Raw genomic sequence first — 71,347 nt, 5'->3', positions numbered from 1 at the left:
TCCCAGCCCCGTACCCGCCCTCTATATATTTTCTCACCCACCCTTTTTCCCACCACTCTCTAAAATTCACTCTCTCTCTCTACAATCCCTCAACATCAAATCCTCTCTAATTCCCCAATCCAACCCACACAAATACTTTCCTTCTCACCTTACTTGAAGATGGCTTCTAAAAGAACAAGGGCGGACACGGCTAGGGCCATTGAGGAGTCGGCTCAATTCGGGGTGGCACAAGTGACGGATACCTCACCGGATCCCGACTTCCCTAATCTGGTTTTTGCCTCCGGCACTCAAAAATGTAAGTTCCTCTTATTTAAAAATCGTCCCATTCATGCTACTAAATTCATTTGTAGCCAAACAATGAAGGACCTAGGGATAGATACCGATGCTAAGAAATTGTTTAGAGGGGTGGGAATGGGATTCTTGTACACCCTTAAGCGATTGACTTACCCTTGCCTTACTTGGGAATTTTTGAGCTCGCTTCAAGTTGACAAGAGAAGGAGTACCGGGGAAATTGTTGAGATTCGGTTCCGTCTTATGAACCGAAACCACACCATGACCTTGAAGAGGTTTGGGAAGGCTTTTGGTTTGAACTACATGGACTCTTATAGGGAACCCGCCGACTTTCATCATTCTAGGGTTTGGGAGGCTATTTCGGGTAAGCCCGACCCCTCGGTAGGAAAAAGGAGTGCCAACTCTATTCATTTTCCGGCTATAAGGGTTTGGCATCAATTTATGGGGTGGACCATCTTTGCTAGGAGTGAGCCGTGGTCCGTAAGGACCGATGAACTAAATATCCTTGGGTCTTACCTTTTTCAAAAGCCCAAGCCGTTCCAAATTAACATTGCTCACCACTTTGTGCTACACCTTCGGAAATTGGCTAATTTCCCGGACCAAAGTGTGGGAATTTTTGTGGGTGGGATGATTACCCAATTGGCTAAGGATATTGGTGGGTTTGACGAGTCTTTGTACAACCCGGTTCAAGAACCAAATGTCTTATCAAAATTTTACTTGACTCACTCTTTGGATTGGTTCAAAGTTGACCCCGCCGATAATCGTGAATATTGGCAAATTGATGACAAGGATTCAATTGTCCTTCCAAACACTAAGGAAACAACTATCAAGTAAGACCAATCAACTTACCTCCTCACCATACGTGAGCGTGACCACACCGGGGGTGCCCGGCAAACTCTTTCTCGGCGAGAGCGCCATGGCCCGACTTCGGAGTCTCACCCTTCCACCTTTACCTCTTTGCCACAACAATTTGACACTCACTCTATGCCTTCAACGTCTCAACAACCGAGCTATCAACACCCTCCCCTTGACCCTACTTTGGTAGGGTACTTTGACAACCTAAACTTGGCGTTGGGTGAAATGAAAAGTGAAATGAATACTCGGTTTGACGAGGTTGACCGAAGGCTAGACCACATCTACTATAACCAAGGAGTAGGGAATTATCCTATTTATGATGATTATGCCCGCCGCGGGTTTGTCACGAGGGATGGGCCGCACCCGGACTACTTCCAATGGCCCACCCATGGTTACACCGAGCCGACTATTCGCGGAGGGTTCCACATGCAGTCGGATTACTTCGGTAACCCGGCCTTCCCTACTCCCGTGGTTCATCATGAGAGTGGCACGTGGTTTAGTGGAGTGGCTCCTACGGTTCATGGTGACGCGGGGGCGTCGGGGTCCGGAGGGGGGTGGAATTTGAGTACCGATGATGATGTTATTCGTGACGGGGGTAATGATGATTTCAATTTGGATGATGAAATTGATTTTGAGAATTGAGTTGGTGAAGTGGAGAGGGTACTTTCAAATGTGAGCTCTTGGCAATGGTGGCTTCCTATGCATCTCGTTCCTTGACCCTTTGTTAGTATTTCATCTCTCCATTTCTTGAAAATTGGTAATATTTCTTGTTGGTGGGAAGAGTAGAGTGGCTCTTGGAATCCCTAGCCTTGCACCATCATAAGGCTTATGCTCCCGTTTGAAAATCCAAAATGACAAGTACGATCTCTCCCTTTTATCCAAATTTCTCATTCATGTTTAAATTTTTCGCATGCATTTAGTTGATAATTCATTTAGTTGCATCATATAGGATTGCATTAGATTTCAATTTTGTAATATATTGTCACATGTAGTAATTGCATTCACTTAGAATAACTTGCATTGTCATTTAAATTTTGCATGTAGATTAGAGCATGCATTGTATTTTCAAAATAAAAACCAACTAAAAATTGAAAAATGACCAAAAATCACCAAAAACATGTTATTTTCTTTCACTAAATTGCCCTCCCATGTCTATAAATAAGTGTGGGGAGGGCCCAAAAAAAAAAAAAAAAAAACATGCTTTTAATTTGAATTCCCTCCACACATTTATTTCCATTTGGAAGTAATGTAAATAAATAAGTGTGGGGAGGGAGTTCTTATATCAAAACTCAACAAAAATATGTCTTTTTAATTTTTCAAAAACAAAAATCACAAAAACATGTTATTTTCATTTCAAAAACATTAAAAATACAAAAATATGTTTCTTCCTTTTTCTTATTCACTCCCTATGCTTTTGTCCATTGAGGACAATGTACATTTCAAGTGTGGGGAGGGAAATATCCACTTTGTGAATATTGTTTATATTTGTTCATATTATTATATGCTTGTAAATTTAAGAAAATTCAAAGAAAATGCCTAAAAATTGAAAAATTTCTGAAAAATTCAAAAAAAATTGCATTATATATATATATGTTTTGTCTAACCTTTGGCATGACGCATTGACCACTTGAGGCAAAAAGGAGCTAGAAGACCGCTTGGTATAATCCTTCCTATCTCTCACTTCTTTTACTATTCTTTCTTTTTGGTATCTTGGATATTTTGAAGGAGAATGGGAATTTTGTTGCTTTGGGTGTCTCCTTGGGAGACCGTTTGGAATTTTGGAGTTGATGTGCTGCTAGGTTTAGCCAATTTGTTGCACGTTTCATTTCATGTTTGTTTAAATTTCCGCATGCATTTGTTCACATGTATATACTTGTTGCATTTCTTTCTTTTTGCATTGAGTTTGTAAATAAATTTTTGGGAAAGAACATGGTCAAGGAAGGGAACCAAGTACCCCCATGATGAGCTTATGTGCCCATTTGTGCCTCTCCCCTCCTCGTGACTCGCACCCGTGGCCTCTTAGTTAGCCGAGGAAGGAGGGCTTGACCAATGAGTCTAGACCGATCTTGTGAGACCTAGGGCCGTAGACTAGACCTTTGGCTCGACTTAGCTACTCAAAGGTAAGGGTAGAGCCTCCTAGGGTGGGTACATTCATACCCCGCCCTCATCTAGGTTCGAGAGTAGGTCTCCTCGCGAGGCGTGTCACATCATTACGCATAAGTGTGTCGCATCGTCCTTAGACCATGAAATTGCATTACATTTTTGTGCACATGATATGAAGCAAAAATCAGTTTTTATAAACCTCACATAGCCAAATAGCCTTGTTTTCTCCCCTATATCGTTTCCCTTTTTGATTCACCCCCTTTGAGCTTAGCCTTTTCATTTGGCAAACCCACTTAAAATAGCTACATTCCCATAACCACCCTTCCTTAATCAAGAATTGGTCGGTTTTGTAGTTGTGTTGTAGGAGGTGATTTGGGTCGTGATGGTGGATGGCTTGCACGTCCACTTGGGTCGGATTTCAAAGTGAATTTGGCATTATATAAATAAGAGGTTTTGAAAAAGAAATGAAAAACAAAATAGAAAAGTAAAAAAGTCATAAAAAACCAAAAAAAAACGAGTTGTGTGTTGTATATACTTGTTTGTTGTCAAGAAAAAGAAAAAGGCAAAGCAACACCCCTCCTCATCATTAATTGGGGTAGAAAAAGCCGTTGCTAAATAAAAGGGCAAATTGATGTTTTTCCAAAGATGAGTCGGGTTTACACATTTTTTGCATGGCTTGGGAAACCGAGTCGTTGTTACGGTGTAGACGTTACCATTTGTTGAAATAAAAGGAGTTTTATCAAATTTTTCCTACTTGAGTTGGGTTTATGCAATTTTTGCATAGTTTTGGTCATCAATGCTATGTTAGGGCATAGACGTGTCTCATGTGTTGCAATAAGAGATGGGATGTGATGTGTCGACGACTCTTGATTTGAGCCCCACATGTCCAAACGGTGCTTGCACCAATCCCGTTTCGACCTTCTCCTTAGCCCCGTTGTATCCCTTGCTTCATTTTTGTGTGCATTTTATCATTGTTTGCATTTCATTGGACATAGGACGGTGTTACACATTAGATTGCGGGCACGTTTTCGCTAGTCGAGTTAGATGAGTGATTTTGGCTACTTTTTGTCACAAAAATCACCTTGTTCTTTCATTGAGTGACGAGTGAAAACCGTGAGGATGTCGTTGCCTTGGTCTCCTTAGTCATGGGTCCTTTGGTTGAATCTTGCGTCGGTTTTGTAATTCTCGGCGGACTTGCCCTTTCTTCCCTTTCCCCGCTCTTGAATTAGTTTCTTGAGCATTGGTCACACATGGGTTGCTATTGTCACATTTAGGGGGTTGGCACCTCAATTGGCACTTCTGAGACGGTACTCCCGACCAAGACCGTGTTTTGTTATTTGAAAAATTCGGCCACTTAGATGAGGAAAGTGGACCATTTTGTTAGATGCATTCTATTTGTCGATTACGTGCTTTCATGATGAATGTGTCGAAAGTTTTGTAGCAAGACCCAACTTGCCTTGCAATAGGGCACTTTTCCCTCATGAGTGTCAAATTGTGAGTTGAAGGGGCGTTGAGTGCGCTAATACTCAATCGGCTTAGTTAGTAGCTTAGTTGAGTGATGCTTATATTGTGCACCCACTCACCGTATTTATCTTAGTAGTGCTTTGTACTTCGGTTGAGGACTTACTCGGGGACGAGTAAGGACTAAGTGTGGGGAGATTTGATGAATGAACATTCGGCCCTTTTTTTACCCTTCCTTTTGCTAATCTTTTGGACTACTTAAGCACGATCTTAGGCCTTTTTCTTGCATTTTGCTCCATATTCCCGCTACTATTGATTCCGGTGCTCTATTGTAGGTAATTGAGCTAGCTAGAGGAAATTTGGGAAGAAACAAGGCACAAGAGGAAGATAGCAAGGAAGGAAGAGGAGGAAAAGACGAAGAGCGACCCTGAGCCGGGTAGCCGGCCGCCGGCCGACCGGCGGGCTGTCATATTGCCAATTTCGAGCTTCAAATTTGGGATTCCTCGGCGCCGGATGGGCAGCCGGCCGCCGGTCGACCGGCTGGCGGTCACTGCTACGCGTGTTTTGTATTAATTTCCCCTTTTTGTAACTTAAGTAGGAGGACACTATAAATACCCCCAAATTTCGGTGTTTTGATACACAACCCTAGATCTGAATTATTTCCCTTTCCAAGTTTCAAACTTTGTTAATTATTTCACTAATCATTCCCTAATTAAGCTAGTTCTTCAATTAATTGGGGTTTGAATTTGGGTTTGTAAGAAGATTGAAGGATTTCCTTCTTTATTATTTCTATTCCAAATTCCTCTTTGCAATTGATTGGTATTATTTCTTTCCTTGTTTTCATTTGTTTACATCTTGTTCTTCCTTCAAGTTTATTTGATTGTTTATGTTAAAATTGTTGATTGTTGTTTGTTTGTTGTTAATTTCATCTTTGTTCATCTTTTCATTGTTCCTTTTTGCTTTGATTCTCTCTTTTTGTTCATCCTTGATAGTTGTCCCCAAAGACTTAATCTTTGGGTTGATTTGGTTAAAGATTGTGTCTTTTGGATTAGTTAACCTTGTTATTAGATAAAATCTCTTTCTCTCTTGATTATTGTTGAATTTGTTGCATGATTAGTAGTGAGATTCATCTTCCCACCATGTTTGTGACCAAAGTTTCCATCTTTATTGTTTATTTTGCAATTAGGACCATGATTAGTGAGTAGTCTCCTTCTAGGACTCGGTTTGACCCGATATGGGTAATTTCACTAATTAATTGTCACTAAGGCTAATTTGTGGGGAAAATTGGTTAGGGTAGTCTTGGGGAATTTTCATGCTTAAGGGTTGGTTTCCGGGTAGTGTCGACTTTTGACCCTTGTCCACCAACGGAAGTTGGTTAGGTTTTTAGTCGGGTATTTTGGGACCGACCCTTGTCACCAACTAAGGTTGAGACCGGAAGGGAGAACCGAGGGAGGGTGCCTCTAGGCTAGTGTTTGAAATCGACCTCCGGAAGGGGGAGTGGGATGACCCGGAATTTGATGAGGGCTTAATGACCTTGACCATTCACTTGACCTCCTTGGGAATATGCATGTTCTTTGGGTTGTTGGGTTTTGAGTTGGGGATACCGACTTTCGAACCCGGGAGGGGGGTTAGTCGGAGTAGCTAGTGTCCTAGTACGAGACCGGAAGGGAGGTTCTAGGCGAATTAGAGCCATCTCCCCCTTACCTTTCTACCCCTTTTAATTAGGCGAGACGATTAGTATGTGGAATTACTCATGTTTATGGTCGGACCGAGTTCTAGTCTTTCTCCTTATTTGATTTACCCCTTATCTTTAGTTTGTTCTTACCTTATCTAGTTGTTTGTCTTTAAATTCGATAGTTTAGCGCTAGTTTGTTACTACCCACCTTATTATTTATCGACTTAGCTAAACCGGTGAATTAGAACGATTAGTACTCCACCTACTCCTTGTGGGATCGACCCTTTTAAGTGTACAACGATAAAATCGTGCACTTGCGAGGTTTAACTTGAGACCATCACCTCTGCACATTAAGGAGATCCAGCTTAGCCGACACGGCCACCTGCTTAATGGCATTGCGCTCAAAAACAGATTGAGCCACGGCTTTCTCCTGCTCTATGATACGAGCACCGGTCAGCTCGTTCCACCTCGCCAGCTCCTTGATCAGCTTCGTGCCTTCCACTATAAGCTGGGAGACGGAAGCCTTCTGGGATGAAGAGACAGTGGTGACGTTTTGATCACCAGCCTGCAGCTGGGAGAGGGAAGCCTTCTGGGATGAATGGACAATGGTGACGTTTTGATCACCAGCCTGCAGCTGGAAGAGGGAAGCCTTCTGGGATGAAGAGCCAATGGTGACGTCTTGATCACCAGCCTGCACGGGGTTCTCCTCCACTTGTCGCCCAATAAGAGCGACGGCCGACGCTGCGGTCTAAAAAATTTAATGAAAGCATCGGTGTCAACACGCATTAACATACTGTAGAGCCCGTCATCGAGCGCCTAATGAACCGGTTAAATCTGAGCCACAGGATAGATCCGTACCATGCCTGGCCTTCTTGGCCGGAGGACGCATTTCCTTGCCAGCAGCCGTCTCCTTTCTCTTACGGACAAGGGGAGATTCCTCCACATCGGAGTCCCCCCCATCAGTAATATCAACGATCTCCACCGTCTTCTTCTTAGGGGGGGGATGGGAGGTGGAACCGGTGTCGACGCCGTCGCCGTCGAAGGCTCTGTTTTCCGCGTCCGTCGCGCCATGCTGCTAACGACCTTCGCCTGGGCCTCCACCATATTCAAGCCCTTCACCGTTTGATCCATGAGATCATTCGCGACGTTCGCGTCATGGGTCAAAGCCTTAGGGTGCAAATTAGCAACGGTCTTATCCTTGTTCAGCCCCATCCTCCGAAGGATATCCTCAGACAGGTCCGGTCCAAAGTGGTCTGCAAAGGAAACAAGGCAAGAGTTAAAAGAAATAAATCGAAGTTCAAACAGAAACGTTGAAAGCAGAGATGGGCCTCACACCGACCCCACTCACCCTGCGCTAGGGCCGGTGTGAGGCCGACATGGCAGAGCGGCTCATCCTGAAAAATGATCTGCGTTGGGGGAATCCATCTTTTCGGCACCCCACTCTTGTCCGCCTCAAAAAGCCTCATCGCCACTTTTCTCATCCGCCTTAAGAGGAACTTCTTGTCATGCGTTCATCTTAAGCTTTTTCCGGGAGACCCATCTGTCGTGCTCCGCCTTAGTCTCGCACCGCAAATTAACTTGGTGCTGGAAGGAGCGGGGCAGCGGATAGTCATTTGGCACCTCAACATACACCCACCGACTCTTCCAATCTTTGCAGGAATAGAGTTTATCAACGGAGACGTAACCCGACTCCATTTGCACACTGTACCATCCGACGCGACCATAAAACGACGGCTTAAGGTGGTGAAGCCGACGGAACAAATTAACCGTTGGAGCCTCTCCCTTGAAGAGACAGAGCCAGACAAAGCCGACTATGGTCCTAATGGCCAACGGGTGCAGTTGGGCCACGGCGACCTTCATGGCCCTAATGATGGCCATAACATACTCATTCAGCGGAAATCGGAGCCCGTACTCCAAGTGCCGCATGTATACGCCGGTGCAACCCGGTGGGGGGCAACAAACGGCCTGGCCCTCCCCAGGGATAACAATTTTGTATCCCCTGCCAAAGTGGAAATGGCCCTCGAAAAACGTCTCGCCGGAACAACTGGCGAACTTATGGGCCCAAGCACGGTCAAGACGGACCTTACAGGCGTCGCCGTGATCCATAACGTACTGCCTCCCCTCATTAGGGTGAGCCCTTTCCGCATCATCACCGAAATCATCACCGTCATCATCGACATCATCATCATCCTCCCATTCCTCCAGAATTTGAGGATCAACTTCAGAGAAGGAGACCTAGGGCCCCCAGGACCTTATCAGTCAAGGCGTCGGGCTTCTCCTCCTCACCAAGACGCGACGGGAACCCCTGGCGCCGGCCTACTAGTTCGCATCGCAGAAGACATGTTCACAACAATTACTTAACAAAATAAGAGAAAATTTGTTTGTTTACCTTGAAGAAAAACACTCACGAGTAACGACTTTGAAGATTAGAAGAAAAGAAATCCTCAAAGTTTAGAGAGACGAAGATTTTGGAGAAAAATTTGAGAAAATGAAATTGGTGGCCAAATTCACTAATAATCGCCCTATTTATAGGGAAAAGCCCATGAAGAGGGACCAATCAGGGCACACCCAAGCGTCACCAATCAAAGAAATGACACGTGTCAGACATGCAACCACGGAATGTCAATCGTTGCAACAGTTGAACGTCAATTAATGCAACAGTGACCAAGCGTCTTCAACACGCCCTTCATATCTCTTTGCCCATTCATCTTCCTCAACAAATTCCTAGGTATCTGCTCTCCGCCGGCCACATGATCAACCAAGCTAGGAAACACCGGCCTGGGGGCAATCAAAGACAACCGGCACTCCCAACCCTGGTCTCGGCCAGCGTCACTTTCTTTTCCACATCGGATGCCCTTTACACATCCATGTGGATGGGGGATATGGTACGGCCTAATAAGAACCAGGCCGAGGTAGAAGAAGCCGATACAGAAAATTTTTGCAAAATACTTGCGCAGAATATACGCTCAACATACATCGGAGCCCATACCACGGCATAGACTACGCTGGGGGCAAATTGATGGGGCATATTCTCGCACCGACCGACCAAGTCAACATATTGAGCAAGGTCAAAGATATCCACAAAGAAAGTCAACGACCTGACAATCTAGCCGATGCAACCTATCGGCTGTCACTGGGTCTCGGCCGCAACTAGCCGTACCGGGGCACATATCCGCGTACTCATATCCAAGGACCCTCTACGCCCGCCATAGGTCTATCGGCCGAGGGTAGAACGGTCTTTCCACCTGCAAGCCACTTGGCCACTTGGCCACTACGTGACAAAATGTGAAAGTCTATAAATACTCCTCAACCTTCATTGAGGAAAGGATCCACAATTTAACCTAAGAATCACTATTCATCTGGTAATATCTTCCTTATCTCTCTACAATATACAATTAGCCAAGCAACAACTTACCTCTCTAAGTTTACTGACTTGAGCGTCGGAGTGAGTACGCCGCCAAAGCCGAGCCCTCAGTTTGTTCATCGTTTCAGGAGACCGCAAGGAAGATTCGAGCAAAGACGTCATTCTACAAGCCACGGGTGGTAACAATACTTGCTCTGGAATTACACCCGGAACAATATGCTTTGTTCTTTTAATTTTTTTCATAAATCAAATCATGATTTTTTCTGATTAACATTTTTTTGGTTAAAAAAAGATACTTTTTTAGTGTTATTGTAATTTCATAAGACTTTATTTTTATGTTTTTAGAACTTTAGCTTTATTATTAGTATCTAATAAAGGAAAATAGTATGTTACGTCGTAGTAAAAATACAAAAATAATATTTTCATATTTTAAGAGGGACTTTTCTTTTATTATCAAAAGGATATGGATATATCCTGATCCAATCCAGATCCTGCGGATCCGGATATGGATATGAGAATTTCAGATCCTGTAAATATGGATCGGATCTGGATCTTATAGGATCCTATCCAGATCCTACCTATTGCCATCCCTAGTTGTGATGGTATCAGAGTTCAACGTTAAGACGGTCTTAAGGTAGACCAAATAAAGTTCGAAAAGAAAATAAGTGGATGACAATCACGAGTAGAGGGCGCGTGAAGGGGAGAAATGAAGGTTGGTGGAGCTAAAAAATGGGGAGTATAGTGTGTGTCAGCGGGTGGGGGTTTAGACGATGGGCCGACAGTCTGACACATGGGCTTCTAGATATAATTGGGCCCCACGCGCCTTTCCGCAATCAATTGGTCTTTCTTGTGACGGGTTACCATTTGTGGCGGATATTTTGTGAGTTCAAATGGTAACAAAATGGGTTAGTGGAGAAAGGTGACCACATGAATAGTGTTGCAGAGAGAGAAAAAATGGGTACTTTGTGAGGTAAAATGGTATCCGTCACTCAAGAGTGACGGATATGTGCCGTCCCAAACAAGAATTTGTGTTCCGCAATGCCTTTGAGGCGTGCTCTCTTTGAGTTTCTACGTGGATGGATTATTCTTTAAGAATCCTATGATTATCCTTCTCTAGCTACTTTAGCCTTAAATCATCTCACTTTTTATTGGTCACGGCACTATTGTTTGTGCTAATTATATTGTGTTTACATATGAATATGATAATACATACTCCCTACTATTCTTCTTTTTCTTCCTCTTTGGTTGGGGCACAAATATTAAGGAGGATAATAAAATATGAATTGTGAGTTGGGTGGGGTTTGATGATAGGAGAGAAGAATGAATAAAATAAGGAATTGTGAGTTGGGTGGGGTTTGGTGATAGGAGAGAGAAATGAATAATTAGGAATTAAATAAAGAATTGTGAGTTGGGTGGGGTTTGGTGATAGGAGAGAGGAATGAATAAAATAAGATTAAAAAGTTTCCAAAAAAGGAAAGGGGAAGAAAACCTGAATAATCCGTTTTAGGAAATAGGGAAGAAAATAGAGAATAGGAGGGAGTATATCTCCTAACATTATGGAATATTTAGGCTTAGTTCTCTTCTTTTCGGTTGAAGCTAAACTGAAGGTAGTTGTACTAAATTAAAAAGAGCTAAAATAAGAGTCAATTTATGGACTATACAACCATTTGTATATGTTGTACGATTTAGAATCTGATCTTTGTGATAAAGTATCGAGCTTTATGTTAAAGAATATGATAATACCATTTACATATAATTATATTATGTTAAAAAATATGAGCTTTATTAGAAAGTATTGAATTCATCCATTTACACATTAAAAACATGAACTAGTTCGGATTCTTATACCTTGGTTTTACAATGCTTATGGTACAACTGGATGTATAATCCTATTTGTGAACGAGAGCTAATTGGAAGTAACGTGGGTTAAATTGAATTGAATAGCGTTAATGTGAACTAAATTGAATAAACTTAACTAAAATAATAAGTTGAAATTAAGTCATATAAACTCTTGTGATTTTACCTCATGTTTCAATCCCATTTACTCTAATTTCTATTCAAACTAAATCACTTTAATCAACAACAATGGAGGATTTTTTTTTTTTTTTTTTTTTTTTAATGAGTGCATTATATCGGGTAAAAATAGAACCCCAATCTCACGGCTGGAATAGTATAAGCTCTTATCAATGTAATTAACTCTTGTTCTTAGTAATGGAGAGGATTCTATTATATACCTTTATACAATAATCTGTATCACTTTTTTTTTTTTCTAGTATTATTACTACAATATTGCCTATTTGCCTAATACAAAACCAATTGTAAGAGATATAAACTTTATTTAGTGATATTTTAGCAAACTGATCAAAGAGGAGTCGTTAAAGAAGCATTTCTCATATAATTCCAAAGGGCCACTTTCTCAAAGGTCATTTTAATTTAATTTGTTACCTTTCTTGTTTTTTCCATCACCTTTACCACTTGTATTGTAATTAAGGACTTAGTCTTGCGTTTGCGGCAAGTTTTCATACAATGAACAATATTCCATTTTGGTTGTGTTACGTAAGTCTAACATCACCATATTATTGGAGGCATGCAAACTGCGAGTTTTTTTTTTTTTTTTTTTTTTGACACATTCATATAATGGAATCAAATTGATTTACAGGATAATATAATTAATGTCATAGAAAAATAGCAGCAATTTTTTTTTATGAATCGAAAATGACGTGACAGCTTGCTTTTTCCCCTTTTTTCTTTCATCGTGCATGTATTTAAATTTGAGTTTAAAGAAACTTAGAAAATTGATTACTAATCAGAGCGCGGGGAGATTTAAACTTAATACCTATTATCTACTGTACCTTTATCTTAATCACTAGGCCAAGACATTAAATACTTTGGAAATTGACTTTGTGTTACTCGTATAGTCGTGGGAATAACTCGGACCGAACCCCGAAGGTAACAACCATCATGTGAAATCGATAAATTAAAATCTCGAAGCGTCAATATTATTGTCTTGGACACTTGGTCAAATACGGAGTATATCATAAATTTGCAATTATAATATATCCATAATTTAGTTGGCTTTAGTCTTTACCCACTTCCGTACAACAATTCATATACTGTACATACATGCAATTAATTAAAAATTCTACAATTTGAATATTAGCGTACATACGTAATGCAGTCCGCTTTCAATAATGCAATACTATTAAATCAGCCAACTAGCCAAAGAAGTTGCGATTAGGCTATGCATCACGATTCATGTCTTGTTCCTCAAGGATATGAGTATATTTTGGTAAACTACTCCCTACGTTTCAATGAATTGTTATCTATTTATTTTTACACAAATATCAATGCATGTGAAACAAACTAATAAAATAAAGAGATTATTACCACTTACATATGCTAGCCACTTGTTTAATATTTGCCTTAAATAGAAATAGATAACAAATGAATGATACACCTCGAAATAGAAATAGATAACAGTTCACCGGAACGGAGGGAGTAATTTTTTTTAATAATTTTTAGAGCATGTTGTTAGATTTTGTGTGTTTTATACAGATTTTATGTGAATTAATTTTTATGAATATCAAAGGTTATGCCTCTTTTTCTAACGTCATGAGCATGACAACCGTGGAACATTCTTCTTTTTCGCTAAATACTTTTTTCGTGTCAAATGAATCTGTAACACCCCACGGTAATTGAAGAGGTCCAGTGATAGGCTTAAATGACTAGTGCTTAAAGGGATTGGAAGTACTACTCATATCAACAAAGTGCACTTTCTTTTATGGTCTTCCATGCGAAAGAACTTCAAAGTTAAGCGTGCTTGGCTGGGAGTAGTCTTAGGATGGATGACCTCCTAGGAAGGTTTCCGGGATGCGCATGAGTGAGGACAAAATGCGCTATAAAGGTCTCGTGTTGATCTGTAGGCCATGTACACAGCCTTGTGAGCTATCATAAGCAACCGCTCCCGACCCGATTTGGGCCGGGGTGTTACAAATCACAAGGCCACAAAGGCAATATAATATTTTTCTTTGAAACCAAGGCAATATAATATTTTTCTTTGAAACCAAGGCAATATAATATTGGTTGGGAGGATTTGAACCTAAAACCTTATAAGGACAAACTTCTTGTTAGGCTCATCTTAGCGTGAGACGGTTTTATTGTTGGTTTTCGTTAAAGCCCAAACATACATTATCGGAGCTAATTAAGCCCATAATGGCACACAGATTGAGCTCAAATTGAATGGGCCAACTGTTGACGCATTAGTCCAAGGTAGTGAAATCATCGGCCCACCAAGCATTAATTTTCCCACACAATTTCATTACACTTGCTAAACCATAAATCCATAACACACTAGCACTCCAAAATCGAAAAATTAACCTTTTTTGCCGATTAAGGGGAGCTCGTCCCTGCTGTTTTTTTTTTTTTTTTTTTAAATTTTCAAGTTTACTTATTGCATTAGTTATTTACTTGTTGCCGCTAAAATTATTCGTCACGTCCTCATAACTACAGATCGTAGCTCCGCCACTGATTTAAACATCAAATATTGTTTATACAAATAGTACAAGCAATAAAAGGCATCTTCCGGTCCTCGAGGCGAAAATTCACCCAAAGGCCAAACCGACATCGATTAACGAGATAAATACTTCATGCAATCATACATCAATGTCACATTTGATCAACAAATAGTACAAGCATTAGGGTTCTCTTCCATGCTTTGGACATAATAAGTATTGGTCATTTGAGGGTAATATGCCCTATAAGCTTGAACAAGCTCCGGTACCACGTTGACCTTCTTCTCTTCCTCTTTTTTACCCTCGTCTTTCTCTTCCTCTTCCTTTTTCGCATCTTCCTTACCCGCCTCCTCTTTCTTTTCCTCTTCCTTTTTCGGCTCTTCCTTCTTCTCTGCCTCCGGCTCTATTGCAGGCCCTACGATTATTATGTCCGTTGTTGGCCAATTCTTTCGCAATTTACGCACTATGTTTACAGGATCCATTATGCCAATCACGGTTAATTGCGCCTGGTGCATGTCAATCGCGATAAAATCTATCCCTACATGTAGCAATAATAAAATTTAGTACCATTGACCTCCTATTTTATCACCGACGGGATTTGAACTCGGGTCATAAGCATCACTTCTCATGACTTTATCAGCTAAGCTAATTGACATCTGTGAACAACTTTTAACGTTAAAGGAAAAACTTACATATTAAGAGCGTACAAATTTGATGAATATCCATTTCGCTTCAATGTTTTCATCATAACTTATGTGTTAGTTTAAGGCGATATCATCAGGGGTGTCTAAGACCACGGGTAGCCACGGGCGGCGGAACCGGGCCTCCGCTTTTGACAACCCCAAATTTACAAGCTTTATTGATAACATTTAATACAGAGCTCGATATATAGCACATGTGCATTCATATTTGGGGCCTCATATTTTTATGGTGCACCGAGCCTCCAATTACTTTAAGACGCCTCTGGATATCATATTGTTATATTGTTTTAACGACTAATTTTCAATTTTTTTCTTGAAACAGGGCAAAAACAGATCGAAATTTTAAGAAAAAAAAGTACTCGTACGATGTACCTGGAATAGTAGAAACTGTCTTAAGAGCTTTTTGCTTGGCCTTTTCATCATGCACGTTCAATTTTAACACAACTTTCTGCTACAACAAAACAATTTGTAAATTGATTAGCTCACTTTAAAAAAAAAAAAAAAAAAATTACTCAAACTTGTTATTAAGGTCTTAACCATCAACTTAATTTGCGGTTAAGAAGGTCTGCTCACATCTTCAGGAGCGGAGCTAGAAATAAAATTTTGATGTAGCAAACTTTTTCTTGTAGTGCACGGAATGTTCAGAAATTTTCTGATACGTCCATGAATTTAATAACTATTTTTGCGGTTTGGGTTAGCGAGTGTTTCAAGGTTTTTACTAAAAAAAGAAAAGAAAATCATCTCTTAAAAAAGAAAAATACACTTTTAAGAGAAATAATCTTGAAAAGGAAATAAGGCAAAAAAAAGTGAATCAAAAATAGACATAGAATCAGAACACAAATGAATCAATCTTGTACCTTCATTGATCGTATATTTGTAGTAGTATGTACTGAGTTCGACGACGAGCGAATAAATAAATTTAATGAATGAAAAAAACAGAGGAAAAGATTGAGTTTTTACTAAATAGAGGAAAGTTAGAGAGGGAAGAACTAGAGAGCATATGAAAACAAATCATTTTTTTGTGATCTTTATTTTGCACCTTTGAGTGACATGTTTGGACTGCTATGAGCCTATGACGGAACAAAAACACGGTAATGTCATCCGTCTTTATCTTTTGATTAAAATATCGTTTATGAAAAATATAAAAGGTAAAGAAATGATTGAGACGGAGGAAATATTTGCCTTTTTAAATCGATTTTCTTAGTGTTATTAATAAGCGAAAACACATGAATTATACGGAGTTCATATTTTTTCATCTACCTAAATTATAACCCCAGAAAAACGTACATACTATCAACAACGACATTATCCTAGTATCTACAACATGTTTACATAAACATTATTGTAAAGATGGAATAGAATCATAATGTGGATTTATAATGTGCATTATAATTAATGTATATAAAGTATTATACAATTAACAATTCTTGTTTAAGACCATATCTCAAGTTCTCAAAATTAGACAACTCTCACACCCGATTTGAATAAAGGTGGTAGTAAAAGATGCACTTAATGTATTATACAACTGGTTGTATATACAACTTATTCAATGTAGTTGAGCTTTGTTACAAAGTTGTCGAGCTGTATTATCAAAATTATCGAGCTATGGTACAAAGTTATTGAGCTTAATAGAATAATTATTAAACTTCGTAAATTCGTAAGTAGCTCAACAGTTTTGTGTAAAAGCTCAACAACTTTGAGGCAGTTGTACAATATTATTATACAACTGATTGTAGAATAGCATTTGTGGTAAAATATGGCTGTGAGAGATCTTAAGTTAAGACGGTTTTAAGCAGATATGTGATGATTGAATCGGAGTGTCGCAATGATGCAATCGATTTGAACCCTATGATAACCGGGATAATGGACTAGTAGTTCCTGTTAATTGTGGAGTTGTTTTCATACTTTATATCTTATTATATCTTATAAATAATGCACAAGTGATTACTTGGATTCATTAAATTGATGCTTTCATTGTTGTTGTCCATGTTTTCTATTACGTTATCGTGTTCTTTACTTCTTTCTTTCTTCATATTGTTTTGGTGTTAGTTGTACTTATTTGTGGTGTATGAATTATTTTTGAAGATTAGTACGGAGTAACACATTTGATAGATCAAATTAGTTAAACGTAAATTGACAAGAAAGAGTTTGGGATTTTCTGATGTCTTATTACATTGTGCGAACGATACATATGTACTAGTACAATCCATACAACCCTAACACCGATTTTAGGAAACCGAATATTTACTGGACACAATTACCTAAAACACGACAACCATATATTACACATAATATTATATTTCCGTAACACCCCCACCCCTCAAGTTGGAGCGTAGGGATCAAGAACGTTCATCTTGGAAATCAAATACTCAAACTAACTTTTATTATATATACTCAAACACGACTACCATATTTTACACATAATATTATACTTCAACTAAGATATCATTCTGTAAACTACAAGAAAAAGTTTGCTACCTCGAAATTTCATTTCTGGCTCCGCTCCTACAGATGTGAACAGACCATCTTAACCGCAAATTAAGTTGATGGTTAAGGCCTTAATAACAAGTTTGAGTAATTTTGATTTTTTTGTTAAGTGAGCTAATCAACTTTACAAAGGAAACCAATGGGTACCACGTAGAAATCGAAAAAACAAGAGGGTATTATGTTGAAAATCCGTATTTTATTTTTACAACCTAATATTTTATATTCATAACTTACATATTTAAAATTAAATTAAATGTTACTTTTTACTTCTTTTTTTTTTTTTTTTTTTTTTATGACGAGGGGGTTGAGTCCCCCCGGGCCCATGCATTCCCGCACCACCACCACTTTTTACTTCTTTTATTTTGGGTCCGTCGTATGTTATAAGACAGTTCCATATATAGGATGCGATCGATTAATACTCGAATGCGATACAATCAATATGTGTGACCATTATGTGAGTATGGTGGTAATGAATTGCGAATCACCACTTGGAATGGGCACACTCGCCTTTTAGTCATGAATCACGAATTTGTCGTTGTAAATGTAAAATTACAAGAAATGTTTGAAGCATAAATTGTACATGAGTCGATCTCCCATATGATATTAACTCATATCATTGACTCTAAAATTAAATCAATAAAACATAAATATTTGGATTTATCTCAAGTACGACGAGGTTATCCCAATTCTAACTCACCGCATTGGCTGATAATCAAAAGTAGAGGCATTTTCTAATTTTTATTGTGAATTAGTTTCTTATAATGTAGATACATATAGTAATAGTGTGCTTACAATCAAAGTTTGATTTTCATATAAGAGCAAATGCTAAATATTATTCGTAGATTCGTACTCCCTCCGTCCCGGTCATTTGTTGTACTTTGGTTTTGACATAAAAACCAAGGAAAAGGGAGGGGGCCAATTACTAAATGGCAAGTGGAATAAATTGAGTTTGAATGATCAAATTACTCATCAAATTCATTCTTAAAATAGAAAGGACAACAAATGACTGAGACATCCCAAAATGAAAAAGGACAACGAATGATCGGGACAGAAGGAGTAGTTGTTATAACATTTGTCATTCGAACATTGTAGCGACTAGCGAATTTATTAACAAAGTTCTTGGTGAATTTACGAAGTTATGTACTCGAAACTGCAGTAAAGGACTCCAAAACTCGACATGGGCACAAATCTAGGTTGTCTAGGCCATCCTAGACCCGACCTTATGGGCGGGTTGGGTTAAGCGGGCTAGAATCGAGGTCAGGCCATGACCTGACACGTCGACAAGTTAGGACAGGATGGTCAATCTTTCGTTTCTCTTTTATCTTATTCATAAGTAGCTTACTTGGTATAGTGCCGAGCTAGGAACACTTGGGGATATTCAATTCTGGCCTGGTATAGACTAAGACCATCACAGCAAGCAGGTCATAACCTTGTTAGGTCACACTAATCACCACTTAACATAAAAATTAGGATGATCATTGGAGCAAAAAGGTCAATTGGTGATATTTACTAACTAAATTGACATTTTTCATGAACTCCTTCATGACCTAGTGGAATTGACTTGTCCTATTTTTATTGGATGAGAGCAAAAGTAATAGGATGAGAGAGAGTTTATTTAAGGAGAATATTAAATGATCAATGATTAGAAAAGTGGAAAATTTTGGGAACATGGAAAATAATTAAGAGTAAGGGCTTGCCTGAAATCCATGGAATTATTAAGGAGGTAAGTTTTATTGGGCGATAATTACTGGGGAAATTAATTAGTGGGTAATGAGTTCCTTGATGATATGTTTGGCATAAGAGTAATGATTACTGAGTAGATCTTTTACTCCTTTAATCATTACCCCGGGGGGGGGGGGGTGGGTGGGTAATGTATTACCTCTTCACAAGAGTAATAATTCCAGGAGGTGAATAATTACCTGCATACCAAACATGAGAAATACACCTCACACATTACTCCCCTATTCATTCCCCTCCTATCACCCTCAATCCAAGCAAGCCCTAAAGTATAATGGTGACCTAATTAATTAGCATGACCAATACTTGGTGATGGTCTAAATGCTTGTTAGGCCTACCCCGAAGGCAAGTCGAATCTACGATGAGGAAAATGGCCCGACGAGTAAGTTGGGCCGGTTTGGGAACGCCTCTAGCTAATCAATTATATAACCATATTTTCTTTTTGAGATCAATCATATATAAGTATTTTTTTTGCATATTACTGTATATCGTTTAAAATTGACACAAAGATAAAAAATAAAACTCATGATAAGGGATGTTATCCAAAACAAAGGGAGCACAATCCCTCAGCTATCCACAACAATCAGTATTGCCACGTCACACCTTCATTATCTGACATGTAATCACACCTGGCCAATCCCATAAACCCAATAGATTCCCATCTCAACCTTTCAACCAATCAAAACACTCCATTCTCCATCCCACGTGTCACTCCCATATCCACGTAATTTCCCATTTAGTCCACACTCCCCTTCACTTCCATCTCCAAAACAAAAAAAATACCATACTCACTCAATTATTTTATTAACATAAAATTACCACGAGTTTGAGAGGGGAAGCGCCATGGCTTCAATAGCGGCGTCAACGGCGGCGACTTGTTTCGGAAAGTCGGAAATATTGGGTAACCAATTGAAAAATGCCACGTCCTCGTCACCAAGTGGTGTTGTTGCTTCCCCTAGTAAGATAGTTGCTTTGTTTGGTAGTAAGAAGAAGGCAGCGCCAAAAGCGAAAGCGGTTGCGGTTGCTCCGGTTGATGATGAGTTGGCTAAATGGTACGGTCCAGACCGGAGGATTTTCTTGCCTGATGGTCTTTTGGACCGGTCGGAAATTCCTGAGTACCTCACTGGTGAAGTCCCCGGAGAGTATGACTTCTATTATTTCTCTCTTTTTTTAACATTCGTTTATTATTTCATGCATATTATCCGTTTATTGGCGTAGCTAGAATCGATAGAGTTTGTTGTTAATTTTTATGTAACCATTTTAATGTAACCTAATTTTATTTTATTTTTTATAATTATTATGAGTCTAAAAAAGATGAAAAATTTCAAATTAACTACAAGTATAAAAAAAGGTCTATTGTCGGAAAATTTTATTTGATATAATTTTTTTTGATATTGAAGAAGCCATGAAGCGAGTTAGTGAGATTCGAACTTGTGGTTTATTATCCTCATACATCTGCTTTAACCACCAACTAGTTTTACTCCCGTGCATTGTCGGTTTTAAATTATCATATACTGACTTGTGTGAATATAATTATATTAAATTAAAAAATATGAATTGAAATTAAATTAGAGAATTGACATTGAATTAAATTGAAATAATAATGAATTAAATAAATTACCTAAACACTTGTATAGAATTTTTTGGAAATTTTAATTAATTGTTCTTAAGATCATGGGTAGGTCCCACATTAGAAAAATTACTTTTTTACCCTTAAAATGAGTAGCCAATCATAATTTTTCAAAAAAATTGGCTTTTATACTATGTAGATAGACCGGAGGTTTTCATGTGGATCCGTTATGTAGATTTGTTAATCGTATGCAATACCTTCGTCTTAACAATTATTCAACTAAACATTTCTTAATTTATGATTACCGTTGTTAATATTGCAGCTATGGTTATGATCCTTTTGGTCTTGGCAAAAAGCCAGAGAACTTGGCCAAGTAAGTTCTATAAACCCTATTATTGATCTAACAACAATTATTTCCATAAAATTGATTTAAATTATAAAATGAAGGCATCTTATAGCACTGTACATGATAACATGAATAATGTAAATTTCAGATATCGTGCATTCGAGCTTATCCATGCTCGATGGGCAATGCTTGGAGCAGCCGGGTTCATTATCCCCGAAGCTTTCAACAAATTCGGAGCCAACTGTGGCCCTGAAGCCGTTTGGTTCAAGGTTTATAATACTCACTTCATCCTGTTTATATATCGCCATCATTCAATTAAGACCGGCTCATTGATTATATAAAGGAGTCGGAAATTTAATCTTTGGCGTTATCATTTCGTGTGAAATATATAATTGACATAAAGATTATTGATGTGTAGACTGGTGCATTGCTGTTGGACGGAAACACATTAAACTACTTTGGCAAGCCCATTCCGATTAACCTGATTTTAGCTGTCGTTGCCGAGGTCGTCCTTGTTGGTGGCGCTGAGTACTACAGAATCACCAATGGTTTGGTATGACTACCTTTCTCTTCTAATTAATCTTTGAATTGGTTCATTATTATTGAGTAATATTGCCTTGCTTAGGATATTAAATTTTGTTTATGCAATTGGTCTCCTTTGAAACAGCGATATCCGTATATAGTGTAAAATGAGTCAAATACTAGTATTTTTTGTCTCATTTATCTATTTGACCTGTTTTATTGTTCAAGAAGGGTATTTCCATCATAAACAAGAATTCGTGTTGTTCATGATATCGAATTGCAAGAGTACTAGTATAAAAATACTTTAGAGGTTATAATTAACAATCACATTTCGAACCAATCTCGACTCGACACTAGATCGAGATGGTCAACTTCGTTCTCAAAATAAGAAACCGATAATAGTGACCATATATACATACCTAAATGAGATTTCACAAATTTATCATAGAATGTAATCTAATTGCAAGAGTATTAATCTCGACCTGGCTCTAGATCGAGATGGTCTTGCATACTTATTAAATGACATTTTACAAATACTTGTATAAGGCGGTTTTGTACAAATTGATCGTATAACGGGATCTTTTAGTACCGCTTTGACGCACTAGCTAATAGAGTTGTGTTTGAATCCGTTTTACAACTATAATACTGTAAAACCGCCTTATACAAGACGAACTGATGACATTTTGAATGTTGCAGGACTTTGAAGACAAGCTACACCCAGGAGGGCCATTTGACCCATTAGGGTTAGCAAATGATCCAGACCAAGCAGCAATATTAAAGGTGAAGGAAATCAAGAATGGAAGACTAGCAATGTTTTCAATGTTGGGATTTTTCATACAAGCATATGTAACAGGACAAGGTCCAGTTGAAAACTTAGCTGCTCATCTAAGTGATCCTTTTGGCAACAACTTGCTTACTGTTATTGCTGGAACTGCTGAGAGAGCTCCTACTCTTTAATTCTGTTCATCCCTTTTTCTTTTGTACCTCCTGACACTTGTCATTTTGTACATTTTCTTTGTTTTCTTAAGGGCATTTGATAATGTTGATGCTTAAAACATCTATAATGAAACAGACCCATGTTTATCATCCTAATTTGCATGGATTTTCTTGGTATTATGGTGTATTTATGATTATCATGAGTTAAATAACCGCGTAATGTACTTGTATGTCGTATAACGATTTTACATGAAAGTCTTTCCGGCATTTAATTAGTATACTCCATTTCTCTAGTTTTTTCATTTAGAAGAGGCCAATTTAGTACATGATGAAAAGTTGTAAATCCAATGCCCCGAAAACCTAAAGGTTCATATACAATAAATCGTGGGTTATAATTAGGATTATACATATGCGGAAATTGAGTTGGCGTCACCGGATGAGACCCAATCTCGATGCCACCTTCTCACATGCAATAAGTGGAGACCTCTTCAATAAAGGATACATGTGAGAGGGTGACACACAATCTCGGCGCCACCCGGTGGCACCCTATCATTATCTATCTATATATGCAACTTTCCTCTGATCTCATGCAAAAATATGCAGGTAAAGTAATATAAAACGAAGAAGGGATTTACAGTTCCATATTATTGTCCAAAAAACAAGTAGTGGAATAGTCGATCAAATATGATGCTAGGAGAGGTAGAAAATTTGGACGGGAGCGACTAATGAAATAGAAAAAGTTAAATAAAAAAACGGAAATTTCAACTAAAAGCTTTAACATTTTCAAGGTCCGGCAATTACCTAACTACGCTACTGCCTAGAACCTTAATTATAGGACTTCGTCACATGAGGAAGGCTGACCACAACCATTAACCTTCGTTCAATTTATGATAAAAGGTTTCCATCATAATTCATAAGTGTTACGTCAAAACTAATAGTCTTCAAGCACGATCTATTCCCGCAATTTAAATCATTTGTTTACATTTTGTATTTTTTATAAGAAACATTTTAATAAAGGATAAACAAATAATTGAGACAAGCAAATATCTTACAATAATTAGCTCATATAATCATTTAATAAAACTTAGTTAAATTCAACTCGAATATAAATGGATCAATCATTAACCTGACTCGAATCGCTACCACCTAAATTGAATAAATGATCCGATCTAATCCAAAGTGAAACATAGAGCAATTGGTCTCCCTTGTGACGGGTTACTATTTGTGGCGGATATTTTGTGAGATAAAATGGTAACAAAATGGGTTAGTGGAGAAAGGGGACCACATGAATAGTGTTGCAGAGAGAGAAAAAAAAGTGCGTTGTGAGGTAAAATGGTATCAGATCCGCGAGCATGCTCGCGACGGATATGTAAATGCCTTTCGATGAGAATTTGTGAACATAGAGAGACCCGTTAGTTGTTACGAACATCAATCACACCAAAGTAGTTTCCGTGACTCCCTCCTTTAAACCAACCAAAAAATCTCACTACTACTCCTAACTCCCCCACCACTCACTCTCACACTTCCCAACATTCAAACTCAAACTCTCAAATCCACAACCACGGTAATAACACAAATAACCACCACCTTCACCGGTGGTTCCGTTTTACCACCTCGAAAACCACCGCAGTAAAAAAAAAATGACCACAAAATCCTCATCCTCTACATCTCACTCCCACCGCAAACCACCACCACCACCCTCACCACCGTTACCGACACCGTCACCGCTCCCAATCGTCGTAACCCTAAACTGCATCGAAGACAACACGCTCGAACAATCAACCCTAACCGGCCTCGCAACGGTCGAAAACATTGGCTTAAACCGGCTCGCATCCGGTCGAATCGAATCCGCGGCGGCGGTTTTACTCCACTCACTCGCGTTTCTTCCACGCGCCGCTCAACGTCGGTTACGTCCATGGCAACTTATCTTATGTCTCGGATCATCTGACCGCGCTGTCGATTCCGCTTTAGCTGCGGATTTAGGGTTGAAACTTGTTCATGTTGATGTTTCACGCGCGGAAGAGATTGCGGATACTGTTATGGCGTTGATTTTAGGGCTTTTGAGAAGGACGCATTTGTTGTCGAGGCATTCGTTGTCGTCTTCGGGTTGGTTAGGTTCGGTTCAACCGCTTTGTAGAGGGATGAGACGGTGTCGTGGTCTTGTGCTTGGGATTGTTGGTAGATCTGCTTCTGCGAAATGTTTGGCGTTGAGGAGCTTGTCGTTTAAGATGAATGTGCTTTATTTTGATGTTTCTCAGGTATTTTTTCGAGTGTTTATCGCCTTTTTTGATTCCGTCTCAATTGTTTGTTTACCTTTTCTATTCTTCGTGTTTATAGAAGAATTGTGAAGAAGTAGTAGTGGAGTACGACATTTTTGAAATACGAAAAAAACTTGTGAATTAGACTGATTAAGTTGATTTTGGAGCAATTGGAGTATAATTCAGTCTAAGAGCTAGTCGTTTATGATGAATGTGCAATTAGAGGATAATTTTCGAGTGTTTTTCTTGATTCCGATGCCTCTTTTAGTAGTTGTGAGGAGTATTTTAATCAAAGATGAACAAATGAATGAAATTAAGGGAGTACTTTCGTACTTGTAGAAGAATTGTGATGTAGAAGTTGAGCACGGTGTTTGAAAATAAGAAAGGAAATAGTGAATTAGACTGATTAAGTGTTGATGTTGGAGCGATTAGAGTAAAATGTTAAGCTGTAATTTGGTATAGGAGCTTGTCGTTTTGTTAGGCGCTAGATCTTGTCGTGTTTGTAAATACGAAAGAAATTGTGAGTTGGAGAGAGTAGTTGATTTTGGAGCAACTAGAGTAAAATGTAAGCTATCGGTCTTCGGGTTGGTTAGGTTCTTTTCAACCGCTTTGTAGGGGGATGAGACGGTGTCGTGGTCTTGTACTTGGGATTGTTGGTAGATCTGCTTCTGCGAAATGTTTGGCGTTGAGGAGCTTGTCGTTTAAGATGAATGTGCTTTATTTTGATGTTTCTCAGGTACTTTTTCCAGTGTTTTTCGGCTTTTTTGATTCCGTCTCAATCGTTTGTTTATTTCTTATTCTTTGTGTTATTAGAAGAATTGTAATACGATATTTTTGAAATACGAAAGAAACTTGTGAATTAGAGCGATTAGTAGTTGATTACTTGATTGTGGAGCAATTAGAGTAAAATGTTGCGCTATCATTCAATTCGGTCTACGAGCTTGTGAATTAGAGGGATTAGTAGTTGATTGTGGAGCAATTAGAGTAAAATGTTGCGCTATAATTCGGTCTACGAGCTTATGAATTAGGGAGATTAAGTTGATTTTGGTGCAAGTAGTGTGAAATTCGGTCTAGGAGCTTGTCCTTTAAGATGAATGTGCTTTATTTTGATGTTTATCAGGTACTTTTCGAGTGTTTTTATTGATTACGATACCTTTTTATTCGTTGAGGATTATTTTAATGAAAGGTAAACAAATGAATGAAATTAAGGGAGTACTTTCGTATTTATAGAAGAATTGTGAAGCAGAAGTTGAGTATGGATATTTGAAAATAGGAAAGGAAGTTGTGAATTAGGGTGATTAAGTGTTGGTTTTGGAGCAGTTAGAGTAAAATGTTATACTATAATTCTGTTTAGGAGCTTGTCTTTTAAGAGGAATGTGCTTTATTTTGATGTTCATCAGGTAATTTTTGTTGTGTATTTTGTCGATTTTGAAGCCCTGTTTGATTGAATGTACAATTAACAAATTACCTCCAACTTTCTTGTTTATATAAGAATTAAGCTAGTTTAAGATCAATGTTCTTTATTTTGAGACTCATCAGGTACTCTTTTGAGTGTTGTTCGTGGATTTTGATTCCATTACCTTCTACTTGATTATTTATAGATAGATAGAAGAAATGAAGAATTATGCCATAGCCCGTAGGAGTTGAATATGAATACGTGTTTCTTGTTTAGAATTTTAAGATACGAAAAGAATTGCGAGTTAGATAGAGTAGTTGATTTTGGAGCAACTAGAGTAAAATGTAAGCTATAAGTTGGCTAGGAGTTTGCTGTTTAAAATCAATGTGCTTCATTTTGATGGTCATCAGGTACTCTTTGCTAAGTTTCTTCGTCGAATTTGATTTCGTGTTAAACTATAATTTACTCCCTCGGTTCGTATTTATAGAAGAACTATGGTGTGGAAGTTGAATACGGTACTTGTCTGCACGGTTAAAACAGGGAAGGAATTTGTGAATTAGAGAGAGAAGCTGATTTCGGATCAATTAGAGTAAAATGTGAAGCTATTAGTTTATACGAATATATATGATGCTTATATGTTTAGAGTACAGAATAACTCCAGGTTTTGGTAAGAACTAGGAATTGAACATTCATACTTGCAAAACATTATATGTTTAGACTTTAGATTATGGAAGCTATTAAACTCGTTTTAAAGCAATTAGAGCTAAATGCGAAGCTATGATGCTGATGATTCATGAAGTCTGCATTTTGTCAGCTTTTGGTGAATGCTTTGCTAGTTTGTTTATTATGTTTCAGCCAAAGCACTTGCGAGTCAAATGTTGGATTCAGTGTCTTGTTTTGATGTTCTGGAGGGTTTGTATTTAGTCATGATTTTGCCTATCGGGTGTTATTTTAGTGGAGCAGAACGTGATATAAAATGTTCTGTTTGATGATCATCAGATACTGAATTTGGTTGCCTCTCAGTTGAGTTGTTGATAGTTTTTTGTCTCATGTTCTGAACAGGGAGCAAAAAATAGCTGATTGTGAAGCTTTACTGTTTAATTTCTCTCATGTGATTGGTTTTCAAGTTCATTGTATCGTAGTTCCAGTAGTGTTTTTGTTGTACTCATGTTCAGACTTCAGTGTATAGTTAATTTGTTACTCCCTCCAGCTCTTCGGAATTGCTCCATTTGCTTTTGCACAAATATTTAAGAGGGTAAATGGGTGTGAGTGAGTGAGTGACGGGTTCTCACCACTTAAAAAATGAATCCTAGCCACACAAAATATGCTCAAATTAGAAATCCATTAACAGGCCAAATGTAGAAACGGGGCAATTCCTAAGAATTTGGAGAGTAACATTTTTTTTTTGTTCGAAACATATCTGTGCATTTATAAAAGAATTGTGTCAGTCCAGCGGTAATCTGAGGGATCGTATGCAGTTATTTCAGTTTGGACTTTTTCTTTCAGTTTCTTTTGAAGTTGATACAGATAGCCTGAGTGTGAGTGAAAAGTTGATCAAATTCTGTCTAGATGAGAGTGGATGAGATGTCACTAGCATTTAGGAGTGGAAGAGATGTAGACTGAGGAGTGGAAGATTTGTGGAGTGCAACTTGTTATGGATGAGGATGGTGACTTTAGAAGTCTCCACTATCTTTCTGGTAGCTTGTAATATAGTTGAAACACAAAAACTCCGGAGAGACGGTCTCTCAATAGCGCTATTGAGAGACCTCTCACATGATGGGGTGAGGGACCCACTGAATTTCTTTTTTTCCTATTATGTCTCCCACTAAATTAGTGGGAGACGGTCTCTCATGAGACCTACTGTAAGTCCAGCAGAAGTGACACAATGTCCGAGAGTATCAGTTAATGCGATCCATGGATCAGGGACAGTTGGCATTGGGACACAGGATCGGTAAAAATTGGACATATTGGGTTGTTTGGATTTTACAATTTCGAAACTGGTTCTTTGTGTTTCCATCACATTTTAGTAGAATTCATCTTTTCATGTTGTACATCAGTACATGTCTGATGTGGCACTACAAACTTTATATGCTCTAGTCTTTTTGAAACTAGTGGTTTTTGTGCTTTATGTGGTATGTTTTGGGATTAGTCCTTGCAGAACCTTTTTGATCTTCTCCCTGGGATTGTATTTGGGGAAGCCTTATCTTTATGTTTCTTATTTTAGCGGATGATGGAATTTATATCTTGGTAATAATGATTGTTCTCTTTTTTCTGACAGGAACAAATGAGCAGATCCTCGGCAACATTCCCTCCTGCTGCTAGGAGAATGGAGACGCTTAACGATTTAATGGCCGCTAGTGATGTGATCTCTCTACATTGTGCTTTGACTGATGAGACTGTCCAGATCATAAATTCTGAATGCTTGCAGCATATAAAGCCAGGTATCTTTTATTTAACCATCTATGAATTAGTTAGCAAATGATTGCCGTTGCCTTTTGTTTTTTCAAGATCGTAGCATCGCCATTCCTGCAGGGGCATATTTGGTTAACACTGGAAGCAGTCAGCTATTAGATGATTGTGCTGTGAAACAGCTCTTAATTGATGGCATCCTTGCTGGCTGTGCATTGGATGGTGCCGAGGGTCCACAATGGATGGAAGCTTGGGTATGTTGGCAAGTGTTGAATATTATTATTTCTCGGTGATATTTTGGGTCTTTCTCCTCTCTTTGACATCAAATAATAGTAGTCTTGTGGATCATCCAGAAATAGTTTTTATGTGTTGAGGCATGGTCGTGTACATCTCAGTATCATGCCACCTCCCCCCTCATTTCATATAGGCGGTTCGGGAGGTTTTGAGACACTTGAGGTGTTGTTACACTATTTGCCATATGATAATAGGATAATAATATGATAGGCTGACTGGTTCTTTCTTGTTTCTTGCTCCGTGGTGTTCCAACTTCCAATGGGATATGGCGATTATGGATGAGGATGTGACTATCCATTCCATATGTATACATCTGCGGTCTGCCAGGTGTGATCATCCTGGGATCTATGCTTGATAGTTGGGCCATATGTGACTGAGCCGCCTAATATCATCGGCGTAGCCATAGCTACGCATGAATGGCATACTCATGATGCAATAATTAGCTGGGGATATATTATTATTTAATGAAACACTCCATATTGGCCTATGAGTGAATTTGCTATATGCTGCTTAGCTGCTCATTGAATTGCTGTGTCAGCATGTAAGGTCATCTGTAGAGTCAAATAGCTAGGTTATTTTGAAGCAACATTGACATACTGACTGAATCACTAACTCGTCATGAGGTTGCTTCAGGTCAGGGAGATGCCGAATGTTCTCGTGCTTCCACGAAGTGCAGATTATAGTGAAGAAGTGTGGATGGAGATAAGAGAGAAGGCAATTTCTATATTGCAAACGTACTTCCTGGATGGAGTTGTTCCAATTGATGCCGTATCAGATGAGGAGGAAGAAAGTGATATAACCAATGAAAATGAGTATTCTGATCGACAAAGAATGATACAGAGTCCAGTTGTTGAGCAGCTGGCAATTGAGAGTTCTGCTCCTGAAAGTTCTCAGAGAAAAGGGCCTGGACAATTAGATTCTCCTAGTAATCATGTAGATAATTCTGCTAAATCTGAAGGGAAGAGAAGTCGATCAAGTAAGAAGGCAAAAAAAAGACATGCTCGCCAGAAGTCCCAACAGAAACTAGAGGATGCCTTGGACAGAGAGAGTACTTCACAACAGGAAGATGACACTGCTATGAGTGGCACTGAGCAGATTCGAAGTCCTGGTTCACGTGGAGCTTCTCCTGAGGGGTCAAGAAGTAGAAAAACACCCAAGGAACTGGTGCAAGAATCGTCATCTGACGTGTTACAGAAATCAGGCAAGAGTGTTAATAGAAAGTCACTGGAGCTGCTCAGAGATGGTTGTATTATAGCTTTACATGCTAGGGAGCATTGTTTATTGCATGTTTCAAGACAAAGGGTAAAAGGCGGTGGTTGGTTCCTTGACACTATATCTGATGTAACCAAAAGAGATCCTGCTGCTCAGTTTCTCGTTGTTTTTGAAAGCAAGGTTTGTTCAGATTGTTGAAGCTTTCTTCCGTATCAAATTTTTTATTGATTGTAGCTCTTTGCAGTGAAACTTTTATTTTGTGTCCTGTAATCGTGTTAATGAGATTATCATGTCTGCATTTTCCAGGGCACAATTGGTTTGCGATCTCTTGCAGCAGGTGGAAAGTTTTTGCAGGTTAGTTCAGTGTTCCTTCACTCTATCAGATTCTCTGTTCAGGACTGTGTTCTGATCTGCCAGTTTGATTGGTTTTTGTGAGTTGCTTAAAGAATTTGAGGTAGCTTGTCAGCTCCCAGGCTATTTGCGATGACTTCCTGGCCGTTGATTATGTTGCTTGCTTTTGCCCATTTTTTTCTTTCTTACTAGTGTTGCATCTTGCTCGCTTATTTTCCCCTTAATTGGTAATAATGATTGTAAAATGTTTCACTTAGATTAGTTATTATAGCTGGAAGGCTTAGGATGGGTGAATATGATTAGAAGGTTGGGAGCTTTCCTGGCTACTTCGTTCACAAATGGATCTTTTTTTAGTGGTTGGTTGTCATCTTATTTTGCCTTTTGAATTTCTTATTTTCTTTTTCTTTCCATGTTGCAGATAAATAGAAAGATGGAATTTGTGTTCGCCAGTCACAGCTTCGACGTATGGGAGGGTTGGTCACTAGAAGGTCCGATGGAGGAGTGCAGACTGGTCAATTGTAGAAATACTCAGGTAATTGCCCCCTTCTTTTTCTAATTTTAAATATCTGAGTTTTCTTGAGAGATAGATAACTTACGCCTTGTTAGGTTTGTTCTGATAGTGTAAGAATAAGTAATTGCTTGCCGTATGTTTTGGTCAATGTGCAAATTAGCCCCATATGTTTTGGTCAATGTGCAAATAGACCCAATTACAATATTCCGACAATATTTCACTGGAAAACTACCAAATTTCATGACGGAGCATTTATCAAAACTTTAAAAGTAGCAGTTGGATTGAAGAAACTTACCATTTACCCGTATCATAGTATAAGTTTTTATGATTTATCTTAATCAATGTGTGCATTGATAAATATTTTTTGTAAACTTCTTTCAACAGCAAAGTTGGAATTCATTAACTGTTGAGCAATGAATTAAATTGATTTTGTCATGCGGATTGTTCCTAATACTGGAGATTTTTGGCGTGTGATCTTTATTATACTACCACAGTTCATTATGTAATATGATTGATTATTTTGTTATACAACCACAGTTTTCGTATACACTTTCCTTTAATGGCTTTAATTTGTGTGAAACTAGAATGTTAGAAAAAGAGTGAGGTTAGTAAGAGGTGAAGTTGAAGAACAATAAAGGATTGGGGAATATCTGTTGAATAATCGCAGATATTTATTTTGACATTCGATTTTTCGGTTTGGTTGCATTTAAGAACTTTTCCGGCATTAGATTTGGTAATTTTCCAGTGAAAGGTTATCGGAATATTGTAATTGGGACTATTTGGGTTTATTTGCACATTGGTCAAAACATATGGGACTAATTTGCACATATTGGAACTTAAGGGGGCAATTTGCACATACTAACAAACATATGGGGCTAATTTGCTACTTTCCCCCTTTTAATGGTAACGAACCATATATTCTTGTTTTTGTAATCTGGAAACTCTAAAGCCTAAACTCTTGTTTGACTGTTCTTTAAAGCCTGCTCCTGCAATTCCCTCTCACATTGGATGTAATTTAGTTGCCTTTAAGTTATATATCGATCGTTTTAGGCTGCTCTAGCTCCCAATTTGATGATTTATTTAACCATTCGACTTAGTTGGAGATTTAAATCATCTCACATTTTTCGGTCAACATTTGTAGGCGGCTCTAGATGTACGAATTGAGGTGCTGGCTACTGTAGGAGAGGATGATGGAATTCTACGTTGGCTTGATTGATGGTAAACCAGTCACATTGGTTGCATGCAATTTACCACTCTATTTTTCACATTTCTCATTTCAACACGGCCTTTACCTCAAATTTCTTCAGTGTTGTGCTGTGGTATTTGGCTGTACCTCGGAATTATTTCTGTATTAGTAATTGAGTGTGGGCAGGGAATTTCGGAGTAATATTGAAGGAAATGGGCTCAACATCATCTCAGTCAGATTCCTGCGACAGGTCTTAGATGTTCACAGGAATATTGAGCCTAGTTTCACCTTCAGTTCTATTTGACGGGGTTTTTTTTTTGTTCGATTCAAAAAAGGGGTTCAAATGCCAGCGACCTCCAGCAAAAGACACAAAACAAGTCTCAGCCAAAAACCAAATTTCTAATCATCAATTACAAAAGCGCTTCCAAAAAAGAAACAAAAATATCAGCTCGACCTTCATCCCGGTGCCCAATGAACTTCCTTGATGCAACTCGATTCCATCCATCTTCCATTTTTCGATTTCTAACCAGTTTCCGCTCTAGTCTTCAATTGAAAAAAATTAACCCATCTTTCCACCCTTTGCGTCAAAGCGCAACTTTCATAAGTATTTTCTTCACCGGTAATCCCCTATCAGTGTAACTCCCTTTGAAGACAATGGTGCCATTATTGCTCAAGCGCCACATATTGCCGGTTATCCTCTTGGTTGTCTTAGTCATCTTGTTAAAATAGTGATGTGAAAAATTTTGGTCGTGTTGGTCGTAGTTATTAAACTATGATTCTTATGGTTTTCGGGTTGATCTTAAGCTTGTCCGTGTTGAAGCCATAATCTGTTTATTTACCCCTGTTCTCTATTGCAACTTTGGGCATCTGTGGCCACTCTATAATTCGGAAGTCGAAAGTTGAAACTAGAGTACTTTGAAAACGTATATGCGGAAGATTAACATGATTGTTTCAGTAAATATTGATAAAAATGAGTTCATATTTTCATTTCCAATAAAAAATCATACTGTACATTCGTGGCGAATTTATATTACAAAGTATCTTATTTGGTAAAGAGCAGGAAAAAAAAGTTAAAAAGGATTTTACGGTTTAATAATCGAGGCGGTCTAGCGAATCTATAAATAGTACTCCCCGTACGTTGCAAGACTTGAAAATTTCCCAACAAAAATAAAATGTCAAATCAATAGTTTACTTGCAAGAATTGGCCTTAACAAGCCTAAGCAACGCTGGTCTACTCAACTGTCAACACGATATTACGTCCGTATCGTACTCAATTAGTCACTTCATGATCCTTGATTGTGCTGATTCTCTTCTATTTTGAATTATGAAGTGTACATGGTAAATCGGAGAAACACATGGGTAAACTATCTGTTGACGGTTACAAGCTTGCGATCTCTTACAAGTCACTAGCTTATGAGTAAAATTCGGCAACAAATGTTTTTCATACTAGTTTGAAAAGGAAAATCAAACGCATGTTGTTATTATTATTATTATTATTATTATTGGGGATTATGTTAGTCATAAGAATATTTGTAAATGCGGTTTTCTCCAGAAAGAATATAGAAAATTTGTACATATAGCATCAATCGATACGTTACATATTCTTGCAAAACTTTTGTTTATGTTGGCACGATAAAATAACCCGGCTCAAACCTGATATAACGTGAGACATTAATTAATTAAGATGATATGATAGAAAATGATCCAGCCCAAACCGATTCGACCTTACTATATGTCAACTTGATATAACTCGAACCCAAATTTAACATCAATCTGAGTTGTATATTAAAGACGGTATATAATCCTTTTGGCCTATTGGTTTGAGTAGTGTTTGACAATCTCTAATAATTTGTTTTTTTGGTTAACACTTTACATATTTAAGTCGATATATAATTATTAATTTAACAATTTTAAGCAAGTTTGTTGAATTAATCAGCAAATCCCAATTCCCAAATAAAAGAAGAGACCCCATTTCCTGACTTCTTCCGCTCCCAAACGATCCCAAAATACGGCGAGGTAAGAAAACCCAATTGAACAACACAAAAAACTATGAAGATCGAACAAATCTTTTGATTTCTTCAGGTACTTCATTATTTTTACAATCGAATTTTACTTTAAATTCCAAATTTATAAACATTTGAAGCACTAATCATTGTAATATTTGCTTAAAAATGTATATTTGGGGAAGAAAAGAGAGATAATTTACACTATGCAAAACCCTAGAATTTGTGTTTTGTTTGCTTAATTTTCAATTACGTTTGGATTTAGGTTTAAAATTGTGGAATTTGATGTGGGTTTGTGAAAAGATTTGATTTTGTTTGTTGTATGCGTTGAATTTTTGGGATTTGATTGAGTTTGTGTGTGTGTATGATTGATTGTGTTGAGCTGAATTGAAAGGAGAATCTAGGGTTTTGTTCTTGTGTGATTTGGGATTGGAGTAGATCATGAAGTGGGATGAAGTATTGAATTTGAGTGCTTAGGGTTTGATTGATAAGATATCGAATTGGGTATTGTTCTGATAAAATTTGATATCAGTGTGCTGTGGTGATGGTTTTTTAGGTTTTTGCGCCGCGTTTCGTTTGAAATTCCACGTATTTATGCTTGCTGAGTAGAATTGGGAGTAAAAAGGTTTGAACTTTCGTGCAAAAGAGAAGGCCGGCCGGAAGGGTATTGTGCAATCGAGAATTTGGGGTTGGATCAGTGTTTACGAATGCGGGGTTCAGTTTGGAGAGGTGCATTTGATTGAGGGTTAGGATTTGGTTGATTGGTATTGTGTATATAATTGAAGTTTATCATTCCCGTTCTCGAGCATGAGTGCTGAAATTGAAGAGCAGGTCACGGTGGTGCAGCCGGAGGATGTTTCAAGCATAGAACGTTCAAAGTAATTGGTTACATTTATTTGCCCTTGTTGATTTATCAGTTCATCTTGTGATGTTTGTGTTTGTTGATCTAGATGGTATGTCACTTGGTTTGTTCCTGCAGGAAGCCATCAAGATCCTATACGAAAGAGTTTCTTTTATCGTTGAGTGAGCTTGAAGTTTGTAAGAAGCTACCCGATGGTTTTGATGAGTCACTTTTAAGGTAATAGACTCATTTTTCGAGTTGTGAAGATTATTGGTTGACAACTGACAATCCCCTTAGTTTGGATTTTTATTTTATTTTTCTGCATTATTAATCCGGGGATCATGGTGGATCAGTGAATTCCGTGATACGTCTTACGGTGGCCCTCAAGACCGACCTAGAGCTTTAGGAAGTTCACCTTTACAAGGTTTCAGACGGACTGATTATGGATCATCGCCGCCAGCTAGAGGGGACTCAGGTACCTATTCTAGAGGGATCCAAAGGTGGGACAGTCGTTCGAGTGGGAAAAGTGAGGGTGATTCAGATTCAGCTCAGTCAGGTATGCGGTGTTTTGTTCCAGTGGTTAGTGCTTTTCTTGTTAGTTGCAAATGCCACTTTCCGGTTTGTTTGACACCCGTTGTTTTGTTACGTTTTGCTACTTTTGTTTTTGCGATAATCAGTCGGAATGATTTTGCGCATTGACCAATTAGTTATGTGGAGTAAGAGATATAAACATATATATACATCATGAAGTGGGGATTTTAAATTGTGAAGGCCTCAGAAGTCAGAAAAAGATTTTATGTTAAAATCTGAAAATTTTGGGCAGAATACTGGAATCGGAATAATGTGAATCATATGAATATGATGATTGATATGACTTGTCTGGTGTGGCATGAGGTAGAGGACATTGAACTGTGTGCAATAAGAGGGATACCATGATTTTAATCTTTTAGCCTTTATCTTTTGATACATAGATCAGTTTTTCGTTATGACTATATTTGTTTGAATTTGGAGTAGTTCTAGGATTATATGCAATTTAACAAACTCTTATTCAATTAGAGTCCGGAAGGCGTTATGGAAACCAAGGAAGGAGAACCTGGCAGAACCCTGAACATGATGGCCTGCTTGGAAGTGGTTCATTAACTAGACCACCTGGATATGCAGCTGGCAGTGCAGTCCCAAGGTTTCGTCCTACTGAGAATCTTCAGCTTAGCAAGAGCAATGAGCCATATAACCCTCCTCGTCCATATAAGGTAAGGTTTTTGGCCTTTATTCATCTCGTTAACCTTTAAATAGCTTGAATTTTGATTTAATTCGTCTGCGGGTCATTCGGATACAAACTAATCATGTTGTTATCACATGGTAACACTGCTTACATCTAACCCTTTAGCCTGCCATTTGCGTCAGCCTATGTTGCTCAGACTCGGTTCGAAGATTCGGACACGGGTACGTACCCGGTAGTCGGGCTCGGCTATTTTATGAAAAATTGTCATGTTTTGGGTCTAAAATGAAGTGTCAGAGTGTCTTACCAGGTCCCATGGTACATGAGCCCATATGAAGTGTTGAAGGACGTAGGTGGTAGCCCTTAGGCATTAGTTTAATGTTGTTGTCGTCATTGTTGGTTGATCTTAATAAGGGTCAACGCCAAAGTTTGTGAGCTCACAATGCAAATCTTCTAATTAGTTATCTTCTTTCACTTGATATAAAACATGTGTAATTTGTGCTTATTATGCGTACTTCTCCAGGCAGGTCCTTATTCTCGGAGGGAAACTAAGGACTCGTTTAATGATGAGACGTTTGGCTCATCTGATAGTAATGCTGAGGATAGAGTTGAAGAGGAACAGAAGCGAAGAGGTAAATCCAGTTCCGCAGATTTTAGGTTTAGATTGTTAGTAGTTCCACCTTACTTTTTGTCTTATATATCAGCCCTAAGATTTTTAGAGTCTGATTTATTACCTTTTCATTCAGCTGAATTTGAACTTATGAGAAAGGAGCACCATAAAGCTTTTCAAGAGAATCAGAAATTAAATCCTGGCAAGCCGAAGGATTCTTTTTCTGAAATGGTCGAGCAGATGGAAAATACTACTGATAGTAAAATCTCAAATGACTTGAATAAAGTTTCGAAAGAAGTTCCACTTTTTGATGCAAGCAAGCTCTCTGTTTCCTCACAAGCGCCCCCAATCAGACCCCTTGTGCCACCGGGTTTTGTGAGCAGTGTTGTTGATAAAAGCTCTACATTGAAGTCTAATGTGTCTGCTGGTGCATTGCAGGTAACTACTCCCTTTCCCTTTCCCTTTCCCTTTCCCTTTCCCTTTCCCTTTCCCTTTCCGTTACGTCTGCTTTTTCCTTTTCCTAGTTTTGACTATAGGGTATACCTCTGGTAATGTACTTTAGTAAGATAGCCGTCATGGTGGCTAAAACTACAACCCAACAACTAGTAGATCCAATTGGTATGCCTTAACTCTTGTTTTAATCTCTAAATTGGAGAAGTCAGGGTGTCGACTAGGATCATAACAAATACTAGTATTGTTGATGTTGTCTATGATGCCATTGATAGCTTCCCGCTTACGATAAAATTCACATGAGAAATGATGGTCGTAGCCTAGTCTTTCAAATGGTATTGATGTGGTTTCCTGTAAGCATAGTGGCATACACTTATGTCCTTTCGGTTGACATATAAATGAATCGTAACCATCTCCTATTGGTTAGAAGTGAAGCACGGAATTTTTATTGTGACATCTTTTACATTACTTACCAAAAAACTGAACTATCTGGGCTTCTTACAATTTGAACTGTAAAGTGGCTGTCAAATAATGCAATTTATGGTGCAATTCTATTTATAGGTCGTTCACTGTAAGGCTGTGTACTCCGACCCTTTTGCCCCACCATAGGCGGCTTGCAACACTTGGGTACTGTTGGTGTTGTGTAACAATGTTAACTATGAGTCTCATATTCCTTATTCCATATTTTGTTTCTCTTTGATTCTAGATTAGTAGATTGTATGAAGTTATGCGTATCTTAATCAAGAAATTAATTCCTAAGGCTGTCCCATGCATTTGCATACGCATCATGAAGCCTCTTAGAATTTACGCCTCACTTTTTTTCCTGCATCATTCATGTTATCATTTGGTGATTGTAGCATCTGAATATTTTACCCATATGGAATACATTGTTGCACTAATGATATAATTGATTTATTAAGCCCTATTTTGTTCACTTATTTTGTAGGTTGAAAACTCTGAAATAGAACATACTCATCAAAATGTGAAAACCAGTGACGGATTAGGTGGGATGAACAGCTCATCTAATCTTAATACAAGAAATGGCTTATCGTCAATATTTCAAGACATTGAGCAATCTAGATCTTCGAGTCTTCCTTTTGTAACTGACGTAGTTGAGAATGTTGAAAGCCTGCCGATTGATTCTGAGATCAGTGGGCTTAAAATGCTGGGCGAGCCTGTTCGTTCAACGTCCATTTTAGACACGCTGTTTGGCAATAGTTTAACCACTAGCTCTGAGGGTACTTCTAACATTCTACAGGTAAGAGTGCCTATATGGCTCCAGTCAGCTCTTTGTTTGGCTAGATAATCTTATGTTACTAAATGGCTTAACCTTGATTTTATAGAAGTAATTTGTGCCTCAGACTGACCAGTCAGCTCTTTGTTTGACTAGATAATCTTTTATTACTAAATGGCTTAACCTTGATTTTATACGAGGAATTTGTGCCTCAGACTGAGTCTAGGGGTACCGAACTTCTTTTCCCTCCTCCCTTGTTTGTTTGTTTGTTGAGTGTCTATTGTGCTACTGAGTTATTGAAGTTATCTTTCTGATACCTATCAAAATGAGTGTTTGAGAGAAAAATTCAGTGTCTGGCTTTCCAATCACGTCAAGATGTCTGCTTGTTGAGTTGTTTCCCAATCTTTCTGTCTTGTATAATAGGTCACTGTGTTTTCACTTTCGAATGGGATTTTTTTAGACCACAACTTCTTCCTTAGAATGCGTATTGGACCTGTTGTTGAAGTATGACCATTAGTTTTATGTCTGCCCAACCTATAGAGGTGGCAATCGGGTCAGTCGGGTCGGGTTTGGGTCGGGTCACGTCGGGTCGGGTCGTATCGGGTTCGGGTCATATCGGGTCAGCATACCCGTTCGGGTCGAGTCGGGTTGGGTTCAGGTCGTTATCGGGTCGTGTCATTTCGGGTCAAATGATGTGTCGGGTCGGGTCGGGTTTGGGTCGGGTCATTATCGGGTCCGGTAAGTTAATCGCATTACTATAATTTTTTACCATTAAATTTAGTTTGTAACCTATTATTTGGTTTAATTAATTCATTACTAAGTCAAACATATCAATCTAAACACAAAATCACTTTCATTTTGATCAAAATTAAGCTTAATAATTGCCGGATCATCAATTTAATCGGGTCAGTATCGGGTCGGGTCAATATCGGGTCGGGTCTGGGTCGGGTTCAGGTCACTGATAATCGGGTCGTGTCGGGTTACGGGTCATCATCGGGTCGGGTCGGGTCGGTTTCGGGTCACAGTATTTTCGGGTTTGGGTCGGGTCGGGTTTGCTCGGGTTCGGGTCGGGTCAGACTTGCCAGCTCTACCAACCTATAGTTAATTTCGTCTACCATTGTATCTGAAGGCTCCGTATTTTTTTTTTATTTTTTTTTCTAAGATTTAGGTCCTCTGTGTGACTGTGTTGTGTCGTGTGAATGCCTAAGAAAGAAGAACACGTTCTTTATTCATCTATATTCAAGTTTGAGCTTTAATTCTGTTCATTTGGCATGTATTTTTAAAACCTAATTTTCTCCAAATTACAACCAGGATGATGATCCGAAAACAGATGATATTTGGAATCCTGAGAAATTGCAGTCCAAGTTTACTAGTTGGTTCCAGGAAGGTAAGCTTTATCCTAGATCATTAGTGGTTAGTGAATGTACTATCATTATTTACTTTTTTACTGACATTGTTTTCGCTATCACTCTTGTAGATAAGAAACCTCTGGAGACGTCGTCAATGGAGAAGCCTAGTAGTCTGCTTTCATTAATTATTGGAGGAGAGAATGATAAAAACGTTGGGCTAAATGGTGTGCTTGCAGCACCAGTTTCTCCCCCTGAGATTCAGGTGTGGCAAAAAACGTCCAACGCAGGTTCTTCAACCGGTAATATTAATGGCCCAGTACCAAAAGCTTCTGTGCTCACGTGTGAAGATCTAGAACAGTCAATGCTCTTGGAAATTGGTGGAGACAATTCAAAGACTCATTCTTTTGAGAAAGACGAGGTCAATTTTAAGAAAGAAGGGCTTCCTAGTACTCATGTTGAAAATTCAGCTTCGCTGCATCTTCTCTCCTTGCTTCACGGAGGAACGACTTCAAGTACTGCAGTATCAACTCATGATCTGGCTGAAAGACTACCCGATATTAATCAGGAACTGGGTAAATCAAGTTTACCTGAAAGTTCTACAAACAGCTCTGGTGTCCGAGAACTAAGTCATTCAGACAGGACTTTGACACTAGAGACTTTATTCGGGTCCGCCTTCATGACAGAGCTGCACTCTGCTCATAAAAATTCCGTTGGTTCTGGACAAATGGATGTTCCTGATGGTGGGCTTTTCCCTATCAATTCGGGTCAAAATGGAGACGGAGTTAGTAGTCATGAAGGAAGTACTTTGGCATCAAATGATACAGGCGAGAATGTGGAATTTTCAAGGCGGCCATATGAATCTGATGCTAAATTTAGTGGTTTCAACGGGGGTTTTGGAGTAAAGCTTCCAGAGGAAGACACCTTGATTAATCTCGCTGATCCAATAAATGCCGGGAACTCTAGCTGGGCTCCTAATTCGGGTTCAAGTAATGTTGACCTCTGGTCCTTGTCGTCGAATTCTTCGGGTAATGTTATGGAGAAATTAGCTGTTCTTGGCGGTGCTGTGAAAGATGAAAGATCTATAGTAGGTGGGCACGATCCGTTGCTCTCGCACGACCCTTTCAATATGCGAAAGCCTGAAATTCCATACCAAAATCAACATATACACTCGTCTTCTCCACATCTCCATACACCTCCGATGAATCACAACAGAACATGGTTACATCCTTTAGACTCGCATCCTTCTCATTTGGATCCTCATATGAAGTTCACACCTCAAGATGCTGTCATTCATCGTGATGCTCCAATGCATCATCAATTTCCCACCAATATGGACCGTCAAAATTTGCTTCCACATTCAAGTGCCGGTTTTGCCTCTTTTGACCATCCCATCCCTCCCCCAGTGTTACAGCAGATGCATATGGCTGGCAATCATCCTCCACCTCATCTAATTAGGGGATTTCCTAATGCAGCACCCATGGCTCCTCATCTGAGTCATACTCCTGCTGGTTTTGTTCAGGAGCATAACCCAATGCATGCTTTTCCATTTGGTCAACGTCAGCCAAATTTTGGAGGTCCTGGAATGATGCCATCAGGTAAAGCTTTCCTTTACATGTTCATCTCTGTCGCTTTATCTATATTGGCTAATCTGACTGCTGTCAAAGTTTCTGTAATGCACATCTACAAAGTAGGCAGTAAGAGTCTGATTGACATCTTCATCTACTTACTTTTGTTGTGTTACTCTGTCACGGTTGCAAGTGTCGGTAACTGATGCACGGCTATATTGTGAAAGCATTTAATGTTATGATTTGTAATGAAGTATCAAAAGCCGGTCTCTGGTGCAGTGTTAGGAAGTGACCTACTTTCACAAGATGACTTTTTTACGGCTATTGAATGTTGGAATACGAAGGGGAGCCTTGGCACACCGGTTAAGGTGTTGCTTTGTGATCGTGAGGTCACAGGTTCAAGTCCAGTCCTTGAAGCGGCCTCTTGCCAAAATGGCAAGGGAAGGCTTGCCCCAATTACACCCTTGTGGTGTGACCCTTCCCCGGACCCTCGCCTAGGGGGGGCGCCATCGTGCACCGGGCTGCCCTTTTATTGAAAGTTGGAATACATGTGCCACTAAACTTGCGATTCTGGTGCAGCTCACATGATGCTTTTTCGAAAATTAATTAGTTCTATGTCGGGTTAGAGGAAGTAAGAAGGGCAGAGTCACTAACACAAGCTATATTGAAAATTTAGAGCTTCGAGAGGGGATTGGGAATGAATTGATGGTATTATGGCACAACTAAATGGCAATAACGCCCTCGTTCTAGTTCCGACCTACTAATAAGACTATAAGAGTATCCTCGACTTGCTGTAGTCCCATCATTAATGTATCGTGAACACGCTTAATACTTCTTGATTCCCTGATCCTGCACGCATGCTTAATTTATCTTTTTTTCTAATTCTAATGCATTACTCAACTGTCGTTGCTTCGCTGATATCAGGTCCTGAGCTTGGAGTCGTTAACAATCGCCCAGATGCATTCCAGAGACTCGCTGAGATGGAATCACGGGAAGCTCCAATGCCAATCCACCCTTTTGCAGCCGGTAATCCTAGCCGAGCTATGTATGGACGTGAGATGGACATGGGTTTTAGGTACACATAGTAGTTTCGTTTCTTGTAATTGTAGATGTATAAACTTTAAAGGAAACCGAGTTGATCTTTGAAGGATGCTTTTTTGAAGCGATTTCAACAATGTTCAATTAGATCCTTGCTTCGAGACAGTCGAAGAAACTTTTATATCACCTTCAAACTTTATATATATTGTCCAATTAGAATCGGAGGGAGTATTGATTCTGAATCGCAACCTATTTTGTCGAGCTTGCTTGATATTTGGTTCCCAAGCTCAATTGTAACTAATCCAGAATTAATTCAATATGACCTCATCATGATAATCATATTGTGCCAAAAAAAAGGGCGGGAAATTTTGCCGAAATTAACCTATATATTTTTAATTTGCAAGAAAATTACGAGTCCATTTTTGAAATAATGGTCAAAAATAAAATATTTGTCGTTTTGGGTCGGTTTTAAAAATATTTGTCAAAATAGTGTCCACGTAGGCTCGGGATTTCTAAACCTGGAATACGGAACAAACACGCCACTATCAATGGCGTGTTTCAAGTGAGTAGAAAATTGTAAAATTTGGAAAATAGAATGAAGAAAACACGCCAATACGAGTGGCGGGTCTTAGGGTAGAGACACGCCGGTGGGAATGGCGTGTCTATTCACCATCAAATTTACAAAATCTGCTTCAAACAAAATACACACAACTTCCGTCTTCATCTTTATATTCTTGTTCTTCTTCGTCCTGATCCAAGCTTCCTTTATTCATTCAATCAATATCATATACCCTTCTAATATCAATCAATGATTCAACCCCACTTTCCCCAATTAATAACTTCACAAACCCCAATCCATCTAATGCATCAATTCCCAACTTCAATCCCAATTTCCCAATTAATTTGATGCGTTTTATCAATTCATATCATATATTTTCCTATCAAAAATCAATTTATATCATTAAAACTATGCTTACCCAACCCTATAGATGCATCACGAAATTCACAAGGCTTTTCCTCTCTCAATCATTCTCTTCTTCAAGTATCATTCTCTTCTGAACAGCATGGGTGGTTGTTTGTTGGGATTTATGACGGGTTTAATGGTCCCGATGCACCGGAGTTTTTGATGGGTCATTTGTTCCGGGCTTTGTTTCATGAGCTCAAGGGTTTGTTTTGGGATAATGAGGATGATGCCGTTGGTGTTAGCAGTAATAATGCTGGTCCTAGTGATAATGGTGATTGTATGTTGAGGCGCAAGGTTGAGGGAGAAGGAAATCGTGGAGTTGGGGTAAATGCAATTAAAAGAGTGTCGTTTTAGCAGGAGGATGAGAAGAAGGATGCAAGGAGAAAGTTGTGGGAGTTTTTGGCTGAGGATGAGATGGACGATGGACTTGATTTGTCGGGGTCGGATAGGTTTGCGTTTTCTGTGGATGATGCAGTTCATGTTAGTAATGCAGTTGGAGGATGGATGTTCAATAGACACGCCAGTGGGCATGGCGTGTCTCTACCCTAAGACCCGCCATTCGTAGTGGCGTGTTTCATTTACTCCATTTTCCAAATTTTACAATTTTATATTCACTAGAAACACGCCATTGATAGTGGCGTGTTTGTTCCGTATTTCAGGTTTGGAAAATCCGAGTCTACGTGGACACCATTTTGACAAATATTTTTAAAACCGACCCAAAATGACAAATATTTTATTTTTGAACATTATTTTAAAAATGGACTCCAAAATTACCTACTAATTTTTAATTTTTAATTTTTAATTTCCAAAACTACTAAATTGCAATTTCAAGTCCAATTACACAAAAGTTCACCCAATTGAGCCAAAATTTCGGCATAATTGGTCACACCTTTATCCAAATTAGCCAAAATTTCGGCCAAATTAAGCATAATTGCAGTCAAACTAGACATAACTTTGATCAAATTAGTTGAAATTATAGCCAAAAATTTAAACACATGGGTTTGTTGCACTTCACCAACAAAAGAAGAGTCTTGGGTTATGTTCCCCAATTCTTATTTCAGACCAAGGTATCCGTCTTATTAATAAGACGGATACCATATTCTCTCACAAAATACCCATTTAGGGTGAGTGGAGAAGCACATGGGGGGTCCCACCTTTGTCCCCTCTACCCATTTCCTCTCACACAACGACCCGTCTTAAAATTCAACCCGTTTTAAGCAAGACTTACTCGGTTATGTTTGATTGAAGCATTTTGAAACGAAGCTAATGTATATGACATTTTTGTTCCATAAAGTATGTGACACGTTTTTACAACCGATTTCATATCTTTTTACATTGCTTTTTGTCTCTCACTCAGCTACAAAAACCAAAAATGTAACTACTAGCACGAATGGAAACAGTATTACCGTATGAATTATTGAAATCGTCATCTAACATAACTAACTACATAAGTCCATATCATCACATTCACACTAGACGAGTATGATAATGATCGTTTTTATACAGCGACCCTTTTCTCAATGTAGTCGGCATTAAAGGAGGTAAAAAATGACTGTTTTCGCAACCTCGCAGAGTCGCAGGTGCTAAACGATCTACTTTATACAGGTATGGGCTTACGAGCCTAGCTAGGGCTCTCATTCTACCGCTCACAATCCTCTTTAACTTGCATAAAATAAAAATTTAGTAGAAAATTACATTTGTAATCTATTTACTCGAAATTCCGGATTTAAAAAAAATAAAACAAAATAAGGAATCATAATTAATTTTGTGAGTTAACTAATTAATAAAACAATATGGCATAAGATTTCAAATTATAATGTGTTTTGTACTCCGTACAAAATAGTCTTGTACGGAGTAGTACATAAATTAAGCAAATTGTAAGTATACAATCAATCCCCTGTTGGAAGTAATGCCTTGAAGTGAAAAAGGCAAGGAATTGGTTTGTTGTCCCACATCGGTGGGAAACAACCTGTTTCTTCTATTTTTATATACTCCCTCTATTATATGGTTAAGAGAATGGACCAAGGTCGGTTTTGTTGTGTTTGTTGGGCCTGTGAGTTTGGGTCCAACACACACACGCGTTGGCCCGGCTCGGGTAGAGCACCTGTGGTGCGGGACTCTCGGTTTTAGGGAGCTGTTTAGGCTCCTTAACTGCTCTTATTTTTGCTATAAATAAAAGCTGAATCGTCCCTGGAAAAACACACAAACAATCAGAAACATGACCACTCTCTCTTCCTCTCTTATAATTTCCGGGTAAAGTATTATATCGTTCCATAGCTCTTAATCTCGAGTGGGCGGGTTTAAGCGTTGTAGTGTAAATCCTTGGGGGACTACCGGCAACTGCTGATCGCCACCACGGTCGTGCCGAAATAGTTTTCAAGGCAGTGGCCTCCGTACCACGTCACTACGAACCGGTTATATATTCTGATCTCATCTCCTTATTATTGTTACCGTTTCGTTTTCGCAACAACAATTTGAAAACTATTTATTTGTTGTTGTCTGCTGCTGTAACATGTCGTCTGTTTTAGCAAAAACTCTTCCTGATTTGACTAAACTTGAGAAACTAGACGGTCATAACTATAAGCGATGGTCACAGAAACTGCTGATGTTTTTCGAACAACTGAAATTGATTATGTGTTGTTTAGTGACCTGCTGCTCTCCGTTAAAGAGGTCATTCATCGAGACCGTAGAGAACACCCCCTGCTAAATCTGTTGTTAAGTCAAACGAAGAGGATATTAAGAAATTTGATAAGGATAATGAACTTGTTAGATGCCAGCTTCTAAACAACATGACTGACACCCTGTTTGACCTTTTTATGGTTCATAAGTCGTCTAAACTGATATGGGAAAGCTTAGAGGCTAAGTATGGGGCTGATGATGCGGGGAAAAAGAAATATGTTGTGGGAAAGTGGCTGCAATTTCAGATGGCTGACGGGAAACCCATCATGGAACAAGTTCATATCTATGAGAACCTTTGTGCTGATGTTGTTAATGAGGGTATGAAATTAGATGACACTTTCATGGCTAATGTTTGTTAGAAAAATTCCCTCCCTCCTGGTCTGACTATAGGAACCACCTTAAGCATAAGAAAAAGGACCTGTCTCTCCAAGAACTAGTAGGACACATGAGGACCGAAGAGGCAAATCGCCTTAAAGACAAACCTGTTAGTCAATCTGTTAAAACTTATGTTGCTGCTGTTGATGCTAATCTGGTTGAGTCTAGTGGTCCGTCTTATACTGAGAAGTTCAAGGGTAAGGGTAAGGCCAAGGTTGGTCAGGGTAAGAACCAGGGTCAGGCTAAGAAGAATGGTCGAGGGAAACAATACCAAACCAGTTGCTAAGATTCAGAAACCAAAGGGTCCCATCGTTTGCTACGTCTGTGGGAAAACTGGTCACAAAGCCTACCAATTAATTGAAAAGAAAATCTTGAAGCTAATGTTCTTTGTGATTGATGATGTCATTCTTTCTTTGTGGTTGTGGAAGCTAATCTGGTGGGTAATGTTCTTTGAATGGGTCTTGATATCGGCGCTTCAGGACATCTCTGTACTGACAAGGGTTTATTTGCTGAGTTCGAGGAAGTAGCTGATGGGGAATGTGTCTACATGGGTAACTCTTCATCTGCAATGATCACAGGCAAAGGCAAGATCTTTCTCAAACTCACCTCGGGGAAAACACTTGCTCTCACTAATGTTTTATTTGTACCCTCATTGCGTCGAAACCTCGTGTCTGGTGCCTTATTGAACAAAGTCTGGTTTTGAAACTTGTTTTTGAGGTGACAAGGTTGTAATGTCGCGTAATGGGGAATTTGTGGGCAAGGGTTATCTTTCTGGGGGTCTTTTTGTATTGAACATTGATTCAGTTTTTAATAATATTGCATCTACTTCTGCTTATATCGCTGAGTCTATTGATGTTTGGCATGATAGATTAGGTCATGTGAATGTTGACTATATTAAAAAACTTAGAACTATGAGTTTAATTCCAAGTTTGACGAGTCAAGAATTCTCTAAATGTGCTAGCTGTGTTGAGGCTAAATTCACAAATACCTAATAGACATCTCTTAATATGCATCAGATTTATAAAAAAATCTAATGCATAAGTTTATACATCAGATATTTTCAAACATCTAATGTCTACTCATTTATATAGACATCAGAGATTTGCAAAAGCCCATGCCTATAACTATACGCATCAGAGTACTGAAAAACAGATGTATATCTAAGTTGAATTTTTTTTGGGCGGAAAATATTTAGTAATTTAGCGCTCTTAATTCACATAACATTACACATTTACACTTCTTTTGTGAAATCAATTATCCGTCTCATTCTCTCATCTCATCTACTCTCATACAAAAAATGCTACTGACGACGCCCAAGTTACCATCACCGGTCTCCATCACTTCCGACGACGACTCCCAAGTCACCATCATCATCGCTCAACCGTTCGCCATCACCACCACGATATGAAGTCGCCGCCATCATCACTGCTCCTTCGCACTCTAGGTACGGTTCCTGAGCAGTCTAATTAGTTTATATAATATTTAATTTTAGCTTAATTCGATTTAGGGTTATGTTTATACCAAATTTAGGGATTATTCGTTTGGATTTGTTGGGTGTATGCAATTCATACTATTGTTCTGCTAGTTGATTGTTTGAAACCCCAATTTTTGATCCCTACATCCCAATTATTTATTAGTTTCAGTTAATTCTTAGTGTCTAAATAGTGTCAGCCCAGATTTTGTTTTTGGATGAATGATGAATTAACCTGCCTTTTATGCTAAAAGTGTGGTATCCATTGTTAGTTGTTTCGATTTGATGAAGCAACTTTCGCTTACTTCCTTTTGTTGCTGTGCTGCTTATTGTTGTTGTGCTGTTTCTGCCCAAAGTCCAAATTTGGGTTAGTTTGGGAGTCTGAGCTTTGCTTAAAATGTTTAGAGCATAAACAATTGAAGATTCGCTGGAAGGTTTATACTTAGCAACACACAAATGAAATCATTTGCACACAAGGCTTGCTTCTGTCTGGTAAAAAGTACGGAGTAGTATATTTTGTGATATAGTTTTGTTGGTTGTATGACTTGTTTCTTGTCATGTGATTAAGTCTTTCTACTTTGTTATTCAATATGTTTTACAGAGTAGTATTTTGCCAATTGTATCTTCATCGAGACAAGAACAGTTAAGCAATAAGTAAAAACATCTAGTACTGCAATCGAAATCAGCGATAATTTCATATACCCCAGTTTAAAACTATGTATGCTTTTTTGTAAAGGCTACTAGTAGTAGCTACGGTTGCGACCCTTGGATGGGTTTTGATTTTTGAACCAAGCATATGAGATAATTTCCCAACGACCTTACCAACTTGACCCGACAAAGTAGATGCACTAGCTGACATAGTATTTTAAGTTCATACAACAATGAACAAACGACAATGGTCTAGTTTATGGCATTAAATTACGAGCTAACTAGACCTATACCTTGTACTGGAACAACAATACTTATTACCTTCCTGAGGTTTCTTTCAGGACTAAAATTAAAACAATTCCTGATTTTGAATTTACCTTCTGGTTGTTAACAGTTTTGATGACCGACTATCTTATGTTATCTGAATGCTAATCTCATAATTTCGTTGTGTCAAACCAGATTATATCAGCCATATGTGCGTGCATTGGGAGACTAGCAGATCCGGGGATTGTAAGAATTTGGTGTTCCAACTTCCAAGTAGTCTCTCTGTATTGTATGAAACTTGATGTAAGTATTTGATGTGTTTGCAGTTAATTACTCATACTCCATTATTTATGTGAAATTATACGTGAATGCTTTACTATGCTGTTGCTGTAAATTTATGTGATTACTTAATTTCTTCCAGGAGCCTATTCACGCCTTATTTCATCATGTTTCTATATTACTCTCTTTTTGTTATCACAACTATTATATAAGATGAACCAATGATATATGTTTTTTATTAGTTCTTTGATAAACCATTTTCTTGACTCAGCAGCTTTTTCGAGATATATGTCATTTTCAGAAGATGAAATCAACACGTTCGTGGCGTTCGTGATTTATCGGCGGAACATATTCTGAAATCAAGATATAATGTACGGGAGTATTAGTTTGTGTGGATGATGGGTTTGGTTGTATATATATATATATATACGTACAATATTTTGCACTTTGCAGATATGTAAGATGTATTTGGTTGCTCTTGATTGTGGATGTTGGTTTTTTGGTTGTATATGAAAGGAATGTAGCTTATTTTGTAATAAATCAATTTTTTTTAAAAAAATAAATAGAATAATATACATCAGACTTTCCTTAAAAACTGATGTCGATTTATGCAATAGACATGTGTTTTTAGTAAAAAACTGATGCGTATTAATGGAATAGGCATCAGATAAAATTAAAACTGATGTCTATTCAAAAATAGACATCAGACTTTAGACTGATGTATAAGCAAAAAGAATATACATGTGTCAACTGTGCATCAGTAAGAAATCCGATGCCTATTGATGAAAATGTCTGATGTCTATGATGATTTTTGTAGTAGTGTATAAACCTGTCACAACTAGGAATACGAGTCTTCTTGAGTTAATTCACACCGACCTAGCTGACTTCAAAAATGTTGCAAGTAGAGGTGGAAAGAATTATTATGTCACCTTTATAGACGATTGTTAAGGTACACCCGTATATTTGCTTAAGACTAAAGATGAAGCAAAACAATCGTTTATAAACTTTAAAAATGAAGTCGAAAATCAACTCGACAGGAAAATTAAAAGGGTAAGGTCTGATAGAGGTGGTGAGTATAAATCTAGTTATCTAGCCGACTTTTATGCTGCTAACGGTTTAATACATGAGACTAGTCCACCTTACTTACCTCAATCTAACGGTGTAGCTGAACGAAAAAATAGAACCTTAAAAGAGATGATGAATGCAATGCTTTTAAGTTCTGGCCTATCTGACGATATGTGGGGGGAAGCAATTCTATCGGCTTGTCACATTCTTAACCGTGTACCTTATAAGAAACTTGACAAGACACCCTACGAGATTTGGAATGGGCTACCCTCCTAACCTGAGTTACCTCAAGGTATAGGGGTGTTTGGCTAAAGTGGGTTTACCAGACTTTAGAAGACCTACCGTTGGACCAAAGACCTATGATTGTGTTTTTATAGGTTATGCTCAAAATAGTTCTGCTTATAGATTCATGTCTTTAAGTGATCGTTCTATATCTGAAGCTAGAGATGCTGTGTTTTTTGAGCATGTTTATCCATTACAGAAGAATGTTGACTCACCTCCTAGTTTTCCTTTTACATCTGTTGATATCTCTTCACATGCTAGTAGTAGCTCTTCTATTGATCATGTTGTTGAACCTAGAAGGACTAAGAGACCTAGATGTCCAAAGAACTTTGGAGCTGATTTTGTTTCAACTTTGCTGTTTGAACATGGATACATTGTTTGTGCTAGTGATGAATTTGTTTGAGCTTTTTTAATAGAAGATGACCCAAAAACGTATAGTGAGGCAATGAAATCCATTGATGCTAATTTTTGGAAAGATGCTATTAAAAGTGAACTTGACTCTATTGTGTCAAATCAGACTTGGGAGTTGACTGATTTACCTAAAGGTAGTAAACCCATTACAAGTAAATGGATCTTTAAAAAGAAAATGAGACCTGACGGTACAATAGAGAGGTTCAAAGCTAGACTTGTAGTTAGAGGCTTTACACAAAAGAAGGGTATTGATTATTTTGATACTTACTCTCCTGTGACCAAAATTTCGACTATTAGGACTCTTGTCGCCTTAGCTGCTATTCATAACCTTATTATACATCAGATGGATGTCAAAACTGCCTTTTTGAATGGTGAACTAAGGGAAGAGATCTATATGTCTCAACCTTAAGGTTTTGTGATTGAGGGTCAAGAGAGTAAAGTGTGTAAACTGAACAAGTCACTCTATGGACTGAAACAAGCACCTAAACAGTGGTATGAGAAATTTAACAACACTTTGATAAGTAATGGCTATGTGGTTAACAATTCTGATTCATGTGTTTATTCAAAAGTAATAGAATCTGATTGTGTGCTTATATGCCTTTATGTTGATGACATGTTAATACTTGGCAATAATTTAGAGGTGATAATTAGAACCAAAGAATTTTTGTCATCACATTTTGAGATGAAGGACTTAGGAGAAGCTGATGTTATCCTAGGAGTTAAGGTCATCCGAAACCCCAATGGAATCTGTCTAAGTCAATCTCATTATGTTGAAAAAGTGTTGAGAAAGTTTAACTGCTTTGATGATGTGCCTGCCAGAACACCCTATGATCCTAGTGTAGCATTGTGTAAAAACTTGGGCAAGAGTGTTTCCAAAGAAGAGTATGCTAAAATTCTAGGTAGTGTGATGTTTTTAATGAACTGTACTCGACCAGATATTGCTTATGCAGTTAGTAGACTGAGTCGTTATACACATAACCCTACCAATGAACACTGGAATGCTCTTCGTCGTTTACTAAAATACCTAAAAGGAACAGTTGACTTATGTTTGCATTATAGTAAATTTCTGCTTTGTGTTAGAGGGATATTGTGATGCGAATCAAGGTTGCGGTAACGATGAGATCTGTTCTACTAGTGGTTATGTCTTTACCATGGGTGGAGGTGCTATATCGTGGAAGTCTTCTAAACAGACTTGTATTGCACGCTCTACCATGGAATCTGAGTTCATAGCTCTTGAGTTGGCAGGACAAGAGGCTGAATGGTTGAAAAACCTTTTAGCTGATATACCAGTGTGGGGCGGACGGCTAACACCGGTCTCCCTGCACTGTGACTCGCAGGCTGCTATTGGTGTTGCAAAGAACAGTGTTTACAATTCGAAAAAGAGACATATTCGAATAAGGCACGCTGCAGTTAGACAACTCCAAGACAATGGAGTGATTGCTTTGGACTATGTGAAGTCCGAAAACAATCTTGTTGATCCCTTTACTAAAGGGCTGGCTAGGAGACTAGTCGTTGATACGTCGAGGGGAATGGGGCTTAAGTCCTTAGGTCAAGAGTGAGACTTGACTAGGTCTAAAGCTTCTATTCCTATGGCGTTGTATGATTCATAGCCTTAATGGTGGTGCTTTTGAGACGCACTTGATGGATCATACACCAGGTTGGACTTAGGTCCTTAATGACTCATGTGAGAAGTGCTATTGAGAAGCACTTGAGTCACCTACGTAGGTGTAACGATCATTAGACTATGAGAAGTCTTCGAACACATCTATTAGTACCGAGGTAAACGCAGCTCTTAAAAGAGCGCGTTGCACTTTGAAACGCGGGCGATCTTAATTCGAAGGTATGATATGTGTTGTGGGGGTATCGACCGAAGCTCGACTAGGAATTCAAATCGCAAGATATTCTCTCGTTGTAAGTAAGTTGTTTCCTCATTTCACTAAAGTGTCAATTCAAATCGAAAGATATTGATACCTAAGTATCCAATCCTTCCTTTACCCAGTGTTCTTTTCTTCTGTTTTTTCTCTTAGCCATTAGTGGGGGATTGTTGGAAGTAATGCCTTGAAGAGAAAAAGGCAAGGAATTGGTTTGTTGTCCCACATCGGTGGGAAACAACCTGTTTCTTCTATTTTTATATACTCCCTCTATTGTATGGTTAAGAGAATGGACCAAGGTGGGTTTTGTTGTGTTTGTTGGGCCTGTGGGTTTGGGTCCAACACACACACGCGCGCGCGCCGGCTCGAGCTCGGGCTCGGGCTCGGGTTTGGGTAGAGCACCTGCGGTGCGGGCCAAAGGCCCCCTTTTGTCCTTTTCTTTTTGGTCTTGTGCGGTTTTACTCAGTCTTTGTGACTGTTAGTGGGTGCGATATTCTCTCCCCACTTTCAGTCCCTTGACTGCTCGGTTTTAGGGAGCTGTTTAGGCTCCTTAACTGCTCTTATTTTTGCTATAAATAAGAGCTGAATCGTCCCTGGAAAAACACACAAACAATCAGAAACATGACCACTCTCTCTTCCTCTCTTATAATTTCTGGGTAAAGTATTATATCGTTCCATAGCTCTTAATCTCGAGTGGGCGGGTTTAAGCGTTGTAGTGTAAATCCTTGGGGGACTACCGGCAACTGCTGATCGCCACAACGGTCGTGCCGAAATAGTTTTCAAGGCCGTGACCTCTGTACCACGTCACTACGAACCGGTTATATATTCTGATCTCATCTCCTTATTATTGTTACTGTTTCGTTTTCGCAACAACATCCCCATACTACTAAGAGAATAAAAATTCTCTTAGTTTTCCCTCCAAAATGCATTTATCTAACTAAGGAAACAAGTAAAACTTTCTTTCATTAAACTATTATCTTTTCATTAAAATATAATCTTATAACTAATTATAATCTTTTGCTTAAATTCAAAATTATGATTTTGTTCAATATAATAAAATAAAATTGGTGTTAAACAATAAAATATAATTTGGTAATTTTCGTTAATGCAATAATTATAACTTTAGAGAATTTGACACATTTTTACTATTAGTTTCGTGGGGAAAAAAAATCATTAAAATAGTTGGAAAAAAATTATAAAATGATTCTTAGTTTTATGGTAAAATAAAAATATTTTCATAAAAATACACATTTCATAACTTTACAATTCTCCTTGATTAGTTTTCCATTGCAATTTTTTTTGTTTCATATCAAACTACAATGGAGTGAAAAAATAAATATTAATAAGATACCTATATATTTTAAATGTATAAATAATACCCCTGAAAATAAAAACTCTATTTATACTGCGCATGCATTGCGCGGGATCTATACTAGTACATAAATTAAAAATATAAATTATATACTCCTCCATTACAGATCAATGGTAACACTTACCTAATACACGCGTACCACACAAATGGTAACATACTATAAATAGGCTATCTTTTTTACAATAATACCCTTATATCCTTCTTATATTTACATAAATGTCAAATAGTGGGCATCTCACCAACCCAACATTAATCCTTATTATATCCAGTTTACTCCATATTTGCCCCCTACTTTAGTCGTATGGAGGGATATCTTAATTTTCGTTATAAAATATTTAGTTATATCAAAATAAGATCAAAATATTAATATAATAATATTGGACTAGCCCTATGTACGGTCCAATAAAAGAGGTATTTAACATATACACTTTTTTTTTTTTTTTTTTTTTTTTTTTTTTTTTTTTTTTAATGCTACCGTCTATGTAGGTGGCCTGTGGGTATATATACGGAGTAATATAATCAAAGGACAAAACCTAAAGTAATACGGAGTATTGAGTATTTTGTGTGTGAAGGGCGAAAGTGAGAGACGATTCTACAGCAGCGACAAGCGATGCAATCGTCTAGTGAGATGCAATCGTGTGGTGATACTTTCTTTCAATTTCTCCCATATGATCATCCAACAATGGTTCATATGCGCGAAGTGAACTGTGAGTATTAATTATTCTTTAACCCTCTTTCCGTCTCGGTCATTTATTTACCTTTTATATTCATTGTTACGAGGGGTAGGTTATTTTAATCAAAAGATAAACAAATAATTGATAAACGGAGTTGTGCGAATTGAATAATCGTTAGGGTTTTGAGTTGTCTATTTGTTCGGTTGTAATTCCTAACCTTTTTATCCAGTTATTGTATTTTGATTTTGATTTCGATTTGTAGCTAGAAGATCCATTAAAAAACCGTTTCGGAGCACCGAACATATGAGTATGTCACCTTCTCCCTCAAATTTTGTTTACGACTTCTTTTGTTGAGTTACTCTTGTGTAAGTCGGTTTTTCACTAATATATTTGTAAAACGGATTCAAATACATTCATATTATTGAGTAAACGTGTAAAATCGTCTTACATAAGTATTATTTTTCTTTTTTTGAAATTAAATTGACCTCTCCTTATATACATGTAGATCGTCATGCGCTAGGCTTTTACAAGAATTTTAATGATCTTGATGATGTCAATGCTTCAAGTTGGATTGCTCGAAAGATGGCTTGTAAAATTTCATCTTATGTTGTTGCTCTTTCTTGCAATAGTTCAAGTAAGTGAGCTCAACTTTAAAAGTTACGGCGATTGAAGATTTTGTTCATGATTACCCCGTTTAGTGTCTTGTGAGACTTGTGACATTGTCATATTCACATGATCAAGAACTCGTCTTGATCATTTGTTATCTATTGTATTTACTCGTAGTATTTTAGCACAAAGACCAAGGAAATGCAAGTGGATGTCTAGCAAAGTAATATAATAGTATTATTTCATCCACTTGCAACTTGCTTTTACATATAAAACTTACCAAAAATAGAAATAGATAACAATTCACCGATACACTTAAAATCTTATCTTTATTAATTCAGAAGACAATACTCAATCCAGGGTGTGCCACGTCATTAATTCAACCTTTTTTTTTGAAAATACATGTTATGGTGGGACCCGTTAGTGTGCAATGTATTTATTTCTTCATAATTCCGGCTATACAAACATGCGACAAATTCCGTCTTAGAACAAATACTATGAAATAATACTATGAAATAATTTTATACATTTCGAATAAATGAAATTAATGGCATATAAGCGGAATGAATTACAAATCGGAATAAATGAAACTAATTACAAATAAATGAATTACATAATTTAAAAAAAAAAAAATAATAATAAAATTACATAACGAGAAGGAATTACATTTAATTACGGGATTGAATTACATATAATGCGAATAAATTACATGCATAATTTTTAAAAACTAGATAGTACGATATATTTTTTTTAAAAAAAATATCCTTTGTTATTTCCTCTTAAACCATTGCATGTGAACACGTATTTGTAATAAGTTTAAACATTAATTATGTAGATCGCTGATTTAGACCAACTAGATAAGTACAATAGAAATGCAAAAAAAAAAAAAAAATACATCCAAAAACATTAATACCGGCCCAAATATATACCGTGTAATTTTACACGGGTTTAAAACTAGTGAAAATAGATAACAAATGACCAGAACGGAAGGAGTACCTCTTAAAACATAAGATGTAGTTTTTGGATGAATAGTCATACTCTTTAATGTGACTGATTTATATAACCAAGTAGTAAAAAACCGTTGCTTTTAGTTTTAGATGAAGATGAAATGCAGTTCAATAGCTCGTTCAATAGCTCAGGGATTGTCGTGGAATACAAGGGCACTAAGAAGATATTAACATCTACTTATATATTTGGGGGGCGATCAGAACTAAGGAATCTAGAGGTTTATCTAATTCTACTTTCTCTTTTATTCACGACGAAATATGTATCACGATTTATATGAATTTTAATGTTTTATATAAGAAATCTTTATTCTCATCTATTTCCTCCTCCCCATGAAAAACGAGAAAAAGGAACAAATATCGTAATCGTAAGTATTACCTCAGATTTTACTTGTTTTTGAGCATATGTGCATTTTTTCCTAGTTTATTACCTCAAACTTTATTTGTTTTTGAGTGTATGTGTATTTTTTATGAGCTTATTAAAGTTTATAAGTTAGATTTTAATTTTTTTTCTGTTAAAACTCAAATTTAACTAAATTTGTATGTAATGTTTTTGAGTTTTATTGTAAAAATTTTAAACTTAATGTTTTAGTGAATGAACTCAGAAACATTATAGTAAAACTCATAACTTTTAAAACAAAACTCAAAAACTTTATTGTAATGCTTAGAAACTATAAAACTGTTGGTAATACATCGGATGTGTATTTCACTTAGAAAAACTCGTTCCTACACCAACCCATCCCTCATCCCTAAATCCTCTCTTACTAATAATTTCCTACTAATTAGTTTACCCACTCCAAAACATTTGATGGGTGGATAATTTCATACTAATTAGTTGTAGTCCTTCCGTCCTGGTTAATAATTATCTATTTCTATTTTGGAGTATTTCAATGAATAATTATCTATTTTCATTATTGGTAATCTTTTGTGGGGCATTTCTTATTTGTATGTGGGATTGAGTGATTTGTGTCGTTCAGATTCACTCATATTTATTTCCCTAATTTTTGTACCAAAAGCAATAGGAAATTATTAATTGAGACGGAGGGAGTATGTTTTATTTCAGGTTGATGTTCTTCTTCCTAATGGAGCGAAAGTACGTGGGAATGTTTCATACGCCGATATATATCACAATGTTGTACTCATCGATGCAGAAATCGATAGTGTTAGAAGTGTCGCTCTTTCCACAGAGTTTGTCGACCTAGGTGCCCAAGTTATGTCGTTAGGCCGACATTCCCAATTTGGTGTTATGGCTTCTCGAGGTACAATCAATTTAAGGCAAGATGATCTCGACTCGGATGACTTGATGTCTTCTACTTGTATTATTTCCGAGGTAGTTTTTTTTTTTTTTTTTTTTTTTTTCTTAAGATAGAATCTCCCCAACTACTAAGAGAATAAAAATTCTCTTAGTTTTCCCTCCAAAAAGCATCTATCTAAATTAGGAAATAAGTATCATAAAATTATCTTTTCAATAAATATGTTTTAATAATTGTAACTCTAATCTTTTTATTAAATGCATAATTATTATTTTTTCATTAAAATTAAATAAAGTTAGTATTAAATTATAAAATAAAAGTTGTTAAATTTTTTCAATAATGCAATAATTATTATTTTAGAGAATCACTTGACATCCCCCTTTTTACTAAAAAAAAAAAAAACAAATCTCAAACTTTTTCCGCCTAAGTTTACCGCCTACGTCGCTAACTTCTACTTACACTACTTAGTATATTTCTCTAATTAACTACTCCCCTAATTCATTTTAATGATATTCTGATTTTGTACACAATAAAAGTAACCATAAATATATGCTCTATAATTGAAAATAGAAAAATACCAATAGTTTAATTGTTAATTTTTTTTACATTTCCATCTAGAAAAATCGTGCTATAGCACTGGAGCTACACTAGTTTACATTATCTAATTAAATGTCTCAATCACTTTCATTTTCCTTTTTTTTTAATCTAATATTTTGTTTATTTCAGGGTGGTATTGGCGGGCCTTTAATTGACCAATCATCGGGAGCTGTTATTGGTATGAACGTCTATATCAGCAAAAAGTCGACTTCATTCATACCAAGTTGCATTTTGTCTCATTGTTTGGAGTGTCTAATGACGAATGGGTAATTTCCTAAATTTTATATATAAAAAATAATAATTTTAATAAAATGCAGTGATTTAATTGTATGTTTTAAAAATAAATTTTATAGTGAAGTATTCCGTCCTTGGCTTGGCTTCAAGGCAAAAAGTTTAAACGAAAAGAAACTCGTTGAAATGGATGTTATATACCAAAAATTCTCATCCACGAATGGAATTTTTGTGACTAAGGTATGTATTTAATCGGACATTTGTGCCAATTACCCCTATTTTATTTTTTATTCTTTTTTCCTTAATTTTTAGTTATAGTTTTTCATATTTATCACACCTCTAATTTTGATTTAATGAACCAATTCCTTAAAGGTTACAAAAGGATCTCCAGCGGATCTAGCGGGAATATGTGTCGATGATATCATTACTTCGTGTAATGATAGTTTACTGAGTTCACCTGTTGAGGTAATTAAATTATTTTGTACCGTATAATTTTTTTGTTTTGAATTAATATTTATCCAATATGTGAGTATATAAATAATAAGATAGGACTTGCATATATACAGCTTGCCGATTTGCTTCTCAAATTGGGCAAAATGGATCTTGGAGTATCAACTCGCAATTTAAAGAGAGGCTCTAGGGATATTGAGGTTAGCTAATTTTTTTTTTTTTTTTTTTTTTGCCGACAAATGTTATCATAGCTGTTTTATAATTTTATTATGATTTTTTAAAAATCAGGTTATTATACAAAGGCCAGCAACACGTACAACATTTGCTAAGATTATAAAATTTCAAGACTTCACCTCACCCGACCTTAACAGGTACGCCTTTTAGCTTGTTTGTATCCGATTTTGTTTTTTTATAACGTCTTCTTTGATTTAATTTTCATGTTTTTGTGCGTATTTTACAGATGGTCAGTCATACCTCTCGATACCTCGTTTGATAAAAGCAGCCTTATCCTTTTTTAGCTTTCAGGTAATCATAATTACAATCTACATAGTATAAAAGTTACTCCCTCTTATTCTCCATATTCTTCCCCTTTGTTGGGGGCACAAGAATTAAGGAAGGTAATAAAGTAAGGGCATTAGCAATAGATGAACCTCCAAGAGGTTTGTTCTCATGCCACATAAACTATGATACAAACCTATCTACTTACAAACTTCATCCCAACAATAGTTAAACTTTTTCAAGGTTCATAACGTGGCCACACATATTATTCCTCCTCTCACACTCTCTTTCTACAAACCCATATACTACCTAGTAACTATTCCCAACAACAAACCTCAACACCAATGCCTAACAATAGAAGGTTTGTTGACAAACCTGAAAAATAGAGGACATGTCATCGTACAAACCCGTTAACAAACCTCTATTGCTAGTGCCCTAATGAATTGTGGGTTGGGTGGGGTTTGGTGATAGGAGAGAGGAATGAATAAAATAAGGAATTGTGAGTTGGGTGGGGTTTGATGATAGGAGAGATGAATGAATAATTAGGAATTAAATAAAGAATTGTGAGTTGAGTGGGGTTCAGTGATAGGAGAGAGGAATGAATAAAATAAGATTAAAAGTTTCCAAAAAAGGAAAGGGGAAGAAAACCTGAATAATCCGTTTTAGGGAAGAGGGAAGAAAATGGAGGATAGGAGGGAGTAATTTTTTTGGAGAATTGGCCACTGATATTAGGGGCAAAAATGTAATTTTCTAATGTGGAGTCTACCCATGATCTTAACAACAAATTCTCTACAAGTGTTTTGGATAATTTATTTAATTCATTATTAGTTTATTACTACATTTTCAATTTAATTCAATGTCAATTCTCTAATTTTAATTTCAATTCATATTTTTTTATTTAATTGTTGATAAATTAAATATTATATCTAATTATATTCATACAAGGTCAATACATGATAATTTAAAATTGACTTGTGTATTTTTTTTGCACGAGAGTAAAACTAGTTTGGTAGAAAAGCTCTCTTGTGGTGAAATGGAAAAGTACATAGTATTCAAGTCTTTTAATGATAAACACAATTGAATGCAATTTGGATTTATAACTTGGAGTTATATATGTCCTGATTTTTGCAGGAGGAGGATGTGTCGGCTCTGGACACGGATTCTTGGTACTCGATGCTGCTCTTTTGGTTATTTCCTCGCGACCATTGATGTTGTCTTTTGGTGATTTCTGCACGGCCGTTTATGTTCGCTTATCTGCCTATCCGGGTTATATTGAGCAATAGGTCTTGGTATAGACGGATAGTGTCCGTCTATAATGAGAATTTGTGTATAGTGAGAGACCAGCTTTGTTGTTGCCTCTTTTGTACTGTGTTTCTTTGGTTTCAAAAACAAATTTTAACTTTAGTGAACACAAATACTTGTAAGGCGGCGGTACATAAATTTATCGTAAAACAGGTTATCTTAATAACCAATTTTGTCTACTAATAAGGGTTTGTTTGGATCCGTTTTGCAATTATCAATGTAAAATCGTCTTACATAGACTCTTTTTGAATGGTATATGTGCTTATATTGTGAAGAAAGAGTGTTAGTACACTTTATGTCGCAATTTTGATTCACACTTCATTTGGAAGCGGGCTCTTCGTAAACATGATAGATATGTGACTCGATGTAATTAGTTATGAACGGATAAACCTAAATGAAAAGTGTAATAGAGAAGTCACTCACTATACAATAGACTGGACGCGTGTTAGCTCCTCAATGAAAATTTTCCCAACCACCATGCTTAATCCTAATTATCTACCGTTGTTTACCCTGCCGTCATTCTCTAACCCACACACACTTATCACGCAATCTGATTAGGGTAGATTTCATCTCTTTAGGATTTCAATAATCTACCTCAGTGCCCCGCATTTTCTCTTCATTCTCTTTACGATTTCAATCTGCCTCTCTGTCGGCCTGCCCTCCATTTTCAAGTTCATTGCATAATTTACCTTCGTATTGTTTTGTTTTTACACGTTTTTTATGAATGGATTTCTATTGAGGATTTTATCGTTGCATTTAGACAACATCAAAATATGGTGGTTAAGTATTTGCATTTAGACAGTATGTGTTAATTTAATTCATCATTAAGTATTTGCATTCAAAATATGTTTCACTGTTCATTTTAATTCAGTGAAGTTATTGTTTTTCAAGTTTTTCAAATATCTTTTCCAACTATCGTTTAATGGGTATTTTATGAAAGAAGCCAATGTTTTTGGTGTCAGATGAGATGTTTGAATGTCCTATTTATGTACGTATGTCTACTATTCGATACGATATACGAGGTAATATTGAAGTTTATAAGCAACATAAGCTTTTGTCCATGACTAGTTGTTTCACGCGTTTTGTTCTGTTGTCGAAGCTATCTTGTTTACGTCTAATGTTAACTGATGTACTTCCTTAAGGTATGTGTTGTCGAGAATAAGTACTTTTCAATTTGTATAGAATTAAGTTGCTTCTATAAGTTCTTTTATTTTAAGGCAAGAAAATGTCAAGAGCCACATACTTTTGTCATGAAACCTGTGTCTGCGAGACTCGTACATTTTTAAACAGCATGAACGCTTATACTCTACATTATCCTTTATAATAGTTATGTAACCACAATTTATCGACCACAACGAGCAATAAATGGGTATATAATGATTAACACATACTTGATCCTTGCAAAAGGAACACTTGAAAATGCGACTCGTATCACAAATTTATTTTCTCTACGAAGAATAAATGATGAAACTTATATAACATTATACTCTGGAATTCAAGGGAACCAAATAAGGTTCATGTAAGATACAAAAGTTTAATTAATTTACACGATCAAGGCCGTTTTGGCTGTCGACCTTTCCTACTCTAATATATTTAACTTTAAAGACATGATACAGATCATTCTTCTTCAAGAATGTTGAGCTCCTCTTTTCCATAATAATCTTCAAATATCAAGTGCTGGTACCTGAAGAACTATATTGATCAATGTTACTCGGTAGTCGGTAGTTGGTACCATAGCCATTAGAATAACATAGCGGTAACAAAATGCATAATGCGTAAATAAGGTCCTAAACTCAAAAACTTATATGAGACGGTCCTACCTCGTAATTCTTACCAATCTTTTCTGATACAAGACTGGCTCATTATTCCTTAAATCGCGGAAACTTCATCTGGATTCTGGCCCGATTATCATTTCTGACAACTCCTAAAAGTCTGCATATTTCAAACTCAGACTGTACCAACTTTTGGTCAACGTCAGCCAATGCATGCTTTTCCATTTGGTCAACGTCAGCCAAATTTTGGAGGTCCTGGAATGTATTGTGAACATGCTTCATACTTCTTCATTCCCTGATCCCGCATGCATGCTTAATTTATCTTTTTTTTTTTCTAATTCTAAAACATTACTCAAATTGTCGTTGTTTACTGATATCGTCCCGAGCTTGGAGTCGTTAACAATCGCCCAGATGCATTCCAGAGACTCGCTGATATGGAATCACGGGAAGCTCCAATGCCAATCCACCCTCTTGCAGCCGGTAATCCTAGCCGAGCTACGTATGGACGTGAGATGGACATGGGTTTTAGGTACACACAGTAGTTTCGTTTCTTGTAATTTTTTTTGTTTTTTTGTTTTTTTGGCAGCTGTAAAGATAAAGAGTTACATACTAAAAGCACGACTCATATACACATGTGAGTCGTACATACATACAACATTATTGAAAATAAAAGTACAACATCCTATAAAACTAGTACGGTAGATGAGATGTCGGGTAACAAGAACATGTTGGTGGAGAATGATAGCTTGGATAGGAACTTCATCATGCACGACATCCACATGGCACGAGACTCTCAAAAACCATAGAGACATTTGCTCTGACAAGTGACGGGAACAAGATGCACTTACGCCACTAGGACGTAGAAAAGGAAAGGCGAAAACAAGCCGATCAGACTTGCCTCTAAAGGAGAAAAATCTCCTACATCTTGAAGAACCAACTTGATAGACCAAAGACCTAAGACCCAAGTAGCCACGCAAACAGACGAACCAAAACATAAAAAACTCCTCTACCAAACGCCAAGCCAGAAACACCATAGGGGACCACCCTAGGATGCAACCAACATAGGCCGGACATAAACTCATCCCGTCCTTATTCTTATTATTATGGCTAATTAAACTGAACAACATGAAAAACAACAGAGAGATAAACAACAACATGAATGATAAGATTTAAGACCACCGAAACCATCCAATCCAACACCTCATCAAACCCAAGTTAGACCAATCCGATCACACCTCACAAAGACACAAGCACCAAAACTAACCAACTCCAATCAAGAACCCATGTCAGCACCACCCAACCAACCAAGGCAAGAAAAGACCCCGCCAACATAAAGGATGCGACCATCAGCAGCAACCGCCGACGACTCCAAGACGACATCCCAGCAACAACACAGAGAATCTTACATGCAACCACAAAAAGAAACGAAAACCCCAGCAAGAACCTTAAAACGCGCAAAATGGAGCAGATAAGTGGGGGAAGGGGCGAGGGGAAGGGGAACACAATATCACTCCAAGCTGCAACCAGACAAAGACAACAAAGATAGGTGGGGGAAGGGGACGAGGGGAGGGGGAACACCAGATCGACCCAAAGAACAAAAACATAAATCACCAAGACACAAGATGGGTTACACCCATCCTACAGACTGAAGAAAGACCGAACAGACCTGGGAAAACGCCTTACCGGGGGTGGGGGAAGTGGCCAGGGGCCGGGGATCACCCCCGGAGCTGCATGCAAGATCAAAAGAAACCGCGAGACGGGAAATCATCAAGGACGGAGGACCACGGAGCAGATAATCACGATCAACACCGGGAAAGGAAGGAAGAATGTGCGCCGCCAACGGACCCCGAAAAGTGCGGATTAATTGGAAAAAGTGAACAAAAACAGGAGGTGATGATCGATCACCGGAGATGGACCAAGGGATTGACCCATCTCCGGCGAAAGGTTGGTAGAAGGTTTGGGGATAGAGGAGGGAAGAAGGTGGCAGCGGATCAAGAAGTATTTAGTTTTTAGGTTTTTGGGTTTAGTGAGAAGTCAGAGAAGTTTGCTCAGAGAGAAAAAATGTAGTTTCTTGTAATTGTAGATGCACAAAATCTCATTGAAGACGGCACGTATCCGTCACTTTGGAGTGGCGGATACCATTTCCTCTCACAAATGACCCAAATAGAGGAGAGAGGGAAGCACATGGGGGTGCCCCCACCTTGTCCCCCCTATTCGTTTTGTGAGTGGCATTACCCGTCACTTGCTTCGACCCGTCTTCAGCAAGACTAACTGTTGTAGATGTATTAACTTTAAAGGAAACCGAGGTGATTTTTGAAGGATTCTTTTTTGAAGCGATTTCAACAATGTTAAATTAGATCCCTGTCACGCTGAAACACCTCAGCGTTGTACGTAACAAGGTCTCAAGGGGGGAATTTGTAGGCACTAAAAATTTATTTAAGTGTCGAAAATAAAGAAATTAATTAATTTGAGTTAACAATAAATAATGATGGGGCATATTCTGCACCCGCTGACCAAGTCAACATATTGAGCGAGGTCAAAGATATCCACAGCAAGTCAACGACTTGGACAGCCTAACCGACGCAGCCTGTCGGCCTGTCTCTTGGGTCTCGGCTGGGACAACTAGCCAGCCGGGGCATATATCCGCGTACTCATATCTAAGACCCCTCGGCGGAGAGTCAACAGGGCCCGCCGGCCTGCCATGGGTCCCTCGGCCGAGGGTAGATCAGTCTTTCCATCTGCTAGCCACTTGGCCACTACGTGACAAAAGGTGAAAGTCTATAAATACTCCTCAACCCTCATTGAGGAAAGGATCCCAAAATCATAACCTAAATACCCTATAATCTGGTAATATCTTCCTTATCTCTCTACAATATATACTTAGCCAAGTAACACATAACTTATCTCTTTAAGTTCACTGACTTGGGCGTCGGAGTGAGTACGCTCGGCCAAAGCCGAGCCCTCAGTTTGTTCATTATTTTAGGAGAGGCCAAAAGGAGGATTCAGTCGAAGACATCATTCTACAAGCCACGAGTGGTAACAATATTTGCTTCGGAATTACACCCGGAACAATTGGCGCCGTCTGTGGGGAGAGATACTAGAAGCTAGTCACATTCATTCCCAAACAAAACAAAAACCCACCCAAAAAGCTAAGAAGATGTCGAAACAACAAGAAGTATTTGTGACTGACGAAACCGAATTCTGCCAAGATGCTACCGTCCACAATTCTGGGGTTGTGCAGTCCCCCACCGGCCGAGTAATTCAACCGGCGTACGGGATGCCAATAATACCAGACACACCGCTGCCCGCCGACCAAGTCACCATCATGGGACATGTGGTTGATGCAGCTAAACTGAAGCTACTCCTGGACCTAATAGGTAGCACGCCGACTCACACTGTCACAACGACAAGAGCGGCGGCACCTGAAGCGGAGACCAGGGCCCAAAATATGACTCCAAGAAACTTGAACGAAGCATTGGAGGAAGCTGACCCAGTCAAGACGCCGGGGGAACCCAGAGTGCCAGTGGTAGACCTGAGTCCTTCCCGCACTCGAGGGAGGACAGCGTCGCCGCGACACCAACGAGGCCTACCCCAGAGGAGCGAGAGAAGTCCGACTCGCCAGAATTGGAGAAGAAGCCCGACTCATCAGAGTCGGAGAAGAAGCCCTTCCCGCCACGGGGAGAGAAGTCGGACTAGGAATGCGAGGAGCCGATCGCCGCCTGTCGTTCGACACGTGGTCAGACAGCCCCTCAGTGCCTATGTCCTTGAAACCACCGTGCCAACCAAGCTGAAGTTGCCGGCGCTCACATACAAAGGGGATAGCGACCCCACCGACCATGCCGAGGCTTTCGAGTCGTACATGTCGGTGTGGGAACAACCCGATGAAGTCTGGTGCCGAGTCTTCCCAACGACCTTGCATGGGATGGCTCAAAGTTGGTACAAGGGGCTGCCCGACAGCTCGGTATACTGTTACGCCGACCTAAGGGACGCCTTTTTAGCCCAGTACTCTTGCAATAAAAGGAGGGCCGTGGAGACATCGGATCTCCTGACTATCAGACAGGAGGGGGGCGAGTCTCTACGAAGCTATGTGAAGAGGTTCGACGCCAAGGTTCAGCAGATTCGAGAGCTGAATCCCGAGCTGGCGGCCTTCGCGCTGATGAAAGGCCTCTCAAGGGGAGACTTAAAAAACGAGCTCGTCAAGTACGGAGGCCTGGGCTTAGACGCCGCTAGGAAGATGGCCGACCAAGCCATCAAGGTGGAGGACTATCACAAGATCTGGGTAGGCCACAGCGAGGCTGGGCACTCAGAGAAGAAGAGCCACCGGGAGGACAACCCGGATGAAGGACGCCGTGACAATAATAGGTCACGGTCTGACAAGTCTGCCAGGAAACAGAACTCGGCGGGCGCCGGGGGGAGTTCGGGACCGTACTACCAAAAGCGGTACAATGATCACACCCCCCTGGTCGTATCGTTGCCGAGGTCTTCGCCCTGAGCAAAAACGAGGGTCAGAAGTGGGAAAGGTCCCCCAGGCCGAGGAGTGACGGTGACACGAGCCAGTACTGTGAGTACCACGGCCACACCGGTCACTTAACTGACAACTGCCGGCATCTGAAAAATGCCATTGAAGAACTGATCCGGAAGGGGAGCCTCGGCAAATACGTCGCCGGAGGCCAGAAAACAGATGCCGGCGGGTCAAATAAGAAATCCGTCTTTGAACGGATAGGAGTAATCCATGTTGTCATCGGGGGCAACGAGAACGGTGGGTCCGCTCATGGGCACAAACGGCACCTGAATGAACTGTATCAGGCCATCAACTTTGTGCCCAACACAGCAACCCCCGCTTCCAACATCCCCGATATAACTATTGGGAAGAAGGACTACGAGGGAGTCATCGCCCCTCACAGCGACCCGCTTGTAGTCCACTTGGACATAGCCAACCACCTGGTGAAGAGGTGCCTGATTGACACAGGCGCCTACACAAACATTATGTACAGAGAATGCTTTATCAACCTCGGTCTAAAGGTTGAAGATTTGAGCCCATGCACCAACCCGTTGTACAACTTTTCTGGGGCCGGCCTGGTACCCCTGGGGTCAATCAGGCTGCCGGTGAGGTTCGGCGAGGGGAGTGCGGCCAAGAATGTTATGTCTGAGTTCGTGGTCATTGACGGCTCGTCCGCCTACAACGTTCTCATAGGCCGAGTCACTTTGAGTGAGGCCGACGCTGTGATGTCCATCCGGGCCCCGACATTGATGTATGTCTCGGACCGGGGGGAAGCGCATAAGCTCGTCTCGAAGAACGAGAAGGACGAGGTAGTCAATGTCCAAGTATCCGCCAGAGGGTGCAACATGCAATCCTTCAAAGTGGCGAAGAAATCAGAGAAAGGGAAGAGCCCATCCTTGCAACAAGAAGGGCGAACGCATGGATACCACCGTCGGCATGGTCGAAGGAGCGGAGACCGAGGAAGTGGAGATTGACCCAGGCCGCACCGTAACTGTCGGTGTCAACCTGGAACCACAATTCAGAGCCGACCTCCTGGACCTGCTGAGGAAGAATAAGGATGTCTTCGCCTACTCAGCGACCGAGATGCCAGGTGTGAGCCGGGAGGTGATTGTTCACAAGCTTAACGTACTCTCCACCGCTCGCCCTGTCAAGCAGAAGATGAGGAACTCCTCAGCCGAGAAGGACGAAGCCATCAAAGCCGAAGTAGACAAGTTACTAGCGGCGGGCTTTATCATGCCTTGTACTTATCCTGAGTGGCTAGCTAATGTTGTAATGGTGAGGAAATCATCGGGGGCATGGAGAATGTGTGTAGACTTTACCAATATTAATAAAGCATGCCCCAAAGATTGTTATCCTTTGCCTCGGATAGATAGTTTAATTGACGCCACGGCAGGCTACACTATGCTGAGCCTGCTGGACGCCTTCTCAGGGTACCATCAGGTATTCATGGCCGAAGAAGACATGCCTAAATACGCATTCATCACCAGAGACGGCACATTCATGTATAAAATGATGCCGTTCGGTTTGAAAAACGCCGGCGCAACTTACACAAGACTGGTGGACAACTAGCCAACCGGGGCATATATCCGCGTACTCATATCCAAGACCCCTCGGCGGAGAGTCAACAGGGCCCGCCGGCCTGCCATGGGTCCCTCGGCCGAGGGTAGATCAGTCTTTCCATCTGCTAGCCACTTGGCCACTTGGCCACTACGTGACAAAAGGTGAAAGTCTATAAATACTCTTCAACCCTCATTGAGGAAAGGATCCCAAAATCATAACCTAAATACCCTATAATCTGGTAATATCTTCCTTATCTCTCTACAATATATACTTAGCCAAGTAACACATAACTTATCTCTTTAAGTTCACTGACTTGGGTGTCGGAGTGAGTACGCTCGGCCAAAGCCGAGCCCTCAGTTTGTTCATTGTTTCAGGAGAGGCCAAAAGGAGGATTCAGTCGAAGACATCATTCTACAAGCCACGAGTGGTAACAATATTTGCTTCGGAATTACACCCGGAACAAATAAATTACTCAATTTAATTATTTTTGTCCCTTTTAAATCAAATTTGGATCATTCTGAGTTATTCGGGTCCAAACAGAAGTCAAATTGGGCTAAAATTGCAAATGTGTCGAGAAATGGGCCCGTAACCCGAAGCTGGAGAAAGCACAACTTTTTCTCTATAAATAGAGCGAAGTTCATTCATTTCGAGGAAAGATAGAAAAACTGGAAGAAAGAAGAAGAAAAGAAAAGCTCTGTAATTCTCTCTGAAGAACTCGTGAAATTTATCGTAAGCAGTCAACAAGCACAACAAATTCGTGTCGCCTTCGCAAGAAAACTCAAACATTCAAACTCGAATATTCAAACATTCAAACTTTGATATTCAAATATTCAAACATTCTACACGTGCACCCCCTGCAAAACGCACGCGCACCCCCTACGTGGATCGTGCACGTGTACCCTGTTTGTTTAGTTAGAATCAGAGGATTATTAAAGATTGTACACAAACTTTTCTGATATTAATAAAAACTCATTTTGTTTCATTGCTTTGTATTTCAGTTATCGTTATACAAAATTTGTCGTTACAATTCAAATGGTATCTTTCAAAAGGTTTTATCTCAAAGTGCGTGGCAATACATTTTATCATGGCTTTTGGAAAGAAGAACTTGTTTCTTTCCAAAATTGTTTCTCCAAAAATGTTTTCACTTGGTTGTCAACCTTGCCTTGACTGTTTTTCAAACACCCTTTAAAGATAATAACAAAGGTCCAATTCTTTTCCTCTTCAACCTTTGGAAGAATACACCCTTTTATGCAAATTTGAATAAGTCAGAAATATTTATTTTCTATCATATGTCTTGACCTCTAAAACCCTAATTTGTTTCCCTATAAAAGGAGCACTCTTTCCTTTCATTTTCCTAAAAGACTTTCATGAGAATTTCAAAGTGTTTTAATTTGCAAAAGTGTTTTTAAGAATTCAAAGCTTTCGATTTCCTTTGCAAAATAATTCTAAGTCTTCATAGTCTTCACTACCGTTGCCTTAAGTATTGCATTCTCTTACCTAGAATCGTTTGATCAATAAGTTGTCCTTATCAATTCTTTCATAGAATCAGTTTGAGGAAACTTGATCTTGTAAACATTCTAGTTAGAGTCTTGAGTTTCTAGACGGAGTACTATTAGAACTCGTGTCGCAACCGGAGTAGGTTGTTGGTCCTTTTATTGTAAGTGTTTAAGTAGTGGGGGTAGATTATTTAACTTATTAATAGAAGAAGATTGGACGTAGGCCCTTAGAGTGTTGGCCGGACCAATTCAAAAGCATCGTGTTGATCTTTCACTACTTTAATTTCCATTTATCTTACTCGTTGTTCACTCACGTTTTCATTCAACAACGGTTCCTGATACTATTGTTTTTGGTCAGTAACCTTATCTCATGTGCTAAGACAAACCAGCAACAGTCAGATCAACCGTTGCCTTACAACAATCATTTTTAACAATGTGATGCACTTTTAATGAATCAATTTACTTTGATATTCACCAAAAAAATCAACTATCTGAATTTTTAGTTTTCCTAGAGATACCCGTGATTTTCACGGGTAACAAAATTAGCTTTACCTAAAATAGATAATAAAAAAAGTAAAAAAAAAAAACATGAAAAGACAAAGTAGCAATTAATATACTAATTATCCACATTATGTAAACCATCATCTTCCACGCATTACTTCACTTCATAACCACAATATCTCTACTTAATGCCAAACTTTTCATATTCTATAATTATGAGATCAATTCAATAAAATTTTGCCTAAAAAGATGATCAATTGATAAGAACTCTAACACATTCCTAGAAAAAAAATGACATAAAAAGTTGTCTATTTTCACGTATATATTTTATTTTGGTTTGATTTTTCAAAAAAAAAATCATATTTTTGCTTTGTGGTGAGTTGGAATCAAATTAATGGATGAGAAATTAAGAGATAAAAGGGGATTAGAATAAAAAAGAGAACAACATGACACGTATTTGTATTATATAATTCGTTATTGCCGTTATCGAATGTTGTTGAAGATACTTGAGATCGTCGCTAATCAAATATAATCACCCATTATGCTGAATGGAGGTCCAACTTTGTTGAATAAAACCCTAACTTGATCAAATTGTATAATTTTTTTTTAGTCTCACATTTTTAATAGTAATGGAACGTTTTGGGGGTATTTTTAATATATTCATAACTGTTAATGTGTATTTAATTTATTGAGACTGATATTAACAACATATTACAAATGTATCAACCAAAGCAAA

The 71,347-nt window shown here is 38.4% G+C and overlaps 5 protein-coding genes across 6 annotated transcripts; 4 read left to right on the top strand and 1 right to left on the bottom strand.

The window, feature by feature from the left end:
* Positions 1–14,243: 14,243 nt before the first annotated feature.
* On the bottom strand, positions 14,244–16,004 carry LOC141586124 (heavy metal-associated isoprenylated plant protein 39-like). 2 transcript variants are annotated; one of them, XM_074407256.1, is made up of 3 exons: positions 15,819–16,004; positions 15,334–15,409; positions 14,244–14,798 (listed from the first exon to the last, which is right to left on the bottom strand). In XM_074407256.1, the coding sequence occupies exons 1-3, from the start codon at positions 15,822–15,824 to the stop codon at positions 14,425–14,427; spliced, it is 456 nt and encodes a 151-aa protein (XP_074263357.1). In that variant the 5' UTR covers positions 15,825–16,004; the 3' UTR covers positions 14,244–14,424. The 2 variants fall into 2 exon arrangements, with proteins under 2 accessions (XP_074263357.1, XP_074263356.1); XM_074407255.1 differs by having other exon boundaries at positions 15,334–15,412; positions 15,819–15,937.
* Positions 16,005–19,679: 3,675 nt separating this feature from the next.
* LOC141586123 (chlorophyll a-b binding protein CP26, chloroplastic) lies at positions 19,680–22,709 on the top strand. Its single transcript, XM_074407254.1, has 5 exons — positions 19,680–20,327; positions 21,078–21,128; positions 21,250–21,370; positions 21,520–21,654; positions 22,320–22,709. Exons 1-5 carry the CDS (start codon positions 20,029–20,031, stop codon positions 22,578–22,580), a joined length of 867 nt encoding a protein of 288 aa, XP_074263355.1. The 5' UTR covers positions 19,680–20,028; the 3' UTR covers positions 22,581–22,709.
* A 1,254-nt stretch (positions 22,710–23,963) lies between these two features.
* LOC141586121 (C-terminal binding protein AN) lies at positions 23,964–32,976 on the top strand. Its single transcript, XM_074407252.1, has 7 exons — positions 23,964–24,817; positions 28,492–28,654; positions 28,746–28,876; positions 29,550–30,308; positions 30,435–30,482; positions 30,898–31,011; positions 32,132–32,976. The coding sequence occupies exons 1-7, from the start codon at positions 24,200–24,202 to the stop codon at positions 32,204–32,206; spliced, it is 1,908 nt and encodes a 635-aa protein (XP_074263353.1). The 5' UTR covers positions 23,964–24,199; the 3' UTR covers positions 32,207–32,976.
* A 1,026-nt stretch (positions 32,977–34,002) lies between these two features.
* On the top strand, positions 34,003–42,704 carry LOC141586120 (uncharacterized). The gene is made up of 11 exons (XM_074407251.1): positions 34,003–34,258; positions 34,736–35,057; positions 35,159–35,257; positions 35,374–35,576; positions 36,077–36,270; positions 36,763–36,871; positions 36,986–37,287; positions 38,246–38,557; positions 39,845–39,920; positions 40,011–41,477; positions 42,372–42,704. Exons 2-11 carry the CDS (start codon positions 34,987–34,989, stop codon positions 42,530–42,532), a joined length of 2,994 nt encoding a protein of 997 aa, XP_074263352.1. The 5' UTR covers positions 34,003–34,258; positions 34,736–34,986; the 3' UTR covers positions 42,533–42,704.
* Positions 42,705–54,717: 12,013 nt separating this feature from the next.
* On the top strand, positions 54,718–61,006 carry LOC141658498 (uncharacterized). The gene is made up of 12 exons (XM_074465437.1): positions 54,718–54,873; positions 55,103–55,147; positions 55,346–55,474; positions 56,538–56,671; positions 57,514–57,780; positions 58,430–58,566; positions 58,654–58,771; positions 58,904–58,996; positions 59,098–59,181; positions 59,270–59,352; positions 59,442–59,506; positions 60,611–61,006. Exons 1-11 carry the CDS (start codon positions 54,777–54,779, stop codon positions 59,497–59,499), a joined length of 1,245 nt encoding a protein of 414 aa, XP_074321538.1. The 5' UTR covers positions 54,718–54,776; the 3' UTR covers positions 59,500–59,506; positions 60,611–61,006.
* Positions 61,007–71,347: the final 10,341 nt, after the last annotated feature.

This window comes from Silene latifolia, chromosome 6, assembly GCF_048544455.1.
Source record: "Silene latifolia isolate original U9 population chromosome 6, ASM4854445v1, whole genome shotgun sequence".
Lineage (NCBI taxonomy): Eukaryota > Viridiplantae > Streptophyta > Magnoliopsida > Caryophyllales > Caryophyllaceae > Silene > Silene latifolia.
The sequence above is the reverse complement of the archived record's forward strand: the minus strand, read 5'-3'. Positions and strand labels throughout refer to the sequence as shown.

Bases quoted from the DNA above. Each gene is read 5' to 3' on its own strand.
- LOC141586124 (XM_074407255.1), bottom strand. The intron at 14,799-15,333 runs GTACATCGTACG...TGCTACATGTAG, and splicing joins GACAGTTTCTACTATTCCAG to GGATAGATTTTATCGCGATT.
- LOC141586123 (XM_074407254.1), top strand. From the start codon at position 20,029: ATGGCTTCAATAGCGGCGTCAACGGCGGCGACTTGTTTCGGAAAGTCG. The intron at 21,129-21,249 runs GTAAGTTCTATA...TGTAAATTTCAG, and splicing joins AAGCCAGAGAACTTGGCCAA to ATATCGTGCATTCGAGCTTA. The intron at 21,655-22,319 runs GTATGACTACCT...TGAATGTTGCAG, and splicing joins ACAGAATCACCAATGGTTTG to GACTTTGAAGACAAGCTACA.
- LOC141586121 (XM_074407252.1), top strand. From the start codon at position 24,200: ATGACCACAAAATCCTCATCCTCTACATCTCACTCCCACCGCAAACCA. The intron at 24,818-28,491 runs GTATTTTTTCGA...TTTTTCTGACAG, and splicing joins TTTATTTTGATGTTTCTCAG to GAACAAATGAGCAGATCCTC. The intron at 30,483-30,897 runs GTTAGTTCAGTG...TCCATGTTGCAG, and splicing joins CAGGTGGAAAGTTTTTGCAG to ATAAATAGAAAGATGGAATT.
- LOC141586120 (XM_074407251.1), top strand. From the start codon at position 34,987: ATGAGTGCTGAAATTGAAGAGCAGGTCACGGTGGTGCAGCCGGAGGAT. The intron at 35,577-36,076 runs GTATGCGGTGTT...TTATTCAATTAG, and splicing joins TTCAGATTCAGCTCAGTCAG to AGTCCGGAAGGCGTTATGGA. The intron at 38,558-39,844 runs GTAAGAGTGCCT...AATTACAACCAG, and splicing joins GTACTTCTAACATTCTACAG to GATGATGATCCGAAAACAGA.
- LOC141658498 (XM_074465437.1), top strand. From the start codon at position 54,777: ATGCAATCGTCTAGTGAGATGCAATCGTGTGGTGATACTTTCTTTCAA. The intron at 55,148-55,345 runs GTATGTCACCTT...ATATACATGTAG, and splicing joins TCGGAGCACCGAACATATGA to ATCGTCATGCGCTAGGCTTT. The intron at 59,353-59,441 runs GTACGCCTTTTA...CGTATTTTACAG, and splicing joins ACCTCACCCGACCTTAACAG to ATGGTCAGTCATACCTCTCG.